The sequence below is a fragment of the Triturus cristatus genome, chromosome 12 (genome assembly GCF_964204655.1).
Source record: "Triturus cristatus chromosome 12, aTriCri1.1, whole genome shotgun sequence".
Lineage (NCBI taxonomy): Eukaryota > Metazoa > Chordata > Amphibia > Caudata > Salamandridae > Triturus > Triturus cristatus.
The window spans coordinates 791,209,196-791,281,284 of NC_140595.1; the positions used below are offsets into that span (position 1 = coordinate 791,209,196).

General features: G+C 47.2%; 1 protein-coding gene across 1 annotated transcript; it reads right to left on the minus strand.

Moving 5' to 3' along the window:
• Positions 1–11,396: 11,396 nt before the first annotated feature.
• LOC146782863 (monocarboxylate transporter 13-like) lies at positions 11,397–51,945 on the minus strand. The gene is made up of 4 exons (XM_085637433.1): positions 51,741–51,945; positions 29,948–30,091; positions 27,601–28,386; positions 11,397–12,441 (listed from the first exon to the last, which is right to left on the minus strand). Exons 1-4 carry the CDS (start codon positions 51,943–51,945, stop codon positions 12,176–12,178), a joined length of 1,401 nt encoding a protein of 466 aa, XP_085493559.1. The 3' UTR covers positions 11,397–12,175.
• Between the last annotated feature and the right edge of the window lie 20,144 nt (positions 51,946–72,089).

Sequence of the window (72,089 nt, forward strand, 5' to 3'; positions counted from 1 at the left end):
ACCAAGACAAAGAAGAGGAAAGAATGGATAAAACAGACCCATGGCAAGCCACTGAAGACAGGAAGACACCAAAAAGGAAACTCATGGAGACTAAATCAGAGAGGCTGTAGAAGCACAAGCAAGAGCACATAGGAGAAAACTGAACAGTCAAAAGAATGACAAGCAGACAGGCGGGAGTACATGGATAACCATGCCAGCCAAGCAGACAGGCGGGAGTACATGGATGACCTTGCCAGCCAAGCAGACGAGGCGGGAGTACATGGATAACCATGCCAGCCAAGCAGACGAGGCGGGAGTACATGGATAACCATGCCAGCCAAGCAGACAGGCGGGAGTACATGGATAACCATGCCAGCCAAGCAGACGAGGCGGGAGTACATGGATAACCATGCCAGCCAAGCAGACGAGGCGGGAGTACATGGATAACCATGCCAGCCAAGCAGACGAGGCGGGAGTACATGGATAACCATGCCAGCCAAGCAGACGAGGCGGGAGTACATGGATAACCATGCCAGCCAAGCAGACAGGCGGGAGTACATGGATAACCATGCCAGCCAAGCAGACGAGGCGGGAGTACATGGATAACCTTGCCAGCCAAGCAGACGAGGCGGGAGTACATGGATAACCATGCCAGCCAAGCAGACAGGCGGGAGTACATGGATGACCTTGCCAGCCAAGCAGACGAGGCGGGAGTACATGGATAACCATGCCAGCCAAGCAGACGAGGCGGGAGTACATGGATAACCATGCCAGCCAAGCAGACAGGCGGGAGTACATGGATAACCATGCCAGCCAAGCAGACGAGGCGGGAGTACATGGATAACCATGCCAGCCAAGCAGACGAGGCGGGAGTACATGGATAACCATGCCAGCCAAGCAGACGAGGCGGGAGTACATGGATAACCATGCCAGCCAAGCAGACGAGGCGGGAGTACATGGATAACCATGCCAGCCAAGCAGACAGGCGGGAGTACATGGATAACCATGCCAGCCAAGCAGACGAGGCGGGAGTACATGGATAACCTTGCCAGCCAAGCAGACGAGGCGGGAGTACATGGATAACCATGCCAGCCAAGCAGACAGGCGGGAGTACATGGATAACCATGCCAGCCAAGCAGACAGGCGGGAGTACATGGATAACCATGCCAGCCAAGCAGACGAGGCGGGAGTACATGGATAACCATGCCAGCCAAGCAGACGAGGCGGGAGTACATGGATAACCATGCCAGCCAAGCAGACAGGCGGGAGTACATGGATAACCATGCCAGCCAAGCAGACAGGCGGGAGTACATGGATAACCATGCCAGCCAAGCAGACGAGGCGGGAGTACATGGATAACCATGCCAGCCAAGCAGACGAGGCGGGAGTACATGGATAACCATGCCAGCCAAGCAGACAGGCGGGAGTACATGGATAACCATGCCAGCCAAGCAGACAGGCGGGAGTACATGGATAACCTTGCCAGCCAAGCAGACAGGCGGGAGTACATGGATAACCTTGCCAGCCAAGCAGACGAGGCGGGAGTACATGGATAACCATGCCAGCCAAGCAGACAGGCGGGAGTACATGGATAACCATGCCAGCCAAGCAGACAGGCGGGAGTACATGGATAACCATGCCAGCCAAGCAGACAGGCGGGAGTACATGGATAACCATGCCAGCCAAGCAGACGAGGCGGGAGTACATGGATAACCATGCCAGCCAAGCAGACAGGCGGGAGTACATGGATAACCATGCCAGCCAAGCAGACAGGCGGGAGTACATGGATAACCTTGCCAGCCAAGCAGACAGGCGGGAGTACATGGATAACCATGCCAGCCAAGCAGACGAGGCGGGAGTACATGGATAACCATGCCAGCCAAGCAGACGAGGCGGGAGTACATGGATAACCATGCCAGCCAAGCAGACAGGCGGGAGTACATGGATAACCATGCCAGCCAAGCAGACAGGCGGGAGTACATGGATAACCATGCCAGCCAAGCAGACAGGCGGGAGTACATGGATAACCATGCCAGCCAAGCAGACGAGGCGGGAGTACATGGATAACCATGCCAGCCAAGCAGACAGGCGGGAGTACATGGATAACCATGCCAGCCAAGCAGACGAGGCGGGAGTACATGGATAACCTTGCCAGCCAAGCAGACAGGCGGGAGTACATGGATAACCATGCCAGCCAAGCAGACGAGGCGGGAGTACATGGATAACCATGCCAGCCAAGCAGACGAGGCGGGAGTACATGGATAACCATGCCAGCCAAGCAGACAGGCGGGAGTACATGGATAACCATGCCAGCCAAGCAGACGAGGCGGGAGTACATGGATAACCATGCCAGCCAAGCAGACGAGGCGGGAGTACATGGATAACCATGCCAGCCAAGCAGACAGGCGGGAGTACATGGATAATCATGCCAGCCAAGCAGACAGGCGGGAGTACATGGATAACCATGCCAGCCAAGCAGACAGGCGGGAGTACATGGATAACCATGCCAGCCAAGCAGACGAGGCGGGAGTACATGGATAACCATGCCAGCCAAGCAGACGAGGCGGGAGTACATGGATAACCATGCCAGCCAAGCAGACAGGCGGGAGTACATGGATAACCATGCCAGCCAAGCAGACGAGGCGGGAGTACATGGATAACCTTGCCAGCCAAGCAGACGAGGCGGGAGTACATGGATAACCATGCCAGCCAAGCAGACAGGCGGGAGTACATGGATAACCATGCCAGCCAAGCAGACAGGCGGGAGTACATGGATAACCATGCCAGCCAAGCAGACGAGGCGGGAGTACATGGATAACCATGCCAGCCAAGCAGACGAGGCGGGAGTACATGGATAACCATGCCAGCCAAGCAGACAGGCGGGAGTACATGGATAACCATGCCAGCCAAGCAGACGAGGCGGGAGTACATGGATAACCATGCCAGCCAAGCAGAGGAGGCGGCCAAGAGAGCAGAACAGGTAAAGGTCTTCAAGATCACACAGATAGTCAGTGGTGAATCTTGTGCCGCATACCACACCCCCTGACACTGACAAGCAACACAGACCACACATAGAAGAGAAAGAGCAGGAAGCATGCTGAGCCGAGCACTACAAAGACATCTTGAACAGACCAGGAACAACAAGCAAAGTGGACCTCTAAGAAGCAAAGACAGACTTAGATTCAAACACCGCTCCACCGCAGAACAAAGAAATTGTCACTGACATCCGATACCTCAAAATCAGAAAAGCTCCAAGACAGCCTGAATGCAGAAATGTCCAAGGCAGTCCGGCAAACTTCAGGTAAGATCCTCCAGCCACTGTTCACTTTGATTTGGGAGGTAAAGAAAGCACCAGGCGACTGGAGCCAAGGCGTCATTATCAAGATTCCAAAGAATGGAGCATTAACCAACTGCAGCAACTGGCGCAGAATCACCCTTCTATCATTCCCGAGGGAAGCCCTGGTGAAAACCATTATACATGGCATTTCTGATGCTGTGGACAAGCAGTCAAGAAAAGAACAAGCATAGGCCAGCACAGGCCAGAGGGTATGTTGATCAGATCCTTACTCTATGCAACGTACATGCATATTATGCAGCCCCTGTAGGGCCTTAGTGAGACGTTGTATGTATGCTGTGGCGCTAGACTCCGACCTACTGTACCAGGCACCGGGTCTTTTCCCAGTGCGCTGACAGGTTGGAGGCTGGTTTCACTGCTGGTGGGGACGGTTTTCTTGCTGGGGACCAGGCTAGCCATCTTCATGTCTGCAGCGCTTCCACATTTACAAACCAGCAATGCAAAATAATTTGGTTTTAAAGGATGCTGGTCCTGCAGGGTTACTATGAGCAAGACTGCTGTTTAGGGTTTTAGGGGGAGGGGGTGAGGGGTTGCTGTTGCTTGTCTCAGAGAATTCAGAACATATATTATAAACACTCTTCAAAATTCCAAACAGTGTATTTCTTTATAATGTGACTGTTGCAACAAATTTCGGTTTATTATATTACATGATATCATCATGTTGAGTGATAATTGCTAAACGTGATTCTAATCATGAAGTTCGAACCCAAATCATAAATGTAAAAGCCCGAATGCTCCTCCATCACTAACCTGACAATGATACAGTTAGCGAACCAAGAGGGCGGTCAGTTGTCTTTGTCCCCTAAGGTGTTACATTAGACGGATTAACATTGCAGTCTTTTAATTCTGCAGGTGCTCTCGTGATAATGAAAAAACAACAGTTGATGGACAGAATTCAGAACAATGTCATACATTAACCCCAGTACAGAGATCTGGGCCTAAATCCATCGTTTTTTTGCTCACCATGCAGTTCCAGTTTGTACCCAGCCATATGCAAATCAGTCTTGACCCTGCGCCCAATGGGAACAGTCCAGCCCGAACTGCCAGGCCAGGTCCTTTCTGGACTGGAAACAAGAATCCTAGGACCGGTTTTGGGCTTTCAGCCCTGATCAGCCAGGATAGCTTGATTCCAGTGGCATGGAGAGCACGGGACCCATGTCTGGGCATACCCGTCACACTTGGGGTGACAAATACAAAAACAATTGATGGAGAGAATGCAGAACAATGTCATACATTCACCCCAGTACAAAGATCTGGGCCTGGCCTGGCAGTTCGGGCTGGACTGTTCCCATTGGGCACAGGGTCAAGACTGATTTGCATATGGCTGGGTCCAAACTGGAATGGCATGGTGAGCATTCCCTCGTGGAGGTTGGATTTGGCGGTGGCCGGGTCCTTGATGAGGGAGAGGATCAGCTGGGTGTCGTCAGTGTATGAGATGATGTTGAGGTAGTGTGCTAGGACGATGTTGGCGAGCGGTGCCATGTAGATGTTGAAAAGGGTTGGGCTGAGGGATGATCCTTGGGGTATGCCGCAGGTGATCGTGGTGGCTTCGGATCGGAAAGGGGGGAGGCGGACTCTCTGGGTTCTGCCGGTGAGGAAGGAGGTGATCCAGTCAGGGTTTTGTCTCGGATCCCTGCGTCGCGGAGGCGTGTGCGCAGGGTGTGGTGGCAGACGGTGTCGAAGGCAGCCAATAGGTTCAGGAGGATGAGGGCTGCGGTTTGCCGTTGTCCAGTAGGGTCCTGAGGTCATCAGTGGCGGCGATGAGGGCGGTTTTGATGCAGTGGTTGCTGCGGAAGCCAGATTGGGAGTAGTCCAGGACGTTGTTCTCCTCCAGGAAGTGGGTCAGTTGTCTGTTGGTGGTCTTCTCAATGACGTCCGCCAGGAACGGGAGCAGGGAGATGGGTAGAAAGTTCTTGAGGTCCTTTGGGTCATTTTGACCTCTCCCTAAAGAAGGTGGTTGTGTTATAGGGAATGGTTGTGGTGGCTGGTTGTGCTTGTCGCGTCTTTGCATTGGGTATCTGCCTCTTGTTTTGCCTCATTGTTGTTGTTTGTTCTCTCCACTGTTATTCCAGTCTGAGCTGTTTGAAGAGTTGCCCGTAGATGAATCATTATCATTCGTGGATTCTGAATGGGTGTAGTCATTTGTGCTATAGGGGTACATCTTTTCATGAGAGACCACTTGAGATCTTTGGCCAGTTTTTGTATCTTGCTTTTAGTGATGCAGTCTTGCATTTCGGTCATCTCTGTGTTAATCTTTTCTAGTCATTTTTTATAAACCAAGGTCTGCACTGTTGTTCTGAGTTTGGCATCCATCACCTGTATTTTGATTGGTAATTCTTCCAAAAGTCTTGTAGCCATTTTTATGATCAATAATAAATAATCTCTCATGCATTTCATTGAAATGCTTGCCCAGTCTTTTCTAAAGATGAAATCATGTAGAAAGATTCTAGGGACAGGACCCAAAGGCCTTTGTCTGACGTATTTCCCCCAAGATATTTGGTCAGCATTAGGCCATGAATGGCTGCCCTCACATGTTCCTTCTTGGTATTAGTTCATCCCAATCATTTGCTTGGGCCAGAGTTTTCGTTAATCTCTGTCTTGTAGAAGAGAGGGGACAGATAGAATTGTGCTGATTTCTTCGTCCATGTAGCTCAATCCCAAGTTGTTTGCCATTCTTTAAGAGATCAATACACTGATTGTGTAGATAATCTTCGGAATACTGTTTTCGAAGATGTGTTACTTTGAGGAATAACTCCCACAGCTGTGCCTTGCTCATTTATCCCAAAAATCAATAGGAAGGATGAAGAAGTGATTAAATCTGCTTCCATTCTTAATAGTTTATAATCAAAAGAGAATTAACCACGTATCTTGAAAAAGCCAGGGTCTATACGTGTTGTACAAAGGTCCTCATACACTCTAACCCGTGGGCAGTCATGTATCTTGGTTCTCCGCTTGAGAAGGTTAGGTGATTGGTTTTATCATTGGGTCCTTTTCCGCCTGAGTTTCCCATTCTCCAGGCAGTCAACCTTCCTCCACCGGTCTGTGGGTGTTATAAAGCTCCTGTAAGTGAGTTATTTAACCCATGCAGGCGCCCTTTCATGTATGTTATGATTCCGGTCTGTGGGTGTTATAGAGCTCCTGTAAGTGTGTTATGGAACCCCTGCAGGCGCCCTTGTACGTATGTTATGAGTCCGGTCTGTGGATGCTATAAAGATCCTGTAAGTGAGTTATGCAACCCCTGCAGTGGACCTGGTGTGCAATTTATGAAACCGGTCTGTGGGTGTTATAAGACTTCTGTAAGTGAGTTATTTAATCCCTGCTGGTGCCCTTGCATGTATGTTATGATTCAGGTCTGTGGGTGTTATAAAACTCCTGTAAGTGAGTTATTTAATCCCTGCAGGCGCCCTTTCATGTATGTTATGATTCCGGTCTGTGGGTGTTATAGAGCTCCTGTAAGTGTGTTATGGAACCCCTGCAGGCGCCCTTGTACGTATGTTATGAGTCCGGTCTGTGGATGCTATAAAGATCCTGTAAGTGTGTTATGGAACCCCTGCAGGCGCCCTTGTACGTATGTTATGAATCCAGTCAGTGGGTGTTATAAAGCTCCTGTATGTGAGTTATGGAACCTCTGCAGACGATCCTTGTATGTACATTGTAAAACCCAAAAAATCAAGAGAAGGTAGGAAGAAGCAGTGATTCATTCTGCTTCCATGCTTAATAGTTTATAAACAAAAGAGAATGAACCACGTATCTTGAAAAAGCCAGGGTCCATAAGTGTTGCACAAAGGCCCTCATACACTCTAACCCGTGGGCAGCGGTATATCTTGGTTCTCCCCTTGAGAAGGTTAGGCGATTGGTTTTATCACCTGAGTTTCCTGTTCTCCAGGCAGTCAACCTTCCTCCACCTGGAGGGAGACCCCATTCTGAGAAATAAAACAAGAGTACAGGATAGGAGTTATTTTTAATTTAGCACTTTTTTCCGCTAACACTATTGAAATCACGACCGTCAAAGAACCAGATGGTCTCTCTCCAGGTCTGCGCAAGTTGTGGGAACAAGTGAGGTACAGCACCTATATGCACAGGTGAGGTCCAGTGCCTTTTCTGGGAATGTGCAGGCCTCCATTGGGGATGTGCCTGTTGATAGGTCCTGCTTATTTGGCAAGAAGACTGATTCTGCACTTGAACGCTTTAAAGAAAGCAGAGCCACATCAGTTCCTACGGACTTTTATCTCCTGCTCCTCAGTTTCCCCACTAGTCTTGCTACAATGTCAGCCAAGTCCACTCCCGCCTACCAAGTCCTTTGTTTTTCAGGGATGGAGATCGAGCAGACATTGCACAGTTTACCAGGGGCAGCGGCACACAACCACTTCCTGGAAAGCAGAATCTGATATTTCTTCCAGGGTGCAGTCTATCACTTCTGACAGACGGGTCCTCAGGATTGTCCAGCAAGATTATGCCCTTCTGTTTCTCTCCAACCACTACAAATCCCTCCCACATCAAAACTGCTTTCAGAGGAGCGCATCTTCATCTTGCTACAAGAATTGAAGGCGTTTCTGGTCAAAGGGGCCACTGAGAGGGTGCTGATCTTGAAAGTGGTTACTGATTGTTGTTCCTGCTATTTCCTCCTACCAAAGAAGGGCAGAGGCATTTGGCCTATTTTAGATCTTCACCCTCTGAACAAGTTTCTGTAGATGGGACATTCCAAAATTCTCACACTGGCCCAGGGTTTGCAAACCTGCAGGAAGTGTGCTTTCATGTGCCTCCCCTGCAGTCCTACAGAAGTTACCTGTGGTTAAAGGATGCCTGGATCATTTTCAGTTTGCCATGCTTCCCTTCAGCCTTGCCATCACCCTTCAGGTATTCACAAAAGTGATGGTGGTGGTCACTGCCCATTTTAAGAGTTTGGGGATACTAGTTTTCCCCTACCTGTACGACTGGCTGGTGAAAGTGGGTTCGCCACAGTCAGTCAAAGACCACTTCCAGATAAGAACAAACCTTTTGACATCTTTGGGCTTCTCGACCAACTTACCAAAGTTACACTTCACTCCATCCCAGAGGCTTCCTTTTATCAGAGCTCTTCTAGACACAGCGCAGTTCTGGACCTTTTATCCCTCACACCTAGTCCAGGGCATTCTAGCTATGATCCTGATGTTTAAGCCTAACCCCTGGTTCTAGGTGATAGTGGCTCTGAGGCTTCTTGGTTTGCTGGCCTCATGAATTCTGCTTGATCCCTTCACCAGTTGGCATATTCGGGCTCTGCAGCGGGATCTGAAATGTAAGTCACCCCAACACCAAGCAAACATGGCGCATGTAATCCATATTTCAGAGGAGACTACAAAAATTCTGCAGTGGTGGCTGCTCGACCACAATCTTACCAGTGGTAGAACCCTTTCCCTTCTCCACCCAGAGCTGACAGTGGTGAAGACTGCATTCCTGCTGGGCTGGGGAGGTTATCTGAGAAAGTTGGAGATCAGTGATCTCTGGTCTCCTTCAGAAACTTTGCTCCACTTAAACTGTTAGACTTAGGAGCTATTCACCTGACACAGAAGGCCTTCCTGTTGTCAATCAAGGGAAGGCTGGTGGAGATTCTCACGGACAACACTGCTGTCATGTGATACTGCAGTAAGCAAGGGAGAGTGGGGTCCTGGGTCGACAGGCGGGGCGCCATTGGAGTTGGCTGAAGCATCAGGACACTTCCCTGATTGTGAACCACCTGGTGAGATCTTTAAATGCCAGTCTCGATCAGCTCCGCTGGTGACACTGAGCAGATCACAAATGGTGGTTGCATCCTGAGGTGGGGCAGGACATCTTCTGACGATAGTGAGAACCCTGGTTAGATCAATTTTGCCACCGTTTGAGGATGCAGTGTGTCAAAATGTCAGTGCACTAGGGTTTCCAAGAACTTTTTCTCCCTAGGAGACATATCCGGCTGGAATGGAACACTGGGCTCATATACTCATTTCCACCTCTGCCTCTCCTGATCCAAGTTCTAAAGACTATAACACCTGGCCCCAAGTCATCCAAGTGACTCTGGATATGGCTACATGAGTGTGGGACCCAAAACATCTGTCCTCTGATCTATCTGATCTACCAGGTTACTGCTTCAGGAGGATCTTCTGTCACAGCAGCAGGATTCTGCACCCAAACCTGTGCATTCCACACTTCCATGCATGGAGATCTACCTCCTGAGGTTGTGTCTGTCAGCCTTGCAGCCAGGCGTCTCTCTACAAAGTCAAATTGCCCAGGATGCTGGGACAAATGTATGGCCTGGTGTGGATTCTGCAACACAGACCACTCACAAGGAAAACTGTCAGATGTTTTGTTGTTTGTTTTTATCTCTGGACTAGCAAGGTCTTGCAGAGTGCATCATAAAAGGTTATTTGTTATCCCTTTGTGCTTTTTGCATTTGCCGACCAGCCATCTTCGTTTAAATAAACTGTGATGGTGCAGTTTTTAAGTGTTTGTCACACATGTTCCCCCAAACTGCTTATAATGTCACAGTGGGTTCTTAATTTGATCCTGACTTTCCTCATGGTTGCCACCCCAGAGCAAGTGCCAAAGACTACCTTCTTCATCGTGATCACTTCGGCTCATCACGTGAGTGAGCACCATGCTCTCTCAGTACAGCTGCTCTACACCAGCTTTTATTCAGACACACTGGTGCTGAGAAGCAAGGCGGCTTTTTTGCTTCAAGTTTTTATGCGCTTTCATGTTGGGCAATCCTTCACCCTGACAACGTTCCTTGACCTGCCTCACTTCTCGAAAGCCTCCTCTGGCAGGACCCCAAAAGAGCCTTGAGCTTTTACATCAATCACACCAAAGGCCATCGGGTGGACGGTCAGCTTTTGTGGTATCCTCTGGGGCTAGGAAAAGTAAGGTGGTGCAGAAAAGGATGTCTTAAAGGTGAATAGTCCTCTGCATTAAAGGCTGCTATACATTAGCCAATAAGCAGCCTCCAGAAGGACTGTGGGCCACTTCCACTAGGGCCAAGGCACTTACCACTGCTTTGGCATGCAGAGTGCCTTTTCTTGACATCTGCCAGGCTGCAACTTGGGCATTAATGCACACATTTTTGAAGCGTTGCTACCTAGACTGCCAAATCCAATGGGAATGGCATTTTGCACGTTCAGTCCTGCAGAACATTTTGTTCTAAGCCCACTTCACAGATCCTCTAACTTGTAAAGTTCTGTTTTGTTGTCTATTCAAATGATGAGCAGTTAGAAGTATCCATCAGAAGAATAAGTTACTTACCTTTGTCAATGTTCTTTCTCTTGAATACGCTGACTATAGATTCCTCACTGCCCCGGTGCTCCCTATTCTGTAGAGTTCGAGGCAGAATTAGTCCAATGCAAAGCTCCATGAAGCCACCTATTGGTGTAGGGAAGCATTACTGTGAAAACTTCCACACACAGCCTGGAGCTTGAGAAATATTCTAAAGATGAGGAATCTGTAGTTAGACAGCGTATCCACCAAAAAGAGTATTCGCAAAGGTAAGTAACTTGTTCATTTTGATTATGTACACTACTAATATGAATTGTGAATATTTTAACAGTGTTTTCCTCAATGTTATCTACTCTTAATCAAAAGAACAAATCACTTTTCTCTGGCCGAACTCCCCATGTCACCCCATAAACCACTTCACCTAAGAGGAGGAATTTAAAGCTTAGCCACAGACCACAGCAAGAATGTGGCCTCTCTCCCATAGTTTAACAATGAAGTGTCGGAAACCCTGCATGCATATCATAAAGCCTTTGTATGTGTGTTATGTTGACTCCGTAAGTGCTTGTGTGCACCTGATGAACCCCATATGTGCCTATGGAACCTGTGTTATGGAGTTCCATGGTATGGTCTGTGCATCTACTGTATATGCAATATGCAGCTCCATATATGTGTAATGGAGCCTATGTATATAATAGGCATCATTCACCTCCTGTGACCCTGGTATCAAATCTCTTTATTTGTCCTTGGTGCTTCTGTGCATGTCGCGTGCCGCCCCTCTGTATTACCTACAGACCCACATAGCTGTATAATGTTTTGTAGTTTGTCCTCAATAGCCTTCATGCATGTAGGTATCTCAGACGTTAATCCATTATGATGCCATATTTTTTCAGGTCTTTACAATGCACTGTGGTTGAGCGCAATGCTTTACCATTGAGCACCACCGCAGGCATCTATTGTCACTGGAACCTTTTCAGAAAATGGCAGGAACTCTGGTCTTGGGTGCTCTTCCAATGATGAGTGGATCTGGACTTTAGGGCAAATTTGTGCATACCGATAAATTAGTTGAGGTGCTGGGGGCTAGAGCTCTATGCTTACTCAATGTTTGGATCTCATAGAAGCTGCACCACTGTACTGACCAGGATCAAGTATACCAGCAAGTATAATTTAATTGGACACTGCTTTCAAGTACTTTCCAGATCCTCCATATCAGGAAGAAGAAAGACATCAAAGGCTGCCCTTCAGACTAGCAGTCTCAGTGAGTAAGGAAAATAAGTCATGGTAGGTGCTGCTCTCTCGCTGTAATGAGACAGAGTTGTGTGGGATGAAAGAACGTGTTAGAGTAGCTCTTTGCATGACTGAACAGGACTTGAGCTCTCTATGCTACTCATCAGGCACACTGCATCATGAACAGAATGACATGCTTCTAATACATTTTGATGTCACTGAAAAAAGAAAGGATGCAGAAAAAGTCTTGATACTTTGCTGCCTCTAACTTACCCTCATCCTGAAGCAAGAAAAGAGAAAAACAGAGTCAATTCTATAACATTGTACATCTAGGGCTATTGGGCTTTTTCCCCAGATGGCTGTCACTCGCAATATAATAGGCCTGCCACAGAGAGGCTAACGCTCACTGGACACAGTGTGCAACCTAGTGGCCAGCGACATGTCCAGACATTGGTCTGTGGGAGACAGTATCATCAGAGTGCTTGGCGTGGGCACCTCCTCTTCAGTCTGCGGCGACCCAATGCTCTTCTTTTTCTGGCAGGACAGCAAGGGTTTGGAGAAGAATGAGGGAATGCACATCAGAAAAGCACTCCCAGCCAGATTGAGTCCACCACAAACAAGGAATGAGATCCTAAAGTCCCCTGTGAGGTCCCTGAGAAATCCTGTAAACAGTAATGGTGGAGACAAAGAGGAGATGAATCAAGACATGAAGGCTGCAAACAACCTGCAAACCCCATCTTAAACTCCTTTGCATTGTATTAACAGTTTTCTCAGCCCCTTCCAAACTTGCTAGAAGCCCTTTCCAAGCTCCCAGCCTATTCACACTTCCCTGCTAATCCCTCAGAATGTCCTTCTCATCAACATCTGTTTTTATCTGTTTCAGAGGCCTAACTCACCTTCAGTCTTATTCCAGTACACCTATCTTCAGAATTTCTTCCAGTGGTCTTTCATCTGAAGGCTAACTATGCTGTTCTTTCTTTCCAACTCCAGCACCCTTGAGTCTCCCTCCCAGCTCCTTTTAGTGATCTCTCATCTACATACCAACTTCTTCTCCTCCTCCTTCTAAGTAACCTAGGAGACCGTGATGTGGGTAAATAGGATGTGGTGCAATATCGGAGAAGACATTTGTGCACCCTAATTGATTGATTGATTGATTGATGTACTTATAGAGCGCAGCTATCACCCTACGGGCATCTTGGCGCTTGCATTGGGAACCCGTCCTGGTTTTTCCCTGTAAGATAACCTGTACTGGGCATCCCCAAGGTGAAAGCCAGGCATCCCGCCGCGGGGGGCCGTTGTGGAGATTAAGCAGGCTTGTTGCCCAGAGCTGCATAGTGTGAACTCATGCTTAGAGTGGGCACTGAAGCGAGAATTATCGAGTCCGTGGACAATTGGGCTCTGGACCCTGCCGCGTCGGGAATCGAACCCAGGTCCCGGGTCTGATCTCTGCTTCAGGGTATGCCTCCTCTAAACAGTGAGCTACACTTCTCCTCATGCCAGGATCTCTACATTGCTGTGTGTGATTCAAGGTGATTAATATGGACCTACAATGAGGAACAGTCTGCTCAGAATGAGCAGAAATCTTTACAGACTCCCTGATTTGTAGTTTTTATGTCACAGACTAAGCCTCGGAAAGGGTCAGAGCACTTTACAGGTTAGTCCTGGTTTGTAGCAGGTGGCTGTGGCTTTTTTGAGATTGTTAATCTTGGAAAGCCAAACATTATTCCTCAGACGAGCCTTTGTTTTACCACATCATAATGTCCATCCTGCACCAGGGCAACCACTTAATGATTAAGATTTTGTGCATTGGGGCGTGGTTTGACAGCGCAGGATGGCAGCCACCATCCTGTAGTGCTTCCGCACCTACATGGCTATCCTGAACAATCTGGACGCTGCAACGACCCATCCTGTCTCCCCTCCCTGAGTGTGTGGTGCTCCCCTCATCCACAGGAATAACCTGAGGTGCCGCCTAGGGACCGTGAGAACAAGATGGCGCTGAGGACAACCTGGGCCAGGGGACCCTGATCGGAGGAACTTGAGATGCTCCAGTGGACCCTGGTGCAGCGGTGGCGCTTCCCCCTTCCTGCTGGAGTCTGCGGAGTTGCAAGGGTACCTTGTTCTTGCAAGAGGGCTTTGTGATGATCCTGGCTGTGGGTCTTTCCACCCACATGGCCCGACTTTGGAGCTGGGGCCTAGAGGTGAGGGTTGGAATGGGACTGCAGGGGCACCGAGTGAGTAGGTGAGCCAGTCTTCAGGTTGGGTCTCCCCCCATTTGTGTCATGGAGTCTTGTGCCTCATGGGAGTCCCCCCTCCTTGACTGGCTGGGAGGAATGCCCTGAGACCCCAATGACAGACCATTAGAGCGGCAGCACACGGCGGCCTGCCCCGATCAAGCAGTCTGGCAGAGGTCCATTGAGTGGTAAAGCAGGGGAGAATTGCGATTCTCCTATTAACATGACCAGAGAATCTGGATTTCATTAAAGACACGGAGGTTATCATTATGCATTAATCTTTTAATACAGATCACAAGCAGCCGCACTACTTCACAAAGAAAACAGTTCTAGAATGCAGTGAGCAGGAGATATAAAAGGCATGAGGAGCAAACAGACTGCCTCTTTTAAATGAATCGAAGCAACAAAAGTTCAACAAAGGAGAGATCCAACTTGATCTTGAAAGTGAAGAAAGAGAGGATTCCAAAGCGAGGGAACGAACTGAGGAGGCTCCAGGGGTGAAGAGAGCATGGCATCAGGTGGAGTTATCTGAAAAGAAAGAGAAGAATGATAAGAAGGTCATAAACTAGCGCTAAAGGCAAAAATAATCATATGCATACGGTAATAAACAGTGTAGAAAGTACTCCGTGCAAGGGAGGGACGGGTGGGATAATGATTGCCTCCATGTCTTTAATGAAATCCAGATTCTCTGGTCATGTTAATAGGAGAATCGCAATTTTATTACAAGACCGGAGGCTACATTATGCATGTTGGTAGCACTGAAAGACAACATCAGACATATGCTCAATAGGTTTACAGCAGTGGTGAGCAAAGGTTGAAGCATTGGACCAATCGGCCGCTTTAATGATATCATCCAATTTACCGCCAGACCAAAAGGATATACTTGCCATAGCACCTCTGAGAGAATGTGCTTTTGAATTTAGAAAGGTCAATACCAGTGAGGTTCATAACTGACTTGACCCATCTAGCTATGGAGGAATAAGCAACTGGTTTAAAGGATTTAACAAAACAGATAAAGAGTTGTTTAGCGTCTACAGGGCGAAGATCATTCATTCTCGAGTCATATTCTTTCATACAGTCTACGACACAAAGTCTTTTTCAAACATCAAGACGAGGATAAAAAATAGAGTCTGACATAGTTTTAGTCCTTCTAAAGATTTCAAACTTAACGCCAAACATATCATAAGATCTATATGAAATATCAAGGCATTTGACATCGGAAACTCTACGACAAGAGATTAGACATATAAGAGTAGCAAGTTTAATAGAGAGGCATTTTCTATTAAGATATGCATTATCAGGCCAAGAAGAGAAAAGGTCTAAAATAGCTTTAACAACCCACATGGATTGGTATTTAGGTCTAGGAGGTCTTTTCAGTCTAATGCTTTTCAGAACTCTACAAATAATAACGTTCTTACCTACCGTTTTACCATTGATGTGGGAGTGACCAGCGGAGATGGCTGATTATAGCAATTAATAGATCTATAAGAAATGCCCTTGTCAAATTGTTCGACAAGGAAATTAACTATATTGACGATAGGAGCTTCCACGGGATCCAGGTTCCTCTCCATGCACCAACAAAACCATTTTTTCCAAATGTTATTGTATCTATAGTGTATTCCTGGTGCCCATGAGTCTCCGAGGAGAGTGAGAGCTGATGATGAAAGTCCAGACAATTCGTTGGATTGCCTGACACTTTCCAAGCAAGAAGGTTCAAATTCCCTGAAAGAATTAGGTGATGGTCTTCTTCGTCTGTATTTGAAACCAGACCCTAGCTCGCTGGAATGAGGAAGGGGACGTCGCAGGACAGTTCGAGAGTAGTTGGGAACCATGCCTGAAAAGGCCAAAATGGGGTTATCAGAACCAAAGAGCATTGGTCTTTTCTGACCTTCTGTAGGACCCTTTGGATCATAGCAAAGGGAGGGAAGGCGTAACCCTGAAGGTTGGACCAGGATTGGAGAAAGGCGTTCACCGCTAGAGCACCCGGGTCTGGCATCCAGCTGAAGTATTTCGGCAGTTGGAATGTCAATCTGCTGGCAAATAAGTCCACATCCAACGGACCCCAAATGTGAAAGAGAGCATTGAAAACATTCACATTGAGTTTCCAATCGGTGAAGTCTGAGATGAATCTTGAGTTCCAATCCGCAGAAAGGTTTGACTTTCTGGGAAGGTATTCTGCCTTCAGAGAAATCTTGTGTTCTAAGCAGAACATCCAGAGTTTCTTGGCTAAAGCGGATAGGTCTGCTGATTTGGTACCACCAAGGCGGTTGATATATGAGACAGCGGAGATGTTGTCCATCTTCAGAACAACAGATCTGCCTTGAAGTGAGTGTTTGAAGCTCATTAGGGCGTATAAACCTGCTGTAAGTTCTAAGAAATTTATGTGACGGGAAGATTCCGCAAGAGACCAAACGCCACCAGTGTTTTACTCGAGGAAGCGAGCACCCCAGCCGTGGAGGCTGGCGTCTGATTCCAGAACAAATTCCGGTGTAGAACCAAAGATTGCTTTTCCATTCCAGGCATCCAAATTCTCCAGCCACCAGGAGAGTTCTGACCTGGCTTCCTGGTGTAAGGTCACAGTATCTCCGTACCAGAGACCAGACCTGAGAGCTTTTCCTTTTAATCTCTGAAGGGCACGGTAATTCAGAGGTCCCGGGAAGATAGCCAACCAAAACAACAACATCGACGGACCAAGGTTAAGCACTTCAATTCCTAAGTCTAAAAATATTTTTTTCAGTTTGGTGCAACAACTTCCAACATCTGTTGTTGTTAGATGTTCAATAATCCAAGAGATTTCACACAAAGGAAGGTGCACTCAGAGTTAAATCCCAATACACAAATATATTCCAAAACAATTTTTTTCTTCTTTTATTTTAGAGACAGCAAGCAGCCAACGCGTTTCGTTCCCTTTGCCACAGGAACTTCTTCAGGGCTTTCGATATTTTGTCCCTCGATAGTCTGTCCTCAGTGTTCTTCAACTACAATACTGTGGAGTTCAATATTCAGTAGTACATTCAGAATTAGTCCTGGTCGTGTTCCGCTCCTCGGGGGGGGGCGCCAGTTGTTACAGCAGGGCAGGCGTCGCTGGGTGCGATTTACGGTGGAACTAAAGTCACCAGACTGCGACGAAGGGAGAAGAAACGAGACTCAGGCTCGCTTAAAAACCCCAAGAGCGGCCCCTTCTTCCAGCCTGTCCTAAAAGGTTGGTGTTGAAGACGCGTTTCATATTTGCTTGAGCCCTATCAAGGGCAGTAAAGGTAGCAACATACTTTCCTATTGATTTTATCATGTCTTCTCCAAAGAGGAGGCCCTTAGGGTTATCAGATGGTTCTTTTTCGGCTAGATCACCCAGTTTAGGGTTGAGCTTGGTAAGGATGGTTCTCCTTCTTTCAATGTTGAGGCTTGAATTTGCGATGCCGAGGAGGACAATGGCTCCTTGGCTCCAGCCTCGAATGAGGTTGACGTCGAGGGGGGTGTTGGAGATGTGGGATTCTTCGGCTAAGTCTAGAATCCTGGTGAGGGGGCCAAGGATGTCAAGGAGGCGATCCTGGCAGCCCTTGAGCGCTCTCTCTAGACCTTTTCTAGGGTCCTTCCCCAGTTTAAATAAGAATTTAATCAAATCAGGGTCGAGGTTAGGGGTTTGCGAAACCTTATCTTGAATGGAGGGTCTTGGGCACTCGGATTTAAGAGTGTTCCTAGTTTCTCTTTCGAGGGAGTTTCTTAGCCATCTTCTAATACATTTGGAAACATGTTCCTGAGGGAACCATTTCGAGCTATTGGGGTGGGAGATATTAAGTGGGAAGAACATTTCTTCTCCTAAAGGGTTGAGGATAACGTTATTAGAGGAAGAAGGCGATTCGACATTGCCATGATTATGAAATTCTTGGTCTTGGTCATCTAAATCCAATACGAAATAATCGTAAGGATTTTTAAAATTTTCTTCCTCAGAGTCAGTGTCTGCATCATCCTGAGCATTATTAAAATTTGTGCCTCGAGGGGCACCGGTCATATTTGTGCCGCTAGGGACACCCATCATATTTGTGCCACGAGGGACACCAGTAGCATTTGAGGCGCAAGGGTCTCCCATCAACAATGAGGTGCTAGGACCTCCCAAATCAATTGAGGTGTTACGACCTCCCATAGTACAATCAGAAGGATGTTCGCAATGTTTTGATTTTTTGGTCCTTTTGCCACGAAGAGTGAGCTCGTTAGGGAGATCGTCGTGATCGAAGGATAGAGATCTTTTAGAAGACATGACTTCTTTGAGAGTAGCTAGCATACAAGATCTCATTTCTTTCTGCAAGAAGTCTTTAAAGGAATCATTGGCATGATTGGGAGAGCTGGCAGTAGCTTCATCTGAGTCAAATTCTGACATGTTAGTAGTAATAAGGATATGTTATGGCCTCCCTTAATATGTCAGAAAAGATTTTAAATTAATTTGCTTTAAGAGTTGGTTAATCTCTGGGGTTCAGAGTAATCTGCCTTAAGTTAATGGGGAGGGGTGGCAAGGGTTAATATATTTTGTTGAGCCTCAAAGTTCCTTGTAATTCTCCTTGTAATATTGTCCCACTTTTTTTTTTTATGACTCAAGAAAGCGATCTCCGGCAGCAGCTGATGAGAGTGATGTAACTGAAACCCTCGCTCGAGCTCAACTGCTGCCAGAGAAAGGGATTAAAGGAAAGGCTGTTGTGAGGAGGGCAACACGACGGCACAGTTGCTAAGGTGCTTTTCTCTATGGAGAAGACGCGCTCGCGAGCACGGAGCGAGTGCGTCGGTGAATTTGGGAATAAAGTTTATAATTCCTAACAATCTAGAAAAGGAGCAGTTAATACCGCCTCCCATTAAAAAGAAGAGCGCGACGGCATGAAGCTGACGCTGGGTGTTAACCTTGTTATTATCGTCTCGACGGAGACCCCTTCAAGAGGTATTTCCTTCAGGAAGGGGTAGGGAAGAGCGGGCGAGAACCGACGACCACAATAGGAAGCCGTTAGGGAGGGGGTTGGAAGGGTGAGAGAGCAAGCCCAGGATCACCCCACAAAAAAACAAGCTAAAAGCCATGAAGCTAGAAGCGTTAGGGGGAGATTCAATAGGTAGAAGATAACCTTTCAAGATACAAAGTATGGTACATATTAGTTAGTACATATTACATATTATTACTTAAATATAGACAAGAAGAGATGTGTTACTTATCTGCTTGCGAGCTGCGTTTAAAAGAGGCAGTATGTTTGCTCCTCATGCCTTTTATATCTCCTGCTCACTGCATTCTAGAACTGTTTTCTTTGTGATGTAGTGCGGCTGCTTGTGATCTGCATTAAAAGATTAATGCATAATGTAGCCTCCGGTCTTGTAATGAAACCGCACACATGCCCGTGGTGGGGAGCTACTGGTGGCCAGGGAGTCAACCTCCCCAGGATCTTTGGCTGCACGTGCCCCCCTTCCATTCCTGGGGTCGGGGACTGGCAGGCTGGTTGTTCCTGTCGGGCCCCATTGGGGAACCACCTGATACCATGGTGAAGGAAATGTCGCAGCTGCAACAGGGCAAATTGGACACAAATGCTGCAGGGGCCAGACCTGCAGGCGACAGCGACCACGGAGGGGGCGGACATTCATCCTGCTACAGAGGCCATCCTAAAGGCCATTAAATCTTCTTGCCACGCCCTGAACACTAAAATTGGTGGGGTAGGGGCAGATGTGACCCTGCTGCAACAGGACGTGAGGAAAACAACAAGGAGGGTGTCAGAAGCAGAGACAAAATTGAAAGTCTGGAGGGCACAGTGATAAACCTCACCACAGTGCAGAAAATTAGAGGCTTCTCACGAGTCAATGATGCTGAGGGCTTCTCACGATGCAATAATTTGCACTTCTTAGCATTCCTAGAGGGCACACAGGTCCCCGGACCTAAGCAGTTCCTCAAACAGTGGCTAAACTCCTTCCACCAGACCAGCTTTACCCGGGTTTCCTTTGAGCATGCATATGGAGCACGGTGGGAAGACCATCTCTAGGCATTGCCCCGAGGCCCATGTTTGCTCCTCTCCTAAACTATAGGGACAGAGACTTGATACTTTGCACAGTTATGGGCCTGGGGGAAGTGAAATATAAAACCACATGGATTCTTATCTTTCCAGACTACACCAAACTGGTTCAGCAACAGTGGAAGACTTTTGATCTGGGGAAGCAGCAGCTGCAAGTTCTGAATCTTTGTTACATGATGTTGTATCTGGCCAAGCTCAAACTGCTTTTCCAAGGCAAGGCTTTCATGTTTGACCACCCAGAATCAACCTTGGAATGGTTAGAGGAGTGCGCACCGAGGCAATCAGACAAGGAGTCCTCCCCCTCGAGGTGGCAGTGGCTGAAAAGGGCCCATTGAGAGATAGGTCCGGTAGACGGAGCTCCAGGGAGGGACAGCTGGGGGGGCTGAGACCGTCCAGAGGGGCTGGGGACTCTGCTCGGGGTGGGTAAATATCAGAGACACACTTATCAGACACAGACATTGGAGATGATCCAGTTGTTCCTCTACTATATGCCAGCAAGGGGCCCTCAGACACAAACAACTGAGCAGCGACACTCCATGCCTTGCTTGACCAGTGTTTCAGTTTTATGTGAGTGTTTAGGGGGTACAGGGAGATTGCACTCGCTATTGCAAATGGGGATTGTTTAATATGTTAATTGTGCAGGGGGATGGGGACAGGCATTTCCTGAATTGGGGTAGTGGGTAGTTCAAAACCCACGTCAGCGAAAAGAGGGGTGGGGGTTACCGTTGAGGTTGTTTTGTTTTGAGGGGACATGGCAAAACACACGCTCATAAGGCTACAACACAATGTCCGAGTAGTCAGTGATCTGGCCCAAGGTGGGACCTCAATTGGGATTTTATCCAGTGTTGTCCATGACGCCACCTTCCATTGACACATTGATGGTCCTCTTGTGGAACGTAAACAGGCTGGGGATGTAAGATCTAGCATGGGAGGGTCACACTCACACATCCATAGACACGCCCTGGATTTGGTGCTCCTACAAGAGACACACCTGCTTTGGAATACCTGTCGGTTTCTGCAGAGAGGCAGGTATAGGGTGCTTGCACATGGGGGCTATACAAGTGGCTCCTGAGGAATTGTGATTCTATCTAGAAAGACCCCCCCCCCCCTTCAAGTGATGAGAATATGGGCTGATCCTGAGGGTTGGTATGTATTGGTGAGGGGCAGATAGCAGAGGAAAATGATGTTGATCGTAAACGTATATGCTCCCCCTAGGCTGCTAAGCAGGACCCTGGATGGCTTGCCCCTATGCATCTCGACTCACCCTGTAAGTTACATATTGTGGGAGGGGACTGTAATGAGGTACTGGATCGGGGTTGGACCTATGTTCACTCTGGGTAGTGACTACTGGCCAGCCCATGGAGCTAGCCCGCTGCACGCATTCATTGGGGCTTAGTGATGCTTGGAGGAGCTGACACCCCTGTGAGTGAAAGTATTCATTCTACTTGGAGGCTCATAAAACCATGTAAAAGTTGGACTATGTGTTTCTACCCGGATACCCTGAGTTAAAGACATGCAATACCTGACCCAAGCGATTTCTGATCACTTCCTCCTTTTCTCAAGCTGGGCACCGAACAGTCCCATAGACAAGCCTCCTGGAGGCTGAACGCCTGGACATTGAAAGACCCGAACATGGCAGAAACCCCCAGATTTGATAATTTGAGGAGAAAGAGGGGTCGGTGTCCTCACCGGTTATTCTTTGGGAGGCATACAAACTGGGCTCAGGGATAGAGCAAAGAACATCATTGCTATTCAGAAGAAACAGGGAGGATAAGATGCTCCAGTTGGAATGCCGTCTTCTACAGCTGGAGCAGACCTGGGTGTCCATGGGTGAGGAAGACTCCCATCACCTCCTTGCGGGGATGAGAGATCTATATCGTAACCATTTGACCAGTACAGTTAGACAACACTACCTGGGACCCAGAAAAGACTCTACGATGCTGGTGACAAAGCGGGGCACGGCCTAGAGTAGCTGCGGCGGTGGAAGGAGAATGCAAGAGGTGGGTGCAAAGGTGGTGACTGCTGTTGAGGACACAACCCAATCTGATGACGATATCGCCCAGATCTTTGTCCGGTATTATTGAGGGCTCTATGGGACTAGGTGGGACCGCAGGGATCAGGATGTAGCTGAGTTCCTGGTGGAGATACCGCTCACACCTTTAGACAAGATGTGCAGGGACGCTGTGGAGGCAGACTTGACACTGGAGGAGGTAGGGGAGGCAGTGCCAACCAAGAAACAGGATAAAGTACTGGGTGCCAATGCTTTCTCAAGAGAGCTCTATAAGTGCTTTGTGGTGCTTCTCCACCCATGTTTGTGGCAGCAAGGGAGAATGGGTGTCTGCCTTCAGATCTCACCCTTTACTTAATAGTGGTTACACCAAAGGAGGGGAAGCCACCCAACAAGTGCTCGTCATACAGGCCTATGTCTATGTTAAATACTGAAAGTAAAATTTTGGCCAACATTCTCGCTACCCAGTTCACGGGGGTGATAGTGGATTTTGTACACGCCGATCAGACTGACTTTATACCCCAGCAGGCCATGAGACTGAACGTCCAATGTCTACATTTGTGATTGGATTACATGGGGACAGACCAGGCCCCGAGGGCAATGATGTCACTCACTGTATGCGGATGATACTTTGCTCTACCTCGCGGACCCGATACTTTCGATCCCCGCAGCACTCTCAGTATTTTGAGTCTTTGAGACCTACTTAGAGTTCTGCATCAAATGGGACACGTCTGTGACCCTCCAGTTAGGGTGATGGGATGACTCTGACAGGTTTTAAATATCTAGGTATTCATATCAACAGAGACAGGTTTTTGGACTTGAACATAGACAGAGTGCTCGCTGAGTTCTGAGAAGACTCAGATAGGGTGTGGGACAGCCCTTGATAATTAGAGCAGAGCAGCCCTGTTAAAAAAGCATTACGCTGCCCAAGTTGTTGTATGACTTCAGAGCCCTCCCCGGAGCACTCCCTTTATTAAACCGAGGGCCTACTTTATAAACCTTGACAAGACGGTTCGCACCCTGCTATGGGATGGGGCTCACCGGAGAATATCTCTAAAAACCATGTACGGATCTCCGTATAACGGGGGCCTAGTGCTCCCAGATACTACAGTATATCACAGGGGTACCTAATTGCAGGTGATTAATGATGGGGGGGGGCGGGTCACAGCCCTTGCTCAGAACCCACCGATAGGCCAGAGAGAAAGGCAATGGAGGGAGCGACCCACGTTCATTATGTCTACTGGAGGAGGGACAGACGACAACTGCTGTGGCTGACCTGGGATGCATTGTGGGCCTGGAATTATGTTTGGCCTCCCTAGGCTGGAAAGGGGAGACTCGCCAGAGCTGTGCTCATTAGACAGGTATTATGCTGCCCGATACAGGGAGGCTTCCGAGGTTGGAGGTGAATTGGGATCAAAACACTTACGTATGTGGTCCTGAGGAATGGCTTCATGTCTTTTGAGTCATTACAACTGGAGTATGCCCTAGCCGAGACACAGCGGTTCAGATACCTTCAGTTGAACCTGCCCTGAGGAGAGACCGGGTGCTGGAGACAGCCCTTCCGGACCACTCCCCACTGGAAAGCTGGGTGCTGGGCGACGCACTTACCCATCAGGTAGTCTCCAGGCTGTAACTCACGACCATAAATAACATGACAGATACACTAAGTAAGGAGACTGCAGGAGACATGGGAGCCCAATGTGGGCCCCCTGGAGGTTGTTGACTGGCAGGTGGCGTTGATGTACACTAGAGAGGTAGCCATCAGGGCCAGGTTCCACCTGATCCATTTCAAAGTACTACATAGGTCCTACTACAACAGGTCCGGTCTCCATAAATTGGGGAGTGCAGAGAGCCCCCTATCCCTTAGTTGTACCACAGACGAGGGAACCTTCCTCCCCATGATTTGGGGCTGTCAAGGAATAACATAATATTGGGAGTCCATAGTTAAAGAATTGGAAGTGGTGGTAGGTTCTGTAATTCCCAGAATGCCTCAATTAGTTGTACTAGGCATACCAAATAATGTGGACATCCCAAAGAAGCAATTGTAGTTCTGTGGGCTTTGTTGTTACCAAGAGAGATCTGGCCAGGCTATGGGGGGCTGGAGAAGTGTCCCCACAAGAGACATGTGGAGGGATGGTATGAATCGTTGCATGGATGCGGAGAAGGTTGTGTATGAAAACAGGGCCTGCTCCAGGAAATTTGAGTAAGTCAGGAAAATGGATGTCCTACCATGACCTCAGATCCGACTTGGATGTTATATGAGGTAATGAGCCTCCAGCATGATAATGTTGTCGATGAGGAGGACTCCACCATGAACCTTGTGCTGAGATATATCCAGGTGTTTTGCTGCAGTGCTGGTGGCCGGCCAAAGGCAGGAAGGGAGAAAGGGGATCATGATGTGTGTGTTTTATTGACTGTTTTGTAAAATCAATAAAATATGGTTTTTTTAAAAAAAGATTCTGGTCATGATGAGGTGTTTGCTAAGCAGCCCTAGTTTGTACAATGGTGAGTTCAGGTCATGTATATGGTGTATATTAAAGCTTCCAAAGTTTGGATCTCCCATGGTGACAACATTGTGTGCTATTTACCAGCCCAGGTGGATGAAAAATCCAGGCAACAAAAAAGTTTACATATGAAGGGAAATCTGTGTTGGAATTCATTGAGCAAGCTGATTTCAAGAAAGGACGGATTGGGCATTAAGGTTTTTAAATCACAGGTGGTGATACAAGAAACTTAATGCCAAATACCTTCCCCCTACTTCTCCTGACACTTCTAAAATAATTAGTTTTTTATATGCTCATGAAGAAAGACACCTTTATGAATGGAAGGGGAAGGGATAATCTAGAGTTTCCTACTCCAAGGGAAACAGAGATTAATGAAAGGGTTGTTGAAGGTGTGGGAATCAGAGAATTTCACATTTAAGTTTGTGAATAACAAGAAACTTAGGGCCCGATTTAGAGTTTGACTGACAGGGTGCTTCGCCACAAATATACAGTACTGCATAGCAGGAACATCCCAGGTCTGTAAGAATCTGTTTCTGGAACCTGAAGAAGTAAGTTGATCCCTAGGATGATGGTCAGACATGTCCTCAACGTGTATTAGGTTAATCTGAATTCTACCTGTATATTTGCAGACTAAGGGCCTGGTTCACAGAGGTAACGTCAGCTTTTCAGTTCGTATACTACTTTTGGCTATTCACAAAATCTGTGTTTAATTTACTACTAAAACACAGTAGTAAGTCTAGCAGCACACATGACCAACCGCTGGTGTTGCAACACCCAACCATAAAAAATAATAGAGGTAGTAAATTTGAATAAAAATGAATCAAAGAATGATTCCACGATAAAGATAATAGTGCGTGTAAAGTTTTTATTTTTTCATATTTAAACTACATATATAAAATTATTTTACATTATTATTTAACATAAAACATTTTTTATAATATTTTCGAGTTGAATAAATATTTTTACTTTCACTATGTAGAGTTTCCATAGTGAAGTCATAGGGGCCGATAACTCTCTATGACAAAGTATAGAAAAATGTATAGAAAAAATTAAAAATAGTTTTATTTTGAATATTAGAACATTGGAATGTTGGAAGCTCCATTGAAAACAATGGAGTGCTCCGGGCTTATAATGGCTGGTATAAGCCCGGAGCTCCAACATTCCAATGTTTCTTTGTTCACAGCTCTGGCTGTGAACAAAGGCTTCAGGGAGCCTGAGGGGATTTGAATCCCCTCGCGCTCCCTGAAGGCTTCGTTTTATTTGTTAGAACATTCTGCCCTCTAGTGGCAGAATGTTCTAATAGCCTTATAGCCCTTCGTAGCAGGGCTATACCGGCTTTCAAAGACCCACTGCTTTGTTAAAGGCCCGAGCATTAGAATGTTGGTAGCTCCATTGAAAACAATGGAGTGCTCCGGGCTTATAATGGCTAGGATAAGCCCGGAGCTCCAACAGTCCAATGTTTCTTTGTTCACAGCTCTGGCTGTGAACAAAGGCTTCAGGAAACCCGAGGGGATTTCAATCCCCTCGCGTTCCCTGAAGGCTTTGTTTTATTTGTTAGAACATTCTGCCCTCTAGTGGCAGAATGTTCTAATAGCCTTATAGCCCTTCGTAGCAGGGCTATACCGCAATTAAAGACCGGCTGCTTTGTCAAAGTCCCTCGCCTTCGGCTCGGGCCTTTAACGCTGCAGCGGGCCTTTAATAGCCGCTACGGCGGGCTATAAGGCTATATTAATACATTTTAATTCAATATTTTTTTTTAAAGTTGAACAAAATAAAAACTGCTACATCACTATTATCTTTATTTTAAACTAATTCTTTAATTAGTTTATGTACACTAAATGAATCTAAAGATATTTTCTGAACTTCAAATTAAATAGTGAATCCCCTTTAAAAAATACATATTTTAATATACGTCAATAACTATTAAAAGTGTTGTATATAATTAATTCTACATAATTTCATTATATTTTTTTAAATGCTATATTGATTTTACATTAAAAAATGAAATGAAAATAATAAATATGTACTATTTTTATGATTTTAACATTATATTAAATGTATTTGTATTTGCAATTGTTTGAAATATCTTAATTTAGTTTAAATATTTGTCCTACAAGGTTTGATTTAAAATCCCTACCTTCATTATTTTCTATAAGTTGGTGTTGCAGCACCTGTGATTGGCCATGTGTGGGGCTGAACTTACTGCTACGGTGGCAGTAGTAACTTACACTCATAAATTTGGCTCCACTGCATTTTTCAGGGGGTGGAGACTTGTCAGTTATAATTTTTGAGTAATTTTACACTCAGATTTTGTCACTAGTCAAAAAAGTAATAAATTTACTCAAAAGTGTAAATTACTCAAAAATTTAAGTTACCTTTGTGAATCAGCCCCAATAATTTAACATAACATTTTGCTCACAGTGTGAAATACATGGTTGGTGGCATGACCACTGTGAAAAAAGAGGTTTGTACACTTTCTTAAATGTCCTCATCAGCCAATTAGAGAAAAAATTATCTCATGGCAGCAGCATCTGTCTCTCTGGTAACAAAGTAGTTCTCCAAGCATACTAGCCAGAGTGATCCTAAAGATGGAGGCCATCGTCCATGGTGGCATTTAGTGTAATGGCGTGACAAATCATGCTCCTTTGAAGAAGAGGAACTGTGATGCCTCATTGTGCACCTGCTAAATCGCCCATGTTTGTCAACTTCCAACACTAGGGTGTGGGATCTGCATATACAGGAGGGCTTTCCTGTTGCAATTAGTTCAGTTCTTGATTGTGGTTTATCTAATACTTTAACAGTTGGCTGACACACAGAACTTCAATCAAACCACTATTTGCCTGTGTGCACCAGAGTCAGACCGATTTACTTGTCACATGTTCCCACCAACCTCAAAGCCCCTTATTCATGTATCTCTTGAGTATGAATCTTTACTGCTCCATGCACAAACACCTCTCTTCCTTTTCATCCTATTCCTCTCTATCTCCCATCCTCTTCCTATCGCCCACAGTGCCACTCCATAATCTTTGCTCTTTAGCAAGCTTACCTGAAAGTGGGGGGCCCAGCAACACCCCAATACTCATGACCATTAAGGAAAGCCCCACGGCGCTGGTCACCCTCTCAGTGGTCACCAGGTCAGGTAGCACTCCGAATATGAGTGGCGTAAAGGCACCAGTACTCAGACCATAGAAGAGACCCAGGACTATGATTCCAGGGAAGGTGTTACCAAGGGACAAGAGGAGCAGACTGAGCGCACATGTTGAGCTCCACAGCACCAAGAGCTGCAGCGATGTAAGCAGCTTGAGGTCAGCAAAAAAACCTGATAAGAGACGAGAGCCAGAGTCTGCTATTCCTGTCACTGACATGAGAAAGGCCGCCTCATAGCTGCTGAGGCCCATGTCCTTGCCATGCGGAACCAGGTGGACATAAGGCACCATGGCACCAGCACCGATGAGAAGCATGCTGAATGAATACACAACAAAGCCACGGTTCAGGAACAGGCTGAGGTCAAGATCAGAGGCAATCTTGTGTAAAAACAAGGCACCCTTGGAATGCTTCTCTGCTTTTACTTGTCCATTGCGGTGGTCTTGCAGCACGCGAACAGGCCGAAGTAGAGCACCACAGATGCACAGGTTCAACTGCATTGCTGAGAGGATGATGAGGGCCCCTCGCCAGCTGTAGATATCAATGAGAGCTTGGAAGAGTGGTGAGAAGAGGAAGCAGGAGAGGCCGTTGCCAGTGAGTGCCAAGCCCAGGGCGAGGATCCGTCGGTGGAGGAAGTACTTTGGGATGGCGCCCATCACTGGACCATAAACCAGAGACCAACCGATGCCTGGATGAGGGAAAAACATACCTCTTTAGGATCTGCTTCAACCATGACACGGTTTCACCTTGTTTGGCCAATTCCTTCTCTCACCGTTTTTCCCTGGTATAGTATGTTCTCTGAGAGAGGAAATTCCTATACATAAAGTCAGTGGGGAATCTGTCTGTGTTTATTTGCTCTTTGGCTTTATACCTGTCTATACCAACATGGCGTCCAGCGGATGCCCAGTTATCTATCCACATCTGGAACGTATGCTCTTGATTTATCTGGTTGCTGAACCCTTCTGCATTGAATCCACCCACCTAATGACATTTTTTTGCCTATTTTTCTAGAAGTTCATGGGCATATTGATCACGAAGTTGAGTCGCCTTTGCGCCTCGCAACAGGGCACAAGGGACACACAACTACTAAGTAAGATTGATCAAACCACGTAAGTCCAACTTGCATGGCCCAGAATGGCTTAATAAATCTAGAGAAAAGCAATGCAGTGCAAATTGCTGTGCTGTGTTAATCTGCCCGGGGGAGGCGTTCCATGGGTGCTCCCACTCATCCACCCATGGATTTATGCGCATTCCCAGATTTACCATTACTGGTAGACCTGGAATGTGTCTAAATGCACGCCTCCCCAGGTGAGGCGTAACAAGGATAAATATCTTTATTTCTCCTCGTTTTTTCCCTCTTTTATGTGTGCTACATTCTGCAGCACACATACAAAGAAGAAAATGCCTCAGAGGATTGTTTTTGAGCAGGGAGGTGTCCCTTTCTGCTCAAAAACAATCCTGCTTACAACGCAGATACCGTTGCACCACGGTGCACCATAGTGCAAGGGTACCTGAATTGAAGCAAGGCAGCACATTGTGGACCAGCGCAGGGAAAAGACAGGAATGCGCCTTATTGTTCAATGCAGTTCTTTCCTGCTCCTTTTCATGCAGTGCAGCCCATTAGCTGCCACAGTTGATATACCTGTTTTTTCCCCAACCCTTCCACACTTGTGACCCCTATTGTATCTTCTCCCACACACCCAACAGTTGCTGCAGCCTTAGGCTATGCACTCTTTTGTTCCACATTTCTTCCAAGTCTACATCCTATGGTCTCTTCGCCATATGTCACTCCCTCACAGCTACAGGTCCATCGCCACACTATAAATAATCTTGCAGACAAGCTCCCTATCTCTAATAGTTCTCACAGGACACCATAAGACTGCAGACTAAGAAGCATGAAAAAGAAAACACAAAGCATTAGGCCTTTTCTATGCACCCATGATCTGGAACAACATCCCCTTTTCTATCAGGATACTCTGCTGCGTTTAAAGAACAAGTTGAAGTCACACCTCTTGAAAGAACACCACATCACATTGCATTAGCAGTCCACAAACCCGCCATCTCTCTTATCCCTTATTGAGGTTATGCTTGCCTTACACCCTGTACAGTGCTTTGTTGCCTTTTGGATAGGTTTGCACTATTGAAATATCACATACAAATACATTAAATATACAAATATCACTCTCCCACTACTCATGTATTCCTGCAATGCCATAGCCCACACTCCATTCTCAGGGCCTGTCTCTCACCTGACACGACTCCCAAGGTGAGGTAGAGGTGCAGCACTGAGTTTGCAAAGGAAGCCAAAAGAATACCCAGGAAGCTGAGGACCCCTCCGGCCATCACCACCACTCGTTCCCCATACTGCACACTGAGAGCACTTCCAACTGGACCTGAAACAAAATGAAGGAAGAACCACACTGTCATGAGTAAGGGACACTTGAATAGATGAACTGGAAAAATAAATAGAGGGGAATAAACAGGCACTGATCAAAGTCAGCCCCATAACCCGTCACCTACTGACTACGGCCACTCCTTTTGCATCAACCCAGCCCTTTCAACTCACTTTCCTCTCTAACCCATACCCTCTCTGAGACCAAGCCCTAACTGAGATTCTTCCTCCAGGATCTGACCTCTGTAATCCTATTTTTCTCTGTGCCTTGCCTTCTCAGAGCTGTAAGCACTCAGAGCTGTGCCCTCTTTCCTCTCCTTTCACCAAGCCCTGCCCGCTCAGGGCCCTGCACTCTCAGAGCTGTGCCGTCATACTGAATTTGGCACAAAGGTAGATTTTGATTCAGAGATCACGCTTTTAGTTGTCTGGTGTAAATTCATTCAGCGGCTGTTGAGAAATTTACGGAAATTCAGATTTGTTTATCTGCGTTTGAGGCGACTTCATGAATAATAATGAGCTCATGCAGGGAAATGCAGAGCTCTGATTGACTGCCAACACTTCAGCCAGGAAGTGTTGGCAGCGATCTTGGGACTCAGCTTCAGGTGAGTCCCAAAAAAAAAAAAAAGGGCAGGGTAGCATAAAAAATGCTGCTGTTAATTAGCGAAATTTATGAATTTGTGGCAAAAAAAGTGCAGGCTCCCGTGCTTGTTCTGGAAATATCCCCTAGATGGAGCAGGTCCTGGGGACATGTTCCTCTATATTAAAATTAAAGGAGGGGGCAAACGGGGTCCCATCCTTATGCCCCATGGACCACCACCTCCCTGGGGCTTATGACTGTATCACAGGGGGCTGTGCAGACCCCCAGGCTCCAGGAGCAACCACCTCTGGAGGGCTAACTTAAAAGAAATCAAGGGGCCTCACAGACCCCTGTGCCCTGGTGACCACTTTCCCCCCGGGGCTATGCTATTCCTAGTGCGGGGACCTTGTGGACCCCCCTGGGCCCTGGGGACCACCCCCTCCCCGGGGCTAAATGAATATTTTAAAACTGGGAGATGGGCTATGCGCCCGCCAGCCGAGCTATTGCAGCTCTGGGGACCACCACCTCCTCAGGGTTGATCCATCAACTACAAAGGAGGAGGTGTGTGCCCCCCTCCTGGAGCCATACATTTCCTTGGGACCGCTACCCCCCAGGGTTGGCTCCTGCTATGCCCGAGGTACCCACCCCAGGACATAGCTGTTGGCTGTGACTTGGCAGGAGCTTTGACAGCTCCAACCAAGTCAGAGCAAATACTCTGCTTCCAGCAAGTGAGAACTGACAAAATGCTGTCACTTGCTGGAAGCAGAGGTTTCGTTTGTTTCCCTGCCTGCTGTCAAGTAGGCAGGGAAACAGAGGAAATGATTTCTCCTGCACGTAGGGCAGCTCCCTCCGTGCAGCAGCAATTTTGGTTCCCTGCAGGAGGTAGAGAGCCAGCAGGGATTGCAGGGGCCGTAGGGCTCCCCTTGCAGTCCCACTGCACACTGTGTGCCCTGGGGTACCCAGGGAATCATAGCCAGGACCTAGGGGATAGGTTCCCTGGGGCCAAAACCAGCCCATGGAGGGGAACCTCTTGTCCCCATTCCCCATTAGATAATGGCCAGGCTCTGGGGGATGGATCCACGGCGTAGGAGAGCTGGGCAGATCGTAGGGTCCTCCAGGGTGCGTGGAATTTGAGTTGACTGTTCAGGTTTGCTGGTCCGGTGTGGTGGAGGGCCTTGTGGGTGTGGGTGAGCATCTTGAAGTTGACTCTAGCTTCGATGGAGAGCCAGTGGCGTGTGCGCAGGTGCTGGGAGATGTGGCAATGTCTTGGCAGGTCGAGGACCAGTCTTGTGGCGGCGTTCTGGATGTTCTGTAGCTTGCAGGTGATGTTTTTGTTTATTCCGGCATAGAGTGCGTTGCCGTAGTCAAGTCTGCTGGTGACCAGGGTGTGAGTGACGGTCTTTCTGTGTTCGAGGGGGATCCATTTGAAGGTGTTACGTAGGAGGTGGAGGATGTTGAAGCAAGAGGACGAGACGGAGTTGATCTGGCAGTCCATTTTTAGCTCAGAGTCCAGGATGATTACCAGGTTGCGCGCATGGTCCGTGAGGGTGGGTGGGCTTCTGAGGATGGGGGGCCACCAGGTGTCGTTTCATGAATCGGAGTTTGGGCCCATGATGAGTACTTCTGTTTTGTTGGTGTTTAGTTGTAGGCAGCTTTTTTTCATCCATTTGGCGATGGCTTCCATGCCTTCTCGAAAATTGTGTCTGGCGGTATTGGGTTAGTTGGATAGAGAGTGGATGAGTTGGTTGTCGTCTGCATATTGCACAATGTTGAGTCCGTAGGTTCTGAAAATGGGGACGAGCGGAGCCATGTAGACGTTGAAGAGTGTAGAGCTGAGAGAGGACCCCTGGGGGACTCCGCAGGTGGTAGGTGTAGGGTCGGAGAGGTAAGGGGGGGAGTCTGACCCGCTGCGTTCTGCCGGAGAGGAAGGAGCAGATCCAGTTGAGGGCTTTGTCTTGGATCCCTGCGTCGTGGAGTCTGCATATTAGGGTGCGGTGAGAGACTGTGTCAAACGCCCCTGAGAGGTCGAGGAGGATGAGGGCTGCTGTTTCTCCTTTGTCCAGTAGGGTGCAGACGTCATCTGTTGCAGCGAGGAGGGCGGTTTCCGTACTGTGTTTTTTCTGAAGCCGCATTGGGAGGAGTCAAGGATATTGTCCTCTTCGATGAATGTGGCGAGTTGGCTGTTGATGGCTTTCTCGATGACTTTCACTGGGAACGGGAGCAGGGAGATGGGTCTGTAGTTTTTGAGGTCGGTTGGGTCTGCTGAGGGTTTCTGCAGGAGGGGGTTGACCTCGGCGTGTTTTCAGTCATCGGGAACGTGGCGGTTGCCAGGGAGTGGTTGATGGTGTGGCAGAGCATGGGTGCGATGGTCGGCGGCTCTGTTGGAAATGTGGTGGGGGCAGGGGTCCGTGGGGGCCCCGGAGTGGAATGACTTCATCGTCTTCAGTGTGTCTTTGGTGGTGAGGGCTGTCCAGTTGTCAATCGCTGGCTTCAGGGTGTCGGGGCTAGTTGGTGAGGGTTCAGTGTGTTGGTTGTTTTCTTCGAAGTTGTCATAGATGCTCTTGATTTTGTGGTGGAAAAAGGTGCTGAGTTTGTCGCAGAGGTCACACTTAAGAAATAAAAATAAAAAGCATTAGAAGTTCACTTAAAAATACAAAGGTGACAGGGACTTTAAAGTTAGGAAATAGAATTTTAAAAACCCTAGAAGTTCACTGAAAAAAAGACAGGTTACAGGGACTTTATAGTTAGGAAATAGAATTAAAAAACACCATAGAAATTCACTGGTAAAAACTAAGGTTACAGGGATGTTACTGTTAGGCTTACATTTCACTCATACACATGAAATTCAGTAGTTAGGGTTGTCTGAGCTAACTGTAACTTTTTCCCCTGCAATGCACTGCTTATGACCTCACATGTTACATCACTTATGACATGGTCAGTGACATCACTGATGACATCATCCACAGAACCACTCACAACCCTCTCACACCCTAATACAACTTCACATACTCCCCCTCTCACACAACCACTCACAAACCCATTCACAGACCCATACCAGTACTCACACACCCACTCACTGATTATTAGAGACACTCACACATCTACTAACTGACTCATATTGCCACTCATGTACCCACTCACTCACCAAACAGTTACTCACACATCCAGTTATACTGACAAACAGACTCTGATACATTCACTCATACACCCATACTGCCACTCACACACTGAGTCAGTCATCTATACAGCGATTCACACACCTACTCACTCACCCATATGGATAGTCATACAGCCACTCACTCACCTATGCAGTTACTCACATACCCACTCACTTAGTCATACTAACACATGTACTCACTCACCTATAGAGTCACTGACACAAGCAGACACCCATACAGCTACTATCACATTTACTCACTCACCCATACAGTCACTCACACACCACATGCACTCACCCATACACTACTTGTGTACCCAAGTAGACACATACACACACGATCACGCACCTATACAGCCTCTCATACCCATTCACCCTCACATATACCACTGGCATACCTACACACTTCCCCAAACAGCCACAGACATGGTGACTCATTCACTGATACAGCCACTCACAAAGCCCATAGAGACCCTCAGATACCTTCTCACACATGGATGCACACAGTCACACAGCCACTCACATTGTATGTGCTACAAATAATATCAAACTTTAACAGTATACTAACTATACTCAACTGCGGAATTTCACTGGTTTTGTATGAGTATAATGTCCCCATAACCTTCGTTTTTTTCAGTGAATTTCCAAGGTTTTTTTAAGTCCATTTCCTAACTATAAAGTTCCTGTAATCTTTGTTTTGTTCAGTGACAATATATATATATATATAGATATATATATAGATATAGATAGATAGATAGATAGATAGATAGATAGATAGATAGATAGATAGATAGATAGATAGATAGATAGATAGATAGATAGATAGATAGATAGATAGATAGATAGATAGATAGATAGATAGATAGATAGATAGATAGATATTGCCAGTAGGTAGTTATAGTTAGGACATAGTTTCCATAGACGAAATTCTTTTTATTTTCCTAATAACGTTGGCACAGTTTGATGAAACTTCACAAACTTTTCAAAACTAGTTTGCCACTCACTTCAGCTGCTGTAATGAAAGTTCCAGGGTGATTCATCATGGTGCATGGATTCTGCTCAGGAACAGAACTATACTTGGGAGCATAGAGCATCAGCATGTCACCAGACTACCTCAATATCTATGAGCCCGAGTCTAATTAGCTATAGTGCCTCACTTGCCCTCTGAAGCCTTCTAGAGAAACAAGTGAGTTGGCACCCCAGAACACAACACTCTCAATCCACTCAGGGATTGCGGTAACAGGGCAATCTTTTCCCTCTCTTACTAGTAGTTGTCCACAATAAGATAAACAAGAGACAAGGAGGACATTAAGAATATTTATTTAAATTAGCGTGCTCTAAGATGCAGTATTTGCCCCAAAAATTAGAAAGCAAATGGATAGCAAAAATATTGTTAGTGTTGTTAACAAACCATAAACCATAAAAAGCCTTGTCACATTATAAAACAGATTAGCCTAAAATCAAGCATCTGAGCATACCCTGCCAACTTATGACTGGGTGTGAGCGTTTGATTGGTTCTGATGCTCCGTCCATCACCACCCCCTTTTGTACCGCTTTGTTCGCCATAAGTTGGCAGGGTATGCTCAGACGTGAGTCCCTTGCTCACTTTGCCACTGGATTCAAGCAAGCCTGGCTGAAGACGGCTGAAATGCCAGAAACCGGTCCTAGGAAGCTTGTTTCCGGTCCAGGGAAGGCATGGCTTGGCAGTTCGGGCTGGACTGTTCCCATGAGGCACAGGGTCAGACTGATTTGCATATGGCCATGTCTGAACTGGGATGGCAGAGTGGGCTAAAGAACGGTGATGGATCAAACCCAGATCTGTTGACTGGGTGTGAGTGTTTGATTGGTTCCGATGCTCCGTCTATCACCACCCCCTTTTGTACCGCTTTGTTCGCCATAAGTTGGCAGGGTATGCTCAGACGTGAGTCCCTCGCTCACTTTGCCATTGGATTCAAGCAAGCCTGGCTGAAGACGGCTGAAATGCCAGAAACCGGTCCTAGGAAGCTTGTTTCCGGTCCAGGGAAGGCATGGCTTGGCAATTCGGGCTGGACCGTTCCCATGAGGCACAGGGTCAGACTGATTTGCATATGGCCATGTCTGAACTGGGGTGGCAGAGTGGGCTAAAGAACGGTGATGGATCAAACCCAGATCTGTTGACTGTTTGTGAGTGTTTGATTGGTTCTGATGCTCGGTCCATCACCACCCTCTTTTGTACCGCTTTGTTCGCCATAAGTTGGCAGGGTATGCTCAGACGTGAGTCCCTTGCTCATTTTGCCACTGGATTCAAGCAAGCCTGGCTGAAGACGGCTGAAATGCCAGAAACCGGTCCTAGGAAGCTTGTTTCCGGTCCAGGGAAGGCATGGCTTGGCAGTTCGGGCTGGACTGTTCCCATGAGGCATAGGGTCAGACTGATTTGCATATGGCCATGTCTGAACTGGGGTGGCAGAGTGGGCTAAAGAACAGTGATGGATCAAACCCAGATCTGTTGACTGGGTGTGAGTGTTTGATTGGTTCTGATGCTCGGTCCATCACCACCCTCTTTTGTACCGCTTTGTTCGCCATAAGTTGGCAGGGTATGCTCAGACATGAGTCCCTTGCTCACTTTGCCACTGGATTCAAGCAAGCCTGGCTAAAAACGGCTGAAATGCCAGAAACCGGTCCTAGGAAGCTTGTTTCCGGTCCAGGGAAGGCATGGCTTGGCAGTTCGGGCTGGTCTGTTCCCATGAGGCACAGGGTCAGACTGATTTGCATATGGCCATGTCTGAACTGGGGTGGCAGAGTGGGCTAAAGAATGGTGATGGATGAAACCCAGATCTGTTGACTGGGTGTGAGTGTTTGATTGGTTCTGATGCTTCGTCCATCACCACCCCCTTTTGTACTGCTTTGTTCGCCATAAGTTGGCAGGGTATGCTCAGACGTGAGTCCCTTGCTCACTTTGCCACTGGATTCAAGCAAGCCTGGCTGAAGACGGCTGAAATGCCAGAAACCGGTCCTAGGAAGCTTGTTTCCGGTCCAGGGAAGGCATGGCTTGGCAGTTCGGGCTGGACTGTTCCCATGAGGCACAGGGTCAGACTGATTTGCATATGGCCATGTCTGAACTGGGGTGGCAGAGTGGGCTAAAGAACGGTGATGGATCAAACCCAGATCTGTTGACTGGGTGTGAGTGTTTTTTTTTTTTCTTTTTTTTTTGAAAAACCTTTATTCTTGAAAACATGGACACAGCTATTTAGCCGACATCCCGGAGGTTCGGCAGCTTTGAGAAAGCAAACAAGGAAACGTCCACAGTGCATAGAGGAGAATCAAAAAAGGTTCTATTTTAAATAAATACAAACTCACACAAAACCCCAGCAAGGCGAATGACACTGAATACCACTGGTGATTGCCCCTCAGGGGAGAGCAGACCCCCGTCGTCTAACAGTCACATCTCTGTGTTAAGAGGAAAAAGGGGGGGAAAGCAGAGGCCCAAAAAGTCAATTATCAATCAGATACATATACAGATGCTGGAAAGAATGTTAAGGAGAGAGCTGTTCATCGGGGAGATCCAAATCAGGGGCAAGACATATGCCACCCCTATCCTGGTTCCACCTCCCCCAAATGGCATGCCACTTCCGGGGGCGCCCTCTAGCACAATATACTGTCTTTTCCCTCAGCATACTCCAGTCCATGTTTTCTTTCCACGCAGTCAATGTGGGGGGAGCCGCTGAGCCCCACAGGCGCGCGATGTCTCGCTTAGCCACCATATTACCCAGGGTCACCCACTGGGTCTGTCCCACATCGTGATCGGTAGGCCCCCAAACATTCAGGAGACAGCACCGTGCCTCCGGCTGCATAACAATGCCCGTCACCTCCCCCATCACCGTATGGACTCTCCTCCAGAATTCCCTGATAACGCCACATTCCCAAATGATATGCATAAAGGTACCCACCATACCGCATCCCCTCCTACATAAACCCTCCTCCGAGAATCCCATACGAACCAGCCTAGGCCCCGTGACATAGGTTCTGTGGAGTATTTTGAGCTGCACCAGCCTCAGTCGTGATGGGATCGCGACCTCCTTAGGAGAGGAGACCGCAGACTGCCAGTCCTCGTCATCCAGTTCGAGCCCGTCCCTAGTCCACTGGTCCCTCAGCCCCAACAGCAGGTCCGCCCGAACGTTTATCAATTTCTTATATATGAGAGAAATCGTACTCTCCGGCATGTGGCCGTCGAGGATCCGATCCTCCAATGGAGAGGACTCAGGCACCTTCTCTCCGTCTACGAGAACTGATCGCAGGGCATGACGCACTTGAACGTAGCGGAAGAACTCGGATTTCCCCAACTCATACTCCTGCTGCAGCTCTTCAAAGGACTTCACCCTCCCCTTACTCAGCAAATCTCCAACCCTGGAGATTCCAATCAAGTCCCATTTATCAAAACCTTTCGTATACCAGAGCTTCCCCAATCTGTCAGATTCAAACAACGGGGTAGCTAGGGTGAGCCTATCCTTCCAGCCCAACGAGTCAGTCACCAACCTCCACACGCGCACCGCCACCCCCGTGGGCCCCGTGAGGGACGAGTCCAGCGCCCGAGAGTACAGCGCTCTATGATAATTACCGCCGCGCAGCAACCATCGGTCCATGGCATAACCGGGGCTTAGAGCCGGACCATAGAAACCATGATTAATCGCGCTCAACTGGGTGGCCCAATAATAGCGTCGAATGTCCGGAAGCGCAATACCCCCGTCGTACCACGGAAGCGTCAACTTAGCAATCGCTATGCGCGGCCTACCATCCCACAACAATGATCGTTGGAGGCTTTCAACCTCCCGAAAGTAACTGGCCGGTACCCAATCAAGGGTATTCTGCAAAGCATAGAGGAACCGGGGGAGAGACATCATTTTAAAGAAAGCAGCGCGCCCAACGAGGGAGAGCGGCAGCTTCCGCCAGCCCGCAACATCCCGCCGCAAGCGCGCCAATGGGGGGAGCAGGTTTCTCTCATACCGCAGGGTGGAGTCAGTGGAGATAAAGATCCCCAGGTACACAAAGCCCTGCTGGGCAATCTGGATCGAACACGTTCGCGGGACAGGCGGAACCTCGCCGCTCAGAACATACAAATACGATTTACTCCAATTGATGACGAGACCCGAGTTCCTGCCAAAGGACGTCAGAACGTCACAAACCACTATAAGCGAGTTCTTGGGCGAGGCGAGATATAACAGGATGTCATCGGCATAGAGCGATATACGGTCCTCGTGCTCGGGCGACCACCTAAGTCCACGTATATCCGGATGCCAGCGTATCCACGCCGCCAGCGGCTCGAGGGCAAGGGTGAACAACAAAGGCGACAAGGGGCATCCCTGCCGAGTTCCCCTCCCAAGCTGGAACGGAGTCGACGCCCGCCCGTTTACTACAACACTCGCAAGGGGACCCTCATACAGCAACCTCACCCAGCTCAAAAAACCAGGGCCAAAACCGAACTTGGCAAGCACTGCCCACAGATATGCCCATTCCACCGTATCAAAAGCCACCGTGGCATCAAGAGATGCCACAATAGCTGGTTCTCGGATCGTGCCCGCCCTGGCAATCACTCCATGGAGGCGCCGAAGGTTCAACGCAGTGTTACGGTGCGGGATAAAGCCGGATTGATCCGGATGGATCAAGTCTCCGAGCACCCTGACCAAGCGGCCTGCCAGAATTTTAGCCAGAATTTTCGGCTCAGCATTAAGGAGTGATATTGGCCGATAGGAGGAACACTTATCTCGGGGTTTACCCTCCTTGTGTATTACAACAATCGTCGCCAGTCTCTGGTCCAACGGAAGGGACCCTCCCCCCCGCGCCTCCACAAACATGGCGCGCAGGTGAGGGGCAACCCTATCCGGGAACAGCTTATACAAGTCAATCGGCAAACCATTAGGGCCTGAGGCCTTACCCGAGTTCAGCGCACGGATGGCACCCGCCACCTCATCGACCGTTATGTCTCCATCGAGGTCGTCCCTATCTACGTCAGACAGGCAGGGCAGATCAATGTCCCGCAGGAGGTCAAGCGAGTCCTCGGTCGGCCTATCCGAAACTGCGGCATAAACCATACTGAAATAATCCGAAAAACACTGTACTATCCCCTCAGGGTCAACAACTACCTCTCCCCCCTCTCTCGTCAGTTCCGGCACTACTCTATTAACCCGTTCTTTTTTGTCCAGCCAAGCTAGGAGCTTCCCGGCCTTATCCCCAACATCATACAAGCGGCCCTGCTGTTCCCTACTGAGGGTCTTGGCGGCATTAGTCACCAGGTCCTTATATTCGGCTTGCTTCAGGCTCAGCTCATGCAGTGAGGCCTCTGTAACCTCCTCCTCCAAGGCCACCTCTAAAGCCGCGATCTCCTCCTCAACCTGCATAACCTCGCCATCTCTCCGCCGCTTGGCCGCCACTACCAGGGAGAGGGCCTCTCCCCTCAGCACAGTCTTAAATGCTTCCCACAACGACACGGCCGAGTCAACAGACCCCTGGTTGTCCTTAAAAAAGTGATCAACCGTCTTCAACAGCGCACTGCGCATCTTGGGGTCCCGAAAGTACCAGGGGTTAATAGGAGCAACCCTGCCCCCTCCCTCGCGCCCGACATCCAGCCGGACCCACACTGGCGAATGATCCGATATGCCCCGCGCCATATGCCTGGCCTCAGATACCAACGAGGCATGCGCAGCCAGGGTAAGCAGGTAATCTATCCTAGAGAGGCTACCATGCGCCCCGGAGTGGAAGGTGTATTGGCTCTGTGTGGGGTGTCGGAGCCTCCAGCAGTCTACCAGGCCGAGTGTGTCTAGGAAGTCTGGAAGCCACTTCTGAGCCCCCCCGGTATCCCTGGGCGGGTACCTATCCAGCAGCCCAGAGCCGACAGCATTGAAATCGCCCCCCACCACTAACATACCCTCCGGGAGGTCCAACAAGGCCCTACCCAGATCTGTGAACATGGAGGCCTGCAGGGCAAGAGGGACATAGACCGAAACCAAAACCAAAGTTCTTCCTTCCCACCTCCCCCGCCACCGCCACAAACCTCCCCCTATCATCAACAATGGTGGAGTTCACCTCAAACGGTAGTGAAGCTCTAACTAGGATGCCCACACCCCTGGATCCAGAGGAGAATCCCGAGTGAGCTATGAATTTGTAACCTTTCCTATTAAGAGCATGGCAAGTATTACCTATAAGGTGTGTCTCCTGCAGTAGGACGACATCCGGCAAAGACCGTTTCAAGAACTGCAGGACTATCCCCCGCTTAATGCGATCCCCCAAACCATTAACATTCCAGCTAAGAACGTTTAAACCCCTACCCCCCATCCCCACACCACAAGAGACCCACCCCCCACCCGAAGAGCCACCATGGAATAATCCTGACAATGAGTACTGCGCCTTGCAAAAACAAACCCCCCAACAACAAACCCAAAATCCCAACTATCCCCCCCACCCTGCACCCCTGCTGCAGCTTACAAAGCCCCCCCAACTTGCAGTGTGCCTGTCGCCCTACCAATACCCAAATCTACAAAAAGTACCCTGAGGGAGGAAAGAGCTCCCATCGTCCTCCCGCAACCCTCCGTATTGTACTGCAATCGGTTCAAGTCATCATCCGGAACCAAATCAAGTCAGTCCGGCTCCAAAGGCATCAACCCTGCCCATCCCGGCCACTGTCCCCGTCTGTGGCGGCATCCTCACCAGTCCGTCGTCGGGGCAAAGCGTCCAGCCATTCACCGGCCATAGCAGGCGACTCAAAGAAGAAAGTTCGGTCTTCATACACCTCCTGTAATCTGGCAGGGAAAAGCATGGCATACTTCAGGTCCCTCTCCCGAAGCCGTCTCTTCACCCCCAGGAAGCTCAGCCTTTGCTTTTGCACCAGCTGGATGAAGTCAGGATAGAAACTCACCGACGCGTTCTGAAAAGGGACCGGGCCCGTCACCCGAGATGCTTGCAGGATAGCGTCCCGATCTCGGAAGTGAAAGAGCCTGGCGACAATCGGTCTCGGTGGAGCTCCCACCCTGGGCCTCCCGCCTGGCACTCTGTGGGCTCGCTCAACTGCGAAGAACTTCCCAAGGCCCTTAGGCTTCAGATGATTAAGCACCAAGTCCTGCACGAGAAGGTCCACAGAAACCTCGTCCGAGGACTCCGGGACCCCGATAATGCGCACGTTGTTGCGCCTGGCCCGGCTCTCGAAGTCCTCGAGCCGACGGGCGGAGAGGTCACTCTCGGCCCGCAGCTTACGAACCTCAGTCTGAAGTTCCGAGACATCGTCTGCGAGGCCCGTGGTCTTAAGATCAAGGGTTTTTACCCGTTCATTAGTTTTGCCCAAGTCCGCGCGGATCAGGTTAACGTCCACCAAGATGGTATCCACTTTATGCGCCAGGGCATCAAACTGTCTCCCAATCGAGGCCTGCATCCCTTCGAGCGCGCCCATGACGTCCTGCAACGAGAGCTCCGAGGACAGGGGTGAGGCAGTCTTCTGTCCATCCAGCGACTGGCTCGATCCACCGGGCGACCCCTTCTGCTGGGCATACCGGTCCATGTTATTAGCTTGAGTATAAGCTCCCCGCCTGGTAGCCTTGGGTTTCAGACGATCCACCTCTGCTTTACCCGACATGTCTGGCTCCAAGCAGTCCGGTGCCAAAAGACGGCCCTCTCTCAGGTAGAGGGAGCAGGAGAAGTCAGTACTGCAATAGCCCGCCTGGGTAGGGCGCAGAGCGTCCAGAGGATAATAAAGCAGCCGAAAGCACTCCCAGGCCATGGCAGACAAAGGGCGAGAAAGTGAAAGTGAAAGGACGGGATCTTCCGTCCGACAGTTCACACCTCGCCTGGCCGCTGTTGTTCAATTAGAGGTCGGGCATCCTGCCAATGCCAGCCCCTGGCATCCCTCGGAGACAGGCCTCAATCTTCCGCCGTGCACAACTCCGGTTCCCGGTGGGCGATCCGAACTCGGGCGGCAGCAATCGCCTCCATAACGAGTCATCTGCAAGATGCCGTGCATATAATACAGGATTGAAGACAGGATAGTCGACGGAGGGCGCGTGGGTCTCGGGAGCTCAAAGCTCACGCGGCCATCTTGGTCCGGCGCTAGGCTCCTCCCCGGGTGTGAGTGTTTTGATTGGTTCTGATGCTCCGTCCATCACCACCCCCTTTTGTACAACAAGAACAACCATACATTCATTTATTGATTAGAAACACATATATCAGCTTGCAACATTTAGTCAGTCTCTCTCACCCTAAAGCAGAGAATCAACAAGCCAGGTGAACCACTCAATTCCAATCCTGGGCAATATCCAAATCCAACATATAAGCAATATCAGCAGTCTTCAGCAGCAAGAATCACGTGATCACCCATAAATCAGACATTATTTTTCATCAAATGGTGGACCAGGATAGGGAAAATGAGTGACAGTCCTGCCATCAATAGGGTGGCATTAACATTACTGTGACGCAAAGGTCAATTAGGCTTGCTTTGCATTAGGTGGTCCATATATTCTTCAATAGGGAGATGTTGAAACTAAGTAAGGGTTTTCTGGCCTCTTTGGTTCTGACGATGGTGTCTCTGAAAGTCATGACTGTCCAGTGGCCGTTTTCAAACTGTGTTTGGAAGTTCCATCCAGAATGTTGATCCTTAATTAGGACCTGAATGCCAAAACATATGGTTAAGGGTCTTGTGCTCTGGTTTTGGCTCACATGATAGGTTGGCATTTTCCCACCTTACGTGACAGTTCTTGGCATCTGAGACACCATATGAATTGTGTTCTTGATGGGCTGGCCAAGATGAGAGATACAGGCATACACTGGGTGGGCAAGTGAGGGGTGTTGTGACAGACCTATAAAAAATTATGTATCATCCATTCGGTGTCCTTTTGTCTGACCCCGATGTGCAGCGCCTTTTCAGTGTTCTCCTGAACATGTCTACCTCCCTGTTAGCTTGGAACCACCATAGTGTGATCCTGCAGTGAGTGATGCTGAGCTTCTAAAGAAAGGATTTTTTTTTGGGGGGGGGGGGAGTTTTATATAGCGCGAACTAGCCCCGCAGGTATCAGAGCACTTTACATGAGCACCAGTTGCATCACAGACGGACACATTCATTTTTTGTTAGGCACGGGAGAATACGTGATTTGCCCAGAATCACAGGATGTTGAGCATCCCTGCTAAGTCTCAAGACCGGTTACCCAGCTTCAAGGTTGACCGCTCTAGCCATTAGGCCACATCCTCTCCTCTTAGATTGAAACTTGTTTAATTGAAATGGGGGTTGGTTGTCTGTCTTCAGCACTGACAGTATTCCATATGCTGCGATGATCTTCTCAAGCTTGGGTCTAACATGTGCTAAGGCTATCGACTGAACAGATTTGCCGACAGGGCATTTAGTGCATGTGTCCATAATGACAAGTAACAAGTGGAGGAATGCAGAAGTCTGCACTTTCTTTGGCCCTTGGGATTTCACAGTTTCCTTTCGTGAACAATGGTCCCTGGTGGTCACCACTCCTGATGAGCTGACGCAACTGGTATTCATAAATGGTAGATGCGACCCATGGTCTATATTCGGCAACCAATTCTACTTTTACTTTGTCCATTCCCAACATGTCTTGTTCAGGGAGATGGATCACTATATCTTGGAATGATCTAGGGATTACCATGTTATGTCCTCTTAGCACTAACCCTTAGTTTAGTTATTTGGGTATTCACTACAATGCTGTAAATGAGCTATGAGTTGACTAGCTATGTCTCAGATTTTGATGCCAGCAATGATGTTCTTACTTTAATGGACCCTGAGTATGCGGCATGCCAGATGTAGGTGCTTATCATTCCTTCTGTGATATATGATGTCTTCCATCGATGTCACTATATGGCTTGCTGACTGAACCACCAGGTCGATGTCCTCTTCCATGTTAGTTTGTCTTTTTGATGTGCTCTACAGGGTCTCTGCATTGTCAATTATGGATCGGTATGCTATATTGAATTGATATTTATGTAGCTGTGGCACCCACTTCTCTATGTATGGCGGAGTGAGGAGAGATGTGCCCAGGTATTGGTGAAAGAGTATGCATCCCAACTTAATCACCAGTACCTCCCTTTCAATTTGCGAATACTGTATCTAGTTCTCAGTAAGAGTATTGCTTATGAATGGAGTAAAATGGGTGCCCCTGTGTTCTTCAATTTCCTTGCACCTAAGCCCACTGGACTTGTTTTGACTACCAGTTCAGTCTCGTTTTGAGAGTCAAAACATTTCATTGTGGTGTCATCTAATCATGCAGCTTTAATGCTATGAAATGCAATTTGGTATTTGCCCGACTACTCTTATGTGGCCTGTGCTTTAGAGGGGGCATGAAGTGGTTTAGTTTGGGTTGCCAAGTTTAGTTTAAATTGACCACCTTAATTTGCCATGGCACAGGGCAAGGAAGCTGCAGATCTTTGAAGCATTTGAGGAGAAAGTGCATTCTTGATATCTTCTGATTTCTTGGGCTTGATGCTGATACTTTCTTGTGAAAATACATAGCCAAAAACACTGAAACTTGTCTTTAAAACATAAGACCACATTCAGACAGTCTTTGGATGGTAGCCCGTAATGCTTTTGCCAAATATCAGGATTATGTTACTGATGTTTATGATGTCATCTAGTCCTCAGAGGGTCTCATGGATTGCTTTCTAGAATATTTCTGCTGCCAAAGACATATCAGTGTTTAAACGTTTGCACCTTCTCAGTTCTACATGAGTGGTGAGGATCATTATATAGGTTCTATCATCATCAAGAAGCAGCTGATGGTATCCTTTGTTAAGGTCTAATTTAGAAAAGCTCTGGGCGCCATTAAGTTGACTAGTATGTCATCAATTATACGCGTAATTTGAAGTTCTCTTTTTATTGCATTGTTGCCTAGCCTCATGTCCATACATATTCTGATGGCTCCAGGCTGCTTTTGTTTTGAAGTAGCCACTATGCATGACATCCATGGGGTAGGAACAGAGACTCTTCAATAACATCTAATTTCCAGTTTTACATATTCCAGCTCCACCAGGAAACTTAGGTGGAACCAAACTCTTCAATGCAGCAAGGCAATTCGTTTGATGGGCTTATCTATATGCAGGTTGATTGGTTTAATTCCTAAGCTGGCAAGTCCTTCAAACAGATTGGCAAATTCTCTGAGGATGTTGTTAACACTGCATCCTTTGAGGCTTCAGGTGAAAAAAAAAATCCCTAAATCTTCAGCCATGTTTCAGCTGATGAGCATCCCAATTTGTTGTTATATAAAATTTAGCTTCAACTGTTGAGTCAGTGGGGTAGATTATTTTGTGAACGTGCCAGTTAGGGAAATTAGAATTAGCATTCTATAAGCGAATAGTCTTGTCTTGATGGGTACTAGCCTTGGCATATGGTAAATTGCATAAGCTGGATTTTGTCCATTACTTTGAATGGGGCATGTGAATCAATAAGATCTATAACTGAAAGCCCTTCTATTCACCCTGTGCATGTATGCTAAGGCTTTCTTCACTTTGCAGACCTGTTTGCATATGAGATGAGAAATGCTTCTTTGTCTTCCCCTTTAGATCATATTCGGCTGTTGACGCTGGTAAGGTCTCTACCTAGGACTATGACCTCTGTCAGATGGTGTGCTGGGACTGGGCTGCTGGCGGGTCACAAATAGGTCCTTTTCCTCAATGGTTGTTTCTGCACGTACGTGCAAAGTAGTTAGACTTTCCACAATTTGACCATGTTTTTTCTTATGCTGGACACAGCAGAGTTGGGCACAGATGAATCAGATGAGGTTTAGCACCACAGTGCCTGCATTGGGTTTAGTTTTGTTTGGCATCACTGTTGCAGGCTCGGTAATACTGTCCTTCTTGGGTGGCATCAACTATTTCTGTCTTCACTTGGTGTTGAGGCTGAGGTTCAGGCTTGAATTGTGATTTTAGTTAGCGCTGATTCCATTTGTTCCAGCTGGTCATTTAATAGTTTATGGAGTCTCCCTGGTATGACAATGGCATCTAAATGCATACCTGCCTCACAAAGTATCAGCCTTTTGAACACTGATCACCAGCATCCCTTGATCATTTGAGCTCTTACTGAGTCACTGTTTGTGCATATAGTGCTCATTTCACAAATGAGTGCATAGAAGCAGTCAATTGATTCTAACTCCCTCTGGCAAGATTGGCGTTATTTGAGTCTCAAATAGTCTGGATTAAGTTGTAAGTGGAAGTGAGCATCCATGGCAGATACTGCCCTGTCATACATGTTTATTTCCTCTTTAAGGGGGTTCTGTAAAAGCTTTAGTACCTCCTCCCCTGCCATGTACAGGTGTAGGGAACAATTCACAAGGCCTTCCTTCTCATGGGTAGCATGAAAGCAATCATAGAGGCTGCTCAGCCATTTTCTCCATCTTAGTGCTGTGGATGCAAGGCCTGTGAGTTCAGTGGAAGGCAGGAGAGCCTTAACAGAGACTGTGACATGCTAGGAACCTGGTCATGGGGCTGTCTCATGTCTGCCTTGGGGAGATGGAGACAGCTCTGCCTAGGGCTTTGCCTGGGGTTCTGGTGATATTCTAAATGTTATCAGCTATGCCTTCGTGCAGTGGTAGATCTTGGTGAGTGAGTAGGTGGCTCACAGGCATGTTGGCTATCACAGTTGCCAGTGCTTTTTTTTTTTTAAGACCTTTATTGCAGAGTTACGCTGTACACAGCTTTAAAGCCTACAACCCAACGGGCCGGCCGCGAAGGTTATACTTTTGCAGGTAATATGCTCACACAGCCCTGTGCCGTCAACCCGGGGGTACGGCGGCGTTAACAGATGCAAGTGTATCCTGCTGTAGTGAAGGAAGTTGAAGGTCTCATTTTTGTGTGTCACCACTTTACATCATGAGCACAGTGCCCCGCCGGGCGTAAAGTGGTCTAACAGTCAAACTCCCCCCTCCCCCTTCCCCCCCCCCAACTACGGTCAACACTCAGCACCCCCTCTGTATTGCATGTCTTGGTGGTTTACCTTCATGCCTTTCCCTGAGCACACGCAGCAACAAGAGCAGCAGGATTTCACATCTCCCCGGGGTCCTCTATTGCGACTGTGGGAGGCTCACAAATGCCCCCCCTGTACTCATTCCACTTGGACCACACCTCGACCCACTTACGTGGGCGTTGCCAGTGCTTTTGAGTAGGCACTTGGCCTTTTGTCTTTTTCACACTTTGCCACCATTAGCAGGTGCCTGGCAGCCAGTTAATTATGTAGTGAGCAGGATTATTGGCTTACTTTCATGTCCTTCACCACATTTCTGTATGCTTGTCCTGTTTTACATGTTGTATGCTTTTCCTGGTGCACATGGCAAGAGTTTTGCCCTTTTCTTCCTCAGTGGTTTTAAATTTGTTCAGCAGGTGATGCTTCCCTGGCCATGTGCCCTATGTTATGGCATTTGTTTCCCAGGCCTGATGGCATATGCAGCCCAAGACGGCAAGGCCCAGCTTCTTGTGTTGTTTGGATGGTTGTGGTTGCAGGGGTGCACTGATACCTGGGCTGTGCCCTGCAGTTAAGTGTTGAGGTGGGCATTCTTGACGCAACTCTTGGTGACCTCACTGGACCTGCCCAAGAAGGATTGGCAGCCTGTTGCACAACCATCAGCCATGTAAAGTCTATATTTCTCCTACCCCCACAATGGCAGGTGCTCACATGTGCAGTCCGGACCCTTGACATTAGTGGAGGGTTGTGAGTGGGCCCTTTGTGAGAGTGATAAGGCATATGCATACCCTACTTCAAGGATGACATGACACTCATAGTGCAAAGTTCTGGTCTGTGGTGAATAAACCCTATTTTAGCGACGCTTGTAACGGCCAATTAGATTGCGGAATAGGGGAAGATTTGTGGTGTACCCATTTTAAGTCAGTCTATGAAGGGGTTAGAAATGGGGCACAGTCCCCATCCTCCTCCGTTGTAAATCAATATACTTTAACGGTTTCTAAGACCGAGGTAGTCGAGGCCATTGAAAAGATGACAAGCAACAAAGCCCCGGGCCCGGATGGTGTTCCGGTTGATCTTTATAAAACTGACCTTGAGACTTGGTCTGTGGTTTTAATGAATGTTTTTAATAGGATTTGTGTTTCAGGCATCCCGGATACTTGGTCTGAATCCGTGATTATACCCATTTTTAAAAAAGGTTGCAGGGGGGATCCTAGCTGTTACCGCCCTATCTCCCTCATCGATTCTGCAGTCAAAGTCCTTGGGCGTGTAGTTTTGGGGAGACTATCTGCGTGGTTGGAGGATAATGAGACCCTATCTTGCCTACAATATGGGTTCAGAGCAGGCCGAGGTACTATAGATCAAAGTCTGAACCTATATTTATTAATAGGCAAATACACTATTGCCAAAAAAGGGAAATTATATCTTGCCTTTATGGACCTGTCCTCGGCCTTTGACCGAGTAAACCGGTCAAAGCTATGGGATCTGCTTCTTAAGTGTGGCATTGATGAAAACATTGTATTTTTCCTGGCTGATTTACATAGGGATCTCACCGCCACTGTTAGATATGACCGCCTGGGCAACTGTACTAGTAGGATTGGAATTTCGAATGGTGTTAGACAGGGCTGTATTCTAGCCCCCCTGCTTTTTACTTTATATATTAATGATCTAGGTGCTGTTTTGACCAAATCGTGCAAGGACATTCCTAGAGCTGGCAAATTTTCTATTCCGGCATTATTTTACGCCGATGATGCCGCCTTGCTAGCACGTACTCCTGTGGGTCTGCAACGGTTGCTGGACTCATTTGCAAATTTTATGAAAGCACTTGATCTTAGCGTGAATTTTTCCAAATCTCATGTTATGATTATGGGGTGTAAAGTAAAAAAAGCTAAGAGCTTGTATTGCGAAGGGCATGTTTTATCCCGCGTCAGTAGATTTCCCTATTTGGGGGTTATCTTTGATGATAGTCTTAACTGGTCTCCGCAATTGGCGGCTAAGCGTAATACTTTTGTTAGATCTACCTTAGCTGTATTAGACTTTGCCCGCAAATTGGGGGTGAAGCCCATGCAGGCCATTTTGAACATTTATGTTGCTAAATGTCTTTCTATAGCAACGTATGGGGCTGAATTATGGGGAATTAAAGATGTAAAAATTCTTCAAATAGTTGAGGACAAATTTTTAAAATCTATTTTATCTCTTCCTCAGTCAACCCCTGCCTTTATTGTTCATCAGGAATGCGGGTTAGACCACCTTGTGGACCGTATTGCTCTAGCGCCCATGTTAAAATGGATTACAACCTGGCTAAACCCTGATTTGGAATTAAATCACGCAATTTTAAAGGATTGTTTATCTCTTGAGTATGGCACCTCCATCCCCTGGATAAACTATGTGAAGAATTTATCAAGAGAACTAGGTCGTCCAGAATTATTTGATGCTCCTGGCAGTCTAACTAAGGGGGATTTAAAATGGGTGAAAGTTGAATATAAAAATCGGATAACTTTAGAAAGAGAAGATAAGGAGCTACTTAAACCTTCAGTCAGGGCTCATCAGTTAATAATCACCTCAAACAGTATTGAACCCTACCTGGTCATTGTTAATAACATGAATCATCGTTTTTTACTTACCAGGTTCAGACTGAACAAATTTCATCTTTTGCTCACCGATTCCCCAGGGTGGTCAAGGGAGAAGGACCTGGGAATCTGTTCTTGTGACGGTTTTTCCCTTAAAGATACAGTGCACTTTATCTTCTTTTGTAAATACTTGGCTCCCATTCGTAAAAAACATATCATCCCCCTTATTAAGGAGAAAGGTTTTAGGCAAGTTAAACCTGCCCTTTTATATTTACAATTGCTGGGATCAACGTGGGAGATCTTTAATATTGCCAAATTTTTAGCAACCTCAATGAGATTAAGGAAGAAAATTTCTTGGACATAATCATTATTTGGGTAATTCATGAATTGTAACCACTACCTTGTATGCCTTTTTAATTCATTCGTAGTGTTTTAATGTTAAATGTTATTTATATTGTATGTATATATTTATATGCTTTTATGGTTTTTGTTATGAAACCGAATAAAGTAATTTTGACTGACTGACTGACTGACTGACACTCTTGGGTTCTGTGTTGAATCTGACCCTGAGTGGTCCTACCTCTCTTTATTTTATTCATGGGTGTGTGCTCCTCTGGTACTAAACCACACTACACCAACTACACTCTTTCATACATTATCATTGTGATTTAGGCATACTCTGGACTTGAATGAATTTCCCTTCAATAGGAAACAGTAGTATGTGTCCAAAAAAGAACCCATTTGTATTAACTGCATATAGAGTAAGCAAGTCAGCCTCAGAAGCTCATCACCAGACTGCTTCCTGGAAGTGTAATCTTGCAATACCTATGCAAGTCTGCAAGAAAACGCCATCTTGACAAGTTGAGGAGGTACAGCTGCATGCTCAGGACAGGAGATCGGACTGAGGAGCAATCTGTTCTGGCTGAATCCAAGTGACATAATTTGAAGAAAAGCTCACATTCATCTGGTGTTTGATTAGTGTATTAACTTTCTCCAGAGAACCCTCTGCCACCCTAGTGGGGAAATCCAGGTACCAATTCAGACATGGTTTTGACCGTCCCTCTCCCTCTGATCAGTCCACTTTTAGAGCAGCGTCCCCTCAAAGCCATGCCTTCTGATAAAGGCCTTCTGAGAGAGACATTCCCTCTCAAAGCCTCGCGATCTCAGAGAAATGCACTCTCAGTACTGTTCTTTCTGTGAGCCGTTCCCTCTCACTCATTTTCCTTCACAAACTATGCCCCCTGAGAGCCCTGCTCTCTCAAGGCATTTGCTTCTCAAAGCCCTGCCCTACCTGTTCTCTGGCACTCCCCATGCCTCGCTTTTCTGGCTACACAGAACCCACAGACTAGCGATTAGAGCTCTAGGTATTCACTGGCCAACCCTACCCTCTCGGGTGTCGATCGCTGTCTCACCCATCATGTCACTCACTTGCAAATTGTTGAACAGCGAAGGCAATGGAAGAGATCCAAGACACCTCACTGGACAGTTTGTGGAATGTGCGGACATACTCCACGAAGAAGACTCCCATGGAGCGGATAAAACCATAGCACAATGCATTCATCATGAACCCCGACAGGACGATCATCCAACCCCAGCCCCCATCTGGAGGGGTGTAGGGACCCTGGGACACCATCGGACCTCTGGGTGTGACCTGCATTAAAGAAAGAAAAGATGTCAGTCTGATCACAACTGCACCCTAAATCAGGGGCGTCATGAACACTCCACTTTAGCAGCTTGAGGGAGAGAGGGGTGTAAAACATTCACCTTGTTATTTACTGTACTTTTGAGTCTAATTGTAGACTTGAGACTCCAAATAGAAGCTCATAAATGCTGCTGAAAGGGAAATAGTGTATGTGTTCTATGGGATAGGGGTTGTGGGAACCAATGGAGCATGAGAGAACAAAAAAAAAGAGGCGATGTGGAATAATGGAGGGAAGCATGGATGGACAGATGGATGAATGGAGAGATGGATATTAGATTTAAGGGGGGGCTGGATGAAACAAATGATGGGAGGATGCATGCAGAGATCAGTGGAAGGGTTGAGCAAATGATGGCTGGATGAGATTGAGAGAAGGATAGATGGGGAAATGAAGAAAGGATGGATGGAATTATGAATTAATGATGAAAATAAGGACCGCTTTGGTGAAGGATAGAAAGAAAAAAGAATCCTCCAAATGAAAATATGATATGCAAAGCATCAATGGTTTGCCACTGTAAATCTGCTCACAAACTATTTGACCAGTTACTGAACACCTCAAAGGAGGTGGTAACTGATTTGTAAAGGAGAACCTGACCCCTTTGGTAAGGGAAACATCAATAACAACACAGCTGTTACCATGGCTTAGGTTTGCAAAGCGGCTGTTGCAACACAAGTACTGTTACCACGCATTACCTTTGCAATGTAGGATTTTACATCGAATATGTCTTTACCACCCATGCCTTTACAGTGAATTTAGTTGTAAAGGCATGAATGGTAAAGGCATATGCATGACGTTATAGTTAAGCTCAGATTTCACTCGTCCAAAACCATAGAAATTCAGCAGTTACATTTACCTGAGCTAACTATAACTTACCTCCCCAATGCACTGCTTATGAGCTCACACATTACATCCCTGATGACATCATCCAGTGAGTGTGCATGTTTTCTAAAGGTTTCTGAGTGTTAAAGATATACACTAAGGGGCATATATACTCAAGAACGTGTGATAACCATTGCAAAAGTAACTTAACGCAACTCTCAACATCGCAGTCTATCGGGGGAAAACTACACCGCGTTAACTAAGTATTCACAACACGGCGGTACCATGCGATAGTTACAAGATAACATGTCAAATGGCCGCGTAAAAATCAACGCCACACCGCAAAAATGCGAAACACGAATGCAAAAAAAGCTGCGATGAGGCCAATCGCGATACAACAAGCTGCGAAAACCAGCGGTAGGCCTGCAAATCCCACGCGCCTGGCGGGAAAATGCAGTATAAAAGCTACAAAAAAAACAACACACCAGAAACAATCCAAAGTGCGTAGCAACATGGATGCACCCTGACCGAGCGCAGAGGCCAACGCGAACCCCACAAGCCCCACAGACCACCAGCAAGGTACAACGGGGTCGGGGAGGCCAAGGAGAAGAGGAAGAGGAAGACAGGGTGCAATCCGCAGCAAAACCAGATCAGCGTCACGGAGGTGACAGAACACTACCATCAACTGACCCACAATTAGACCACCGGGAATGCAGTCGGAGTGTCGAGGAGGCCAATGGAGGAGGCCAAGAGGCGCTGGCATGATGTGAAAATCTAAACCAGGCACAAAGCCGCTCCCAACAGGAAGGCAGCAACGGCGACAGAAGGTGGGAGTCCTGTGCCACAGCAGAAGCTGGAGGAAACAGAGGCGACAGTCAACAGTGTGGAGACGATGCAAGGAGTCGGGACTGCGGACACAGCTTGACACAACATCAACAGGGTGAGTAAAGACCAGGGACTGGGGGGACGGGGAGAGATGGGCACAATGGCACACATACACAATGATGTGTAGCACACTGCACACCCACAATGACCCTGGATCATGTCCCTAATCCCCGTGGCACACTGCAGCATACACACATAGCAATAACAGCACATCCACATTGACGACAATGTGGTACAATGTGCAACCCCGACACTGCAGAATAGAGGACACAACTGGCTCCGCACATGCGCAGAAACAGGCCTACTACATCTGACAGAGCTGGAAGCTGGGAAATGGAAATGTACACTTACAACCTCACATCCGTCATGTAGTCCAAATGTACACTGTTCGGCATCTAAATCCTGCACCTCCAAAACAGTCACAATGTACATTGTCATACAGTCTGCATGTAAACAAGAACAATGCGCCAATATACATGTCAACACAATGTCAACATGCATCTTCCCTTCACATTGCAGAGGGACACACAACACCTCCAGCATAGCACAGAAAACCACACATCAGTGATGCCTGAGAGGACCACAACACCTTCAACACCGATGCCCTACAACAGCCCATAGACATCCCACGCAACCCACCACCAGGACCAGGGCAGCCAAGCTACTTAGAGGAGAACCCAGCCCCTGCAACAGACCACACAGTATGAAGCACCCGCAAGCACGGCTGGCTCACAACACTTCACCGACCCACACATGGCACCCCAATGCCAGGTGTCAGAACGTCAAAAGGAGGTGGCCGAACAGGTGCGGGTGTGGTCCGAACCCATGGAAGGCGAACAAGATCACATATGTGGGTGTCTTTTACCCTTCAGGGTCCACCTACACCCCACAAAGGAGACCCCACACTGCCATAGAGATACATGCAGATGCACATTCCCAGTACAGAACCACGCCCAGGGGCACGCACATATCAGTCACACACCCACGTTGGCTCTGCGTACGATGACCCAGTCCACCCCCCTTACGAATTGAGTGGGTGACGATAAAGCTACATGTCCAAGCTCTAACCCGCTGCTTGCGGTGACATGTCTGTGTCCGCTGTACACAGCACAATGTAATGTCGTAGGGCCCAGGGCCCTCATGCATACAACATGATCACAGGGACACACGCAGATATTATGCTGAATTGGCTACGGGCACGTGCGCCCGGCCCCTTTTTGGCAGGGCCACATGTACAGTGACGCCTGTGCTGGATGTGTGTGGGGTGAGTATAAGCCAGCCCGCACGGAGTGCTTGATGCTGGCAACAGCTTGAACAGTGGACACCAGTGCAATGGAAACAGAAAACACCTGCATAACAGAGTCAACTGCTGAGCAACATGGAGGGAACCGGAGCAAGTACAGAGGTCACCCAATATACAAACAGAAGTGTCCGTGAGTTGCAGTGAAATGAGGTTGGGGCACTAGAGATGAGCGCGCTCATGTGAAGAAAATGTCTAGGATTGTGTTCCTTCGGGTTATTCCTGATGCAGATGCAGTGGAGTGTGTTAGACCTGCATCAACTTCCTCATCAACGTCCCAGGTCTCCCACACTGCCTGAGGTGACATTGCTGCGCAACCTCTCCACAGCACAAAACTCAATCAGTAACGGTCCATGGGTTGCGGTGCACTGAGTCAGTGGCACCTGGAGTGCTGAGCAGGGGATCAGGCAGATGATGACATCCACGACAGGCCTGAGTAACTCCGTTAGTCTGACAGTACCACTGTTTCAACTATGGCAGATGGTGGTTGGAGTTGGCCCTGGCGATGGTGGCATGTGCCTCCTGCGGTGATGCGATGTCCGGGCCGGTCAGGACTCGATTTGATGTGTGAGCCCTGGTGGTCCGCAGTAGAGACTGGACGCTGCGGACAGCGCAGGTCCACATGCACATGGCGTCGATGACCCCAGGACCACTGTCACAGAGGTCATGCAATATTCATTCAGACAGGTTCCCTGACTTGAGCTGCACAGAGTTAGTGGCCCCGGATGCACAGCGGCTGGCATAGGCCCACTGCCACGGGAGGGTGACTTGTGGTCCACTGAGGTAGGGCCACGCAGACTGAGCGGGTCCTCGTCGATGTCGAATGTTGCGGGGGACAGTGGAAGGTGTACTCCAGGGCATGATGCAGAGGGCAGAAGCTATCCGGAAGCAGCAAATGGAGGAGTGGCAAGCGACAGCCTCATTGCCACCACCAATTTGGTATCAGCTGCATGAGGATGAAAACTACACCCTAGTCCATAGACTCAGACGCCACCAATGTACGACCAGAGAGTGTCTATGAATGTCGGGAAACAGTTTTAGTGCCGGTACACTGATAATAACTCTGGCATTGCCAAATCAAGACTCTGTGACCTACTGGACCGCAGTGTAGGCCAGAGACAGCGGTCAGCAGTGGGCCGCAGCCACATGTCGTAGGCTCGCTATGCACAGAGTTAGTGACACCAGGGCAGTTGTCGGTAGTGTTCGATCACCTCCGTAACGATGATCCTTTTTTCCTCCCAAATGCAATGCGTCATCCTCTTACGCCTCTCCTTGCGTGCAATGATATGTACTCTGCCTTTGAATAATCGATGCTCAGTTCCAATTCTGTGACCTACTCGAGCGCAGCATAGGCCGAGAGCAGTAGTCTGCGTCGGCCCACAGAATCTTGCGGTTGTGATGTAATACTAAGACCTGGTGGCACCACATCGAAGGGTGTATAGTGACATACACTCAGCCATAATTAAAGTACTCTGCCATGGTGTAATCAAGACTCAGTTCCAAATGGGTGACCTACTTGTCCGCTGTGCATGCGGGTGGAGTATGTCAGCGAGAAAGGAGTACTGCGGGCATTCCGGAAGAGGACCACGCCCAGAGTTATGTGCCTTTTATTCACAGCCCTATGCTGGCCTGGCGTATGCCGAGCCAGCCCACTCCGCTCACGCTTACGGGGGGGACGAAACAAGCTACATTTCCGTGATCTTCCCCATTGGCTGGGGTGACATGGTTGCGTCCACTGTCCACTACACTCCAAACACCAGCGGTGTGTGTCGACATGGATATGTGTGTGGTCTGCATACTGCAGTCTGGCCAGCACATCCATACCACACTTGGCATTGTGTACAGTCTCATTCATCGGTCACTTGCCTCCCTCGCACATGCCTGGTCCCCACCTCTTCCGACATTCTGCTATTGTGTGGCCGAGGTGCCATGCCGATGATGGCTAATGTACATGGCTGGCCCGGGTTCCCACAGTGAGTTGTGCTGTCGTGTCTGGTGAGTGTGCATGTTGTATGTGAGCTTGTGACGTGTGCATTTCCTGTGTTGTGTGTTCCATGATTGTGGAGTTGAGGTGTGTGGTGTGTGCATTTGGCATTGGCCAACGAGCAGTGCATTTTCGTTTGTGCCATCCTGGTGGCGCAGGTTGATGATGGACTGTCGGAAGGTGGAGGAATCATGCACACTGCCTGGGTGGTTTGCGGCGGCGGTGGTGGAGATTCCCCGGTGGTCCACTATTGCCTGCACATTGGTGGGATACGTGCGCTTTCTGTTGCGCTTATTGTGTGCAATGTTGCCAGGGACCACTAGTAGGACATGTGTGCAGTCAATTGCCCCCTGACACGTGCAGGAAGCCATCTGTGGCGTACACACCTTACAAGGTCTCCGGCTGTTCCTGTGCAGTGAGTGGGAAGTATAGATAGTGGGGTACCAAACTGATGGTGTCATACATGACCGTTGTGAGGGACTTGGATTGGCCTGGCTGTGTGACTCCTTCGTCTGAGGTGGATGTTGGTTGGAGGGTACCAGAGGGTACCAGAGGCCAACATGTGCAGCACGGCCAGCAGCTTTGTCTGAGGAGGGATGTTGGTTGTCCGCTGTGTTGGTACCATCAGCCTGTGGGCAATGGTGATCAGGATGTGGAGGAGAGTTGTCCCTTTGAGCATGTAGTTGGCAATGACATTCTCTGGTGTTGGGTCTGTGAGGTTGCTGCATTTTTGGATCGTCGCTATCTTGGTCTGTGCTGCCTCAGTGTTGGTCCGGGGGGGTACTGGGTGTCCGCGGGGGTGGGGGTTGTCCTGGAGGTGGTGCGCGGGGTGTTGGGGTCCTCTTGGATGTCCGGCCCGCATGTTCAGTGGCTCCATGGCATCTGATGTTCTTCAGGTGTGGGTCTGGGCTGGGCTACCTTTTGTGGTGTAGGCTGCCGTCCACCAGGTCAGAGCAGGTGTTAATTTCCTGCTGATAACGTGCCTTATCACATGTTTCGTGGTCTTTTCGCCGATCTGGCTGGTCATTGAGAATGTTGCTGAGTGGTGTTGTTGTGGTTTTTGGCACGGGAATGCCTACTCTGCATCCCATTACCGATAGTTGCTGTGGTCATCTTTGGCGATGTTTTTTGCGGCTGTTATTGCGGGTAAACTGGTGTTATGGGCTGTTAACACCAGCTTGTGAATGGGGCGATAAATTTATCACAACTTTGTCTGCGATAAAGTGCTGTTAACTCGGCGATAGCTCCTTGAGAATATGCCCCTAAGATAATTGAAAAGTTAAATGAGTATAGTTTGTGTACTACTAAAGAGTGATACTATTTGTAACACATATGTGAGTGGCTGTGTGACTGTGTGTATCCATGTGTGAGTGGGTGTATGGGTGAGTGAGTGACTATGTGTGGCTGTTTGGGTGAGTGAGTGGATGTGTCAGTGGTGTATGGGTGAGTGAGTGAGTGGGTATGTCAGAGGCTGTATAGATGAGTGATGGGATGTGTGAGTGGCTATATGAATGAGCGTGTGGGTACATAATTGTTGTATGGGTGAGTTAGTGTGTGTTTCAGTGACTGTATGGGTGAGTGAGTAAATATGAGAGTGGTCATATGGGTGAGTGTGAGCTTGTGTCAGGGACTATATAGGTGAGTGAGTAGATGAGTTAGTATCTATGAGTAAGTGACTGGATGTGTAAGTAACTGTATGGGTGAGTGAATGGTTGTTGATTGACTATATGGGTGAGTGAGTAGGTGTGTGAGTAGCTGTATGGGTGACTGACTCAATGTGTATGTGGCTATATGGGTATGTTGGTGTCTTTATGTCTGTTTGACTGGATGTGTTATGTTATGTTAATACATTTATTAAGAGTAGGAAAACCCAGAGGTGTCTTGGCGCTGGTGGTCTGGAGTAGGCCAGCTCATGTAAGGGAAGGGTCTCTATTTATTAAACAGCCAAGTTTTCAGGGCCTTCCTGAAAGCAGACAACGTCGGAAGTGTTCTAATGGAAAAGGGAAGATTATTCAAGAGTTTAGTGGCTGCAACCCTAAAGCTCCTGCCACCCCTGCTGGCTTAAAACAATCTCGGGGATGCCATCAATTTAGCTCCATCTGAGCGAAGATGCCTTTTAGGGGCATACCAGTGTAGCAGGCGTCTCAGGAATTGAGGGCCAGTATCATGAAGTGCCCTATAGGTAATGCAAAGGACCTTAAAGATGATACAGCTCTTAACTGGGAGCCAATGCAGCTTTTACAGGTGTTGTCCGACTGAATGAAACTTGGGGATTCCTAACAAGAGCCTAGCGGCGGCATTCTGAATCATTTGCAACGTATTAAGTGGCTTCTCAGGCATGCTAAGATACAGCCCATTGCAGTAGTCTAGTTTGGCAAGAATCAGTGAAGTAATCATCATTTTCTTGCTGTCCGCAGGGATAAAAGGTAGTATTTTTTTGATTACCTTGAGAAGAAAAAAGCTGGATGAGGAGATGGCGTTAACCTGTGCCTCAAAGTTCAATTTATTATCAATAATCATGCCAAGGTTCTTTGCTTTGCGACTGAAATAGGTGCCATCCCTAGTTCATCTAGCCACCAATCCTGTGACCAGCCTGGCGAGAAATTGCCCAAAATTACTATTTCAGTTTTATCTGAATTCAGTCTAAGACAATGGGAGCTCATGCAGGAGCTGACTGCGAGCATACAGTCCTTAAACTTTTGCATCGGTGGTAGAGAATTTTTAAAAACAGACAAAACAATTTGTTTATTGTCTGCATATGAAGTCAATGCCATAGCAAAAGATCTAATAAGTGTTGCTAGTTCAGATACATAACTATTCAAAAGAGTGGGATTCAAGGACGAACCCTGTGGGACCCCACAAGGAAGGACAAAGGAAGGAGAATCGTAGCTGCTCAAGGCTACCAATTGTATTCTTCCAGACTGAAATGAGGAATCCAGTGTGAGAGCTTTGTGGGAAATGAATTCAGATGCTTAAGTAGCAAATTGTGATTGACCGTGTCGAAGGCCGCTGACAGGTCGAGCAAAATCAGAGCAGCAGTGCCACCTTTATCCAGAACTGTTCTGGTTTCGTCTGTGGCTTTAATTAGTGCCGATTCTGTACTGTGTTCTGCCCTAAAACAAAACTGGACTTCATCTAAATAGTTGTTGTAAAGATAGTGAGTTAGCTGTTCATTCATAACTTTTTCCACCAGTTTGGCAGGAAGGGGAAGACGTGAGATAGGTTGGTAATAATTCGGTTCAGTGGGTTCGAGGTTAGATTTTTTCAGTAGTGGTAAAATAGATGCCCTTTTCCAGATAGAGGGAAACACAACCTGAACGAACATGGAATTAAAGATGGTGGTAAGACTCAGAGCCAAAGTCTCAGGGGCTTGCTTGACCAAATTGGGGGATAGAGGGTCGTGGGGAGAACCTGATTTGGCCTGCTGAATAAGAGTGGTAATCTTATCATTAGTAATTGGTTTAAATTCAGAAAAGGTTGAGGCATTAGAAGAGCCAACATTGGCTAGGATGGATCCATCTAGGCGTGTCTTAGTGTCAAAAATGACATATCCTTGCTCCACTTTCTTCAAAACGTGTTGTACTAAGGAGTTGAAAAAATCTTGTGAGTGTTCAGTTGTGTTTTTTTCTGGAAGTACTGACAGTTTGGAGACTACTTGAAAGCGTTCCCTGGTGGAGTTCTTTACCTCCTCAATTTGTTTAGCGAAATAGAAGCGCTTCTCTGTCAATATCAGGCTTTTATAATATGTCAGTAGGGATTTGCAGTTGGAGAGTTTGCTGGCATTGTTGTTGCTTTTCCACCGTCTCTCCTTTCATTTACACTCTTGTTTCTTAGCTCCCAGGGTTTCCAAAAACCATGGAGCCGTGGGCGATTTTCTCTTGTTTGAGGTTTTCTCATAAGCAGCTACCTTGTCGGCAATGAATAAGAGCCAGTTATTGAATTGGAGTGAGGCTATCTCCACATCTTCTGGGAGTTTATTTTGGGCATTAGACAGTTGAGCATTGAGGATATTGCCATCAACCTATTTCCAATTACGATAGGTCCTAGTGAGTTGCTTGAGATTAGTAACCTTGTCCGTGGAAGAGTTGTTCATCTCAAAGATGATAGCTGAGTGATCCGTCCAAGTTAGAAGTAAAATCTCCTTGATCACAGCAAGTTTGCTATTAGTAAAAAATACAATCAAGGGTGTGGCCAGCCTGATGTGTAGGGCCTGTAACTATCTGGTTTAGACCAGCCATAGGCATAAGATCAATTATGGAAACAGTGTTTGAATCTGAGCTGTCTTCGAGATGAAAATGAAAATCACTCAAAAATGTATTGAATTCTCAGTAGCACAGGTTTCAAGCAGGGTTTTAATAGAGTTAAGGAATCCAGTTTTTACCCCTGGCGGACGATAGAGTAAGACATCTTTAAATACAAGGCAATTAGCTATTTTTAGGTTAAAAAGAAAAGCTTCACACTTTAGGCAGGGAATGGGCTCGAAGGATGCTTTAAAGGTGTTGCAATAAATTAATGCAATTCCACCTCCTTTTTTCTCAGTTCTATCATGCCTAAATACCGTAAAACCCTGAGGAACAGCCAAGCAGAAATCCGGTCCTGCCGCCTTATTACCTCAGGTTTTGGTAATAAAGAGCATGTCTAATTGCTGAGCCTCAATCAGCTCTGCAATGTCTAGCCTATGTTTAGGCAGAGACCGGGAGTGAATGAGAGCACAGCGTGTTGCACGAATGACTTTTAACCTTGGTGGCAAATTGGAGGAAAAGGGTGTGTGGGGTGTCAGGTCCAGTTGTAGCAGGAAGCCACAGTTAGAACAGGCCTCTGCTGTCTTTAAGGTCAGACTGCTTAAGTCCAGACTGCTAAAGTCGATGCAGACACAGTCCTTGGGTCTGTTAGCATATTTACCTTGCGCAAGTCCTTACCAGAGTATAGCTGGCGTACCTTTGTGTATATAGTAAAATGGGCAGCATCCCTGGTGCTCAGTGCGGTCTTAGCACGTCCGCTGCACATCTGTTTTCCCATTAATTAAATATGTTCCCCCCGTAGGAAATGAGTAAGCTGGCCCACCTACCACCACTAAGATGGCGGTCGTCGCAGCAATATCAGCAAGGCACTCTCTCCGCTCAATTGGGAGCCCCTGCGGCAGACCAGAGAGTGGAAAAACCAAGTACAGTTAAGCAAAATTAAAAGAACAATAAAATAGTAAATCCATAGGTGCCACCGGGAACTCGGGCATGCCACAAATATGGCGGTTTGTGCCGGTCCCCAGGACACTTCTCCTGGGGGGAGCGGGTTAGCATGGCCGATGATGCGGCCGGCACCCACCTCCCTCGGAGGGTGATTGGTGACGGCAAGAATGCCCTGGAAGCTTACAAGTGCTTCTGGGGCAAAGTATGCAGAACAGGTCCCGGATCCTGCTGGGACCTGTTGGAACTGGTTCTGGGCTTCCCCCTCCCTTTAAAAAGGACCGCAGAGCAACGGCACAGTCTCTTCCTCACCGCTCCGCTGGAAAATCTGCATGCCTCCGTCCACACGATGGCGGTCAACTTTAACCCCTTTCTCTTTTGTTTTCAGCAGGCTTCAGGCATCTAAAGGAAGACACCGGCAGCAGCATTAATACGGGTCTTGCTTGTCAGCTGCAGATACAGCCCTCGATCTTCCTCGGTTGACCTGCACTGCATCACAGCTGGGAGCCACGCGGGTTGGAGTGAATACTCACCTGCCCCACTTTATTGGACTTGTGGGAGTGACTCTGGCTGTTGGAGTGCTTGCGGTCGCATAGGATTGGGACCTTGTGTTTTTTTGGAAGGGAGGTAAGGAGATAGGTATCACCCTAACACAGGGGTCTCCAACCAGTCGATCGCGAGCTACCGGTAGCTCGGCGAGACCCTGTCAGTAGCTCACGCCGCTTGCTGCTCAATTTAGTAGCCCTTTAGTGTTATTTGGGCTATTTAGGCTTTTTTCATGCTCCGTTGCCGCCCACACCCAAAGCAGCTGCTCTGATTGGCTTAGAAGAGCGTAGCTGGGGCGGGCTGAAGAGGATGACGTTCCTCTCCTTTCTATGTGGATATCATGACTGTTTCTGCGCCCCCTGCCCTTTTCTCACTGGCACCGCACTGTTCATTGTGCGAGTGCGACGGGTGCCAGTGGGGAGCTGCAGCAGGCGTGTCAGGGCTGAGCAGCTGGTTTGCAGGTCTTGAAAGCAGTACACAACTGCTGGGACCCGCGCCATCTGCCCTTTTCTGCAGAACAGCTTGGCACCTCATATCTCACCAGCACAGCAGGTAAGCCGTGTGAGCACACCCTGGGCCCCCTGTAAAAGTAAAGAGTGAATGACCCTGCATAGTGCTGCATACCGACTTTCGTAAGGCTTTGTCCGGTAAACTATTCAGTTAAAAGCCATGTATTGCGATCGATATGGTAATCGTAATGGGTAAAAGTGCATCTGCTTATTGTTGTGAGCCATGTTCCTGAATGGATAATACAGGAAAGGAAAGGTTAGATCTCAGATGAGCCTGTGCCTCAATAGGCAAGATCCCCTGTAAAAGTAAAAATTGAATGACCCTGCATAGTGTTGCATACCGTCATCATGAGCCACGGGACTTTCATAACTGTGTCCGGTCAACAATAGTCAAATGCTTTGTAATGTAATGCGATCGATATGGTAATCGGTAAAAGTGCGTCTGCTTATTGTTGTGAGCCATTGTCCTAGAATGGATAATACAGGAAAGGAAAGGTTAAATCTCAGATGAGCCTGTGTCCCAATAGCGGCCAAGATCCCTTTGCGGTATTTTTTCGGAGACAACAAGTTGAGGCTTGCAAAAAGGTTTCATACATTACCACTCATATAGTGGTAGGGTAGCCAGTCAACATCGTCGAACAGCAGTAGATGGGCCAAGAAAATTAACTTAACATAAATAGAACAGAGATTGTTTATTTTTTAAGCATGTCCATTTTTTTTTTTTAATCACACAAAGTACTCTAGGTGTAGGTAGGGAAGTAACGGCCCTTTAGTGTTGTTTGGTGGGTGATTTAGGCCGGGCAGTCTTTTTTCATGCTCCGTTGCCGCCCTCACCCAAAGCAGCTGCTCTGATTGGCTTAGAAGAGCTTAGCTGGGGCGGGCCGAAGAGGGTGACGTTCCTCTCCTTCCTTTGTGGATCTCGTGACTGTTTCTGCGCCCCCTGCCCTTTTCTCACTGGCACCGCACTGTTCATTGTGCGAGTGCAACGGGTGCCAGTGGGGAGCTGCAGCAGGCATGTCAGGGCGAAGCAGCTGGTTTGCAGGTCTTGAAAGCAGTACACAACTGCTGGGACCCGCGCCATCTGCCCTTTTCTGCAGAACAGCTTGCCACCTTATATCTCACCATCGCAGCAGGTAAGCCGTGTGAGCACACCCTGGGCCCCCTGTAAAAGAAAAGAGTGAAAGACCCTGCATAGTGCTGCATGCCGTCAACATGGGCCATGGGACTTTCGTAAGGCTTTGTCCGGTGAACAATTCAATTAAAAGCCATGTATTGCGATCGATATGGTAATAATGGGTATAAGTGCGTATGCTTCGTGTTGTGAGCCGTGGCCAGTGTTCCTAGTATGGATTTCCTAGTATGGATACACAGGGAAAGGTATTTTTAATCTCAGATGTGAGCCTGTGCCCCAGTAGCGGCCAAGAACCTTCTGCAGTTTTTTTTTTACGAGACAACAAGCTGAGGTTGTCGAAAAGGTTATCATACATTACCACTCCTAGCCAGTGAGTAAACATCTTCGAGCAAAAAACAGAGATGGGACAAGAATATGTTTGGAGAACTTTATATAAAGAGAACAGGGATTGTTTATTATTTTTTGGCTGCAGCATGTCCATTATTTGTTTTTTTATCACACAAAAGTACTGTAGGAAGTAGGGGTGGAGCACACATGGTATTAATTATCCCCTTTATGGGCCATGCAGATAGGCTCCTACTCCTATGGGACCTCAGAGGGAGCAAACCGCCAATCTAAACGGTGATAGCCAGTCCATGAAGTCAAAAATAGACAGGCCATTATTTTCTACTCTTCTACTTAGTCATCCATTGCAAAGGTGCCACAAACTGGGACCCCCTTGAAGCCGTTGTCATGGGAGCCTGATAATAGGAGGCCTCTCGGAGGTGTTACCATGGATTAGTCATGGATATCAATTTAAGAAGAGAATTCGTAGCGTTGTTCACTGAACATAAGCAACGAAGCATGCTTAAAACATTTAAACCAGAATAAGAGAATTAAGGCTTAACACTTCATCTTCCAAAATGATTACAGTGGAGCAAATATTTATTTGCTTGCATTGGAAAAACCTTTTACATAACACGTGGAATATGAAAGCAACTTGCCAACAGGCTGAGAACACACATGGCTAAGAGAGGATTCACAGGTGAAGGAATGAGAGATGAAATGGTACTTTGTGATGAAGTCGGGAAGCTAAGAGTCTTCATCTTTTGATAATTTTATAAGCGATAGGGGGCTGATATACTAGCTAGCAGGGGTGCACTATTACCTGCAATGGGTCGCAGTTTCATTATTAAATCCTGAGCAGCGACACAAGATGGAATGGACAATTGAGGTTGATGAAAAGCTCATGGCAATTAAGAGGATGAGCTCCAATAGGGCACTGGAACCAGATACACTGCTAGATTTTACAGTAGAACAGGAGTGGAGATCCTATCTGTTGTGGCCAATCTCTCTCTTAATACCTTATTGAGAAGGAAGGGCTAACCCCAGATGACTGAGGCCGACATTACTTTAATTACAAAGTTTGGAAAATGCACTGTTTTATCGCCCCACAATACTGATTAACAGAGACACCACAATTATCACTGGAATTTTAAGCGGCAGAGCCCTAACATAAATGCTTTTTGTTAATCATAGCCTGGCCTATCAGGTTTGTCCCAGGTAGAGTTGACTATTATTAAAAACATATGTACATGGTGGGAGTGACGCCATGTTAGGACTGCACTCGAGAGGCTAGTGGGGTGGGAATGGCCTACAGGTGAACCAGGCCCTACCAAAGGCTTGTCTGACAGATCGATACATTTCATTAGTTGGTTTTTGGGCTGTTTGTGGGCCGATTTTATTGGCTGGTCGGCTGTGCCAATGCTTCTCTGTGGTTAACTTTTTGGGCTATTTGTGGGCCAATTTTATTGCCCGGTGGGCTGGTTTTTATTGTTACTTTTTCTGATATTACCAAACATTGCCTGCTGCAAGCACAAATAGACTAGTCTTCCATACCTTGAAAAACACCTCCAGGGCATGTAGCCCACTTTTTTTTAGCTATTGGATTTGCTAATAGGGCTTCTTCTAATTTGGTGCTGGGGCCTCTTTTCTGTCCCAGTCGCCTCTGCTTTCATGGCTTGTGCTTTAGTTTGCTGTGTCACTTTTGAGGCTTGTGCTTTAGTTTGTTGTCTCACTGTTGTGTCAGTGAGTCTGACATACGTCCCACATGTCAGTAATGTGGCATGTCATGGCCCTACATTTCCAAGTATTGGCTAGGTCGGAGCAAAGGCTTATTACACACATCCAGACCAGTGTTTTACAGACAAAATTGTTTTTCAGTAGGAAGGTGCACCTTCTTGCACATAAAAAAAATCCTCAGAGCATTTTCCTCTTTCTATGTGTGCTGCAGAATTCAGCCCACCCACATATAAAAAGAGAAAAAGAGGAGCAATAAAGGTATTTCTCCTCGTCACGCCTCACCTGCGTTTTGACGCTTTCCCAGTTCCACCACTAATAGTGAATCTGAGAATGTGCCAAAATCTATGGATGGATGCGTGGTAACACCCATGCTCCACTCATGGAACACCTCCCTGGGGCAGAGTATTGCAACACAGCAATTTGCGCTGCCTTTTCTCCATATCTATGAGTCCATTTACGGCCACGCATGGGGCTATGCATGGCCTCATAGTTTTTGTACAGTGCACACTCAGCTTATGCATTTTAAGGTGCTGTCATGTGTGATAATGAAGAAAGGGGACACATTGTGTTGCAGTATAATTAGCACGTAACGTAACCCAATGTGTGACTTGTCTTGCGTACGTGTGAATATCTTCTAGTCTTGACTCAAAAATGCAGGTGAAGGCAGGCATTTAAGAGGGTAATAATCCCAAGAGAATGGACAGATAATTAATATTCTTTAGGAAGGTGATATTGGTCCTGGTTTGAAATGTGAGTGATCCCAGTCACCATAAGCCTGAGGTCACAGGGCTATGTCACAAAATCTGCAGCTGTCATGGAATATCCTTATCTGGAGTAGTTTTGAAAGCTTGTCCTAATTTAAAAAAAAGTCTAATGTTTGCTACAAATGTAGGAGTACCCAATAAAAATGATTTGCAAAACTTTCCCCTTTGAGAATTGAGTGCTTGATGTGGTACAATTTTAAGTCCTCTTCCTATTTACAGAGGTCGACTAAAGTCCATACAAGCCAGAAACGATGCTTTGGTCATAATGAAACAAATCTCAGATCATTTGTGAGAAGCAGTCCTCCTGTGTTCATAATTAAACATAGCTAAGGTGAGTTAGTTATCTCACTTTCCAACTGTGCTGTTTAATTTACCAGCATGTCTGCTACTCACAAATGGTCTGCAATACAACATTATTAAAGGTGTCCACGTGGTATTCTTGCATTTATCGGTTGTTGGATTTTTACTTCATCAACATTTTTACTCTTGCTTACAGCCTTAACAACTAATCATGGATGAAGAGCCAGGTCCCTCCAGAAGGGCAAAGAGTAAGACATACTACTTCCATCAAGAGTGGGAGAACGAATTTTTATTTACACAAATGAAAGACAACTGTGTATGTTTAATCTGTGGAGCAAAAGTTGCAGTGGGAAAAAGGGCAATGTTGAGAGGCATTTTTCAACCAAGCACATGCATTTTGAGAGGAAGTTCCCTAAAGGAAGCAGCCTGAGGTCACAAAGAGTAAACAAACTGAAATCTGCATTGCAGACACAGCAATCGTTTTTTTACAAAGCCCACGAAGAAAGCCACTGCGGCTACTGAAGCATCCTTTGTAGTTACTCATCACTTGATTAAGCACAAAGCGACATTTTCAGATGGAGCCGTTGTGAAGGAACCAATGCTTCTAATGGCCAACTCCTTATTCAAAGACTTTAAAAATAGCCCTGAAATTATGTCTGCCATTTCAGATGTGCAGTTAGGGTCAAACACTATGGCAAGAAGGGTATTTGCATTATCGACCAACATGATAGAGCAGTTAGAGCGCGATTTAAAGACTTGCACATATTTTTCTCTGCAATGTGATGAATCTGTTGATGCAAGCGATATTGCACAGTTGGCAATGTTCGTTAGAATGGTTTTTGAAGATTTTACTGATAAAGAGGAATTTTTAACTTTGTTGCCTCTGAAAACCACAACCAGAGGATCTGACATTCACAACGAGGTGAAAAATTATTTTCTGAAACAAAATGTCCCATTGAAAAAGTTAGTGGCGATAACCACTGATGGTGCACCCGCAATGATAGGGCGTCATTCTGGCTTCATTGCCAATTGTAAAGCAGATCCAGATTTCCCTTCGTTATTGAACTACCATTGCATTATACATCAACAGGCAATATGTGCCAAGGTGATGGGGTTTGAACATGTGATGACTCCTGTTGTTAAAATTATTAATTCAATTTGTGCAAAGGCCAAGCAGCACTGAACCTTCAAATTATTCCTTGAAGAACTATCAGCCGAGTATGGTGACCTTATACTGCACACTCAAATCCGATGGCTTAGCAGAGGAAAAATACTGCGAAGATTCCTTTCGCTATTGCCAGAAGTCAAAGTTTTTATGGAGTCTAGAAATGAAGATACCACACTGTTATCAAACACTCAATGGTTGCTCGATTTAGCTTTTTTGACATATGTGACAGAAAAATGAAATGTATTGAACTACGAGTTGCAAGGCAAAAACAAGACAATAACCAACATGGTAAGTTCTGTGAAAAGTTTCAAATCAAAACTTGACCTTTTGATACAGCGTGTGCAGAAAAGAAAGATGCAGCACTTTCCCTCTGTGCTCCAAATCCTTTCAGAAAACAAAGCTGATGCTGAGGTCCTGGACATAGAAAAATACAGTAGCCTCCTCATGAGGCTTAATCAAGAGTTCAGCGACAGATTTAGTGATTTTGAGCAACTGGAGCCCTGTGTGATGTTCACTTCAAACCCCTTCATGGAAGTGGATGTTAGTGACATTTCAGAGAAAATTTGTGTGCTTCTGAACCTTGACTCTACCACCATGGAAATGGAGATTGTCACACTTCAAAATGACATTGAATTGAAATCAAGGAAATCTGACATTAATTTCTGGAGTCTTGTGGATGCTCAAAAGTTTAAGAACACCCACACAGCTGCATTGAAACTTTTTTCCCTATTTGGCTCAACCTATCTTTGTGAATCAGAATTTTCAGATATGAACTTCATAAAATCTAAGTTTCGCACACGTCTAACTGACTAACATTTAAATGACTCCATAAGAGTTGCCCTCTCAAGCTACACCCCAGATTACAAGGGATTAGTGGACACCATGCAGTGTCAAGTCTCTCACTGAAATAATTTGAATGCCTTCGCAATCAATACTTGTTCAATGACAGTTCCTGGTGAAATCCCAAACCTAGGTATCTGTTTCATTATGAACACCAAGATTAAAGTCGCTGCAGAGAAGAATCTTCAGCCCCCAGTTTTTTTTATTAATTGAACAAAAACAAAGGAACTTGTACTGCAGGACTGTTTTACAAACACAAGAAAAAGTAGCTGGAGAGAAGAATCGTCAGCACCTTTCCAACTTTTGATTTGCTGCACAAGAGCAAAGCAGTGTTTGCCGGAGGCCTGGTTTATTGAGATCAAGGAAAAAAGATAGCTATAGAGAAGACTCTTCAGCATCTTTCAAAAGTCCCTTTGTTAGTAACAGTTGTTAGTAGTTGAACAAGAACAAAGCAATGTGTACTTCAGGCATGGGCTTCAGACACCAAGAAAAAAGTAGTTGGAGAGAAGAATCTTCAGCACCTTTCTAAATGTAACATTTATTTGCTGCACAAGATAAAAAAAAGCAGTGTTTACTGGAGGCCTGGTGTATTGAAATCAAGATTAAAAAAAGAGCTAAAGAGAAGAATCTTCAGCATCTTTCAAAGTTCTTTATGGTTGAATAAGAACAAAGCAATGTGTACAGCAGTCCTGGGTTACTGACACTCCTACAAAGTAAAGGGAGCAATAAGAGTGGAGGACAAAATCGTTACTTTCCAATCCAAACAGAGCTGAAGTTCAGCTTATCCGGCAATTGAAAAACACAGCGATCTTGTCAAAGCTCCAGTAGAAGAATCCATCTGCAATTGTGATTCAGAAAAGCTTTGCACAGGCTGACTGCCACACACTGTGACTACTTCACTACTATAATGACTTCTTCGCAACTGCCCCCGCCAGGCTACCAGATTACACAGCATTAGAGGACATCATACTGTTCCACAGTGAAGGTAAGATTTCTGTTCCTTTTTGTTTGTTAATTGAGCTGCACTACAATGATTATTTCAGTGACAGCTATTGATAGGTCCTGATTTTGAAGCTATTAATTGAAAGGTCGTAAACTAGCGGTTTGCCAACAGCACACATGCAAAGTCTTTTCTTTCAGTGTTATTGTGTTCAAACCACAGTATGAGCTCTGAAGAAATAGGCTTAACGTCAATGAAACCGGTCGGGGGAGGTCTCAGAAAAATGCGCGAGTTGCTTGGGATTTAGTAGCTCATGACGATTTTCACTGACCAGAAGTAGCTCTCACTACACAAAAGGTTGGAGACCCCTGCTTTACATCAACTGCAAAAGGCAGTAGGAATGCTTAATTTTGCGCTAAGAATCATACCAATGGCCAGACCATTTTCGCATTCCATTGCACAAGCAATGTCTGGTTTGAAAGAGAAGCAACACCACAATCGGTTGTCCAGCAAGGTTAAGCAGGGTATGCGGATTTGGATGGCATTCCTGCATGATTTCAATGGCACTGTAGTGTGGCCCAGCTCTGCTAGGTCCAACCCAGACCGTGGCCTAATGACAGAGGCTGCTGGGAGTTTGGGTTTTGGTGCCATTCTGGGCCCCGATTAGGCAGTGCAACGTTGGCCAGCTTGGTGGGTTGACGCTGGTTTAACGGGTAATATTGGACTTTTGGAATTGTTTCCCATTTTGGTGGCCTTAACCATTTGGCCACACCAGTTTCGCAATCAATCAATGGTTTTTTGTCTGATAATATGGCAGCAGTAGAGTGCATTAATCAGCAGTCTGCTCATTATAGGATGATGCTTCGCTTGTTAAAAGAGGTAGTATTTCAATGCATAAAATTAAACGTGATGTTTAGGGCCACGCACGTCCTAGGAGTACTCAACCACGCTGCTGATGCATTGTCTTGTTTCAAGATGCAGGTTTTCAGGTCCTACCACCCAGGAGCAGCGAAAAGTCCAACACCTTTTCCAGAGCAACTTTGGCAAGTTGGTGCCCCAACCTATCAGACCTCGTGGCAGGTAGCACCCAGGAACAGGCGGGCCTATGAAGGGGCTTTAACCAGCTATTGCGATTTTCTTGGGGGCGGCTGGGAGGGGGCATGGCATGAGCCAATGGCTGTCATATCAATCGTTAGGGAATTGAGAGATGGGCGGCATTCTTTAGCGTGCGCCAGACGCCACATGGCAGCAATCGTCCTTTTTGCAAAGATGCAGGAACATAGGGATCCCACAGGTTCTTTTATAGTTAAAAGGGCTCTGAAAGGGTGGCAGCACCTACACAGTTCCCAGCCAGACGTCCAGCACCCGATTAGCGTGGAAGTATTGTCAGCCCTCATGGAGGCATTGGGGAGAGTATGTAGATCCACGGGGGGATTCATCTTTTCAGGTCTGCTTTTTCCCTCGCCTTCTATGGTGCCTTCAGGGTGGGAGAATTGGTGATGCGTAACAAGCATGATTGGCATGGTGGGATGCAAATTTGCACATGCTCACTTACAGAGAGGATCTTTATCCTTATCAATTCCTAGATCCAAGACAGACCAGAACGGGAGGGGTGACCATGTAATTCTTCACAAAGCTCAAGGGAG

Excerpts from the sequence above, each read along its gene's own strand:
- LOC146782863 (XM_085637433.1), bottom strand. The coding sequence starts at position 51,945 with ATGGTGTCCCAGGGTCCCTACACCCCTCCAGATGGGGGCTGGGGTTGG. Across the intron at positions 30,092-51,740 it reads CGCTGTTCAACAATTTGCAA|GTCCAGTTGGAAGTGCTCTC; the intron begins GTGAGTGACATG and ends ATTTTGTTTCAG. Across the intron at positions 12,442-27,600 it reads GCTGGGCCCCCCACTTTCAG|GATTTCTCAGGGACCTCACA; the intron begins GTAAGCTTGCTA and ends TACTGTTTACAG.